The 55,769-nt window shown below is 43.8% G+C and overlaps 1 protein-coding gene across 1 annotated transcript; it reads right to left on the bottom strand.

Moving 5' to 3' along the window:
- Positions 1 to 19,914: 19,914 nt before the first annotated feature.
- Positions 19,915 to 47,827, bottom strand: LOC142579096 (cytochrome P450 3A14-like). The gene is made up of 14 exons (XM_075688964.1): positions 47,764 to 47,827; positions 44,972 to 45,068; positions 44,127 to 44,179; positions 43,899 to 43,995; positions 40,716 to 40,841; positions 37,664 to 37,901; positions 36,841 to 36,971; positions 32,248 to 32,335; positions 28,907 to 28,976; positions 28,447 to 28,555; positions 27,646 to 27,737; positions 26,156 to 26,296; positions 21,330 to 21,492; positions 19,915 to 20,149 (listed from the first exon to the last, which is right to left on the bottom strand). The coding sequence occupies exons 1-14, from the start codon at positions 47,820 to 47,822 to the stop codon at positions 20,060 to 20,062; spliced, it is 1,554 nt and encodes a 517-aa protein (XP_075545079.1). The 5' UTR covers positions 47,823 to 47,827; the 3' UTR covers positions 19,915 to 20,059.
- Between the last annotated feature and the right edge of the window lie 7,942 nt (positions 47,828 to 55,769).

Here is a 55,769-nt window from a genome sequence, read left to right as displayed (position 1 = left end):
ATACAACTTTCCAATACTTTGCGTTCAAAAGGCGGCAATGAGTGACGATTTTCACATCTCGAATTATACGATATACAATATATCTCGTCAAGGTGGTGTTAGCAGAATGTCCCTTTGCGTCAGAAAGGACTTACCATCTGATCAAATTCTGTCCAGGGATTCAGACTTTCCGGAAGTCATCACATCTAAAGTATCCTATGGTAAGCGCTGCATAACAGTGATTAATATATATCTGCAACCTTCGAACCGGATTTCTGTAGAAGCCCTAGTGGATATTTTCAAAATAGCTCATTCTAATGTATTTATGCTCGTGTGTGGAGACTTCAATGCACACAACATTATCTGGGGCAGTGATCATTGTAATGCACGGGGTAACGTTAATGAGGGCGCAATACATAAATGCAACTTGACTATTTTAAACGGTGGTTCGCCAACATTTCTTCGGGGATATAATTATTCAAGCTGCTTATATGTTACCCTGTGTTCGCATGATCTAGTAAATGGTGTGGGATGTAAAACCGATATGGAAACGCACGGAAGTGATCATTTTCCAATCCTTGTAGATAAACTCAGCATGCACTATGGTATCAGGGGTTGCAGCAGACTAACCAATAGGAAATCCTTTCGGTACCGCCTAACGGATCAAATTAAACAACATACAACGGTGGAAAGATTTACTGACTTTTTGCAGAATAATCTGAACATGCACACAGAATGTCTCAATTCCAACATATTATGCTGCAGTTGACAGAGAGTATGAACACCTAAGAGCCATCACACGTCGATACGAAAGAGCGTACCGACGGAACAGAAGTATAGAAGCATACGAGAACGCTCAGAAAATTCAATATGTAATGCGCAGACACATGGAAAATTTGGGCAAACGGCAATGGCGCGATTTCTGCGGCACGCTGTCTTCTCACACGTCTGTCCCGCGAATTTTTTTAGTAATGCGTTCTTTAAGCGGACCTGTAACACAGAGCTTCCCGTTTCGTGCTTTCGCTGTAGCTCGGGACACAAGTGAGATAACATTTGCTGGTGAATTTTGCGAGCTTATTTCCGGACCTGCTTTTTCATCACAATGTGCAGAATTTGAGAATCCATTAGTGTTTGCTAAGCAGAAAATTACTGCTTGCTATTGGGCAAAACAACCCCAATTAGATCATGCGTTCTCATTAAGCGAGCTTCAATGTGCAATTGCAACATGTCGCAAAAGTCTGCTGCTATGCCGCACGGCATTACGTACAATATGCTAAGAAACCTCGCGCCGACAAGTACAAATGCTCTCTAAGGCATCTATAATAATCTATGGACAGAAGAAACTGTACCCGACTCACGGTAAGCCGCTCGAAGCGCCCCAAATTTAATATCGGGTGAGACGCCCTTGTGCCTTGAATTCTTCCACCCAGTTAGTTTGACAAGTTGTTTATGCAAATTAATGGAGAAAATGATTGACGCGCGTCTTCACTGGTGGTGTAATGAAACGCATGTATTGTCCGACTACTTAGCAGGTTTTAGAAAACAGAGATGTGCAGTGGATGCAATATTGGATATAGTCCCCTGTGTGGAACTCGAGCGTGCACGTGGAAACATGATAGCAATATTTCTAGACATCAAGAAGGTATTTGAGAGGGTTAGTCACGTTCATGTACTTCTAACTATGTTGTAACTCAGACTGTCTGGCAGGTCCTTGCGATGGATTTCTGAATTTTTATCAGGTCGCAAAATATTTGTTCATACGGGTGAAGGGAAGAGTGCTTAACATGTTTTAAAACAGGGAGTACCACCGGGAAGCGTACACAGCCCCTTTCTTTTAAACTGCGCCATGGCTGATTTAACAAGAAGACTGTCATCACAGCTAAGATTTTCACTGTATGCAGATGATCTGTGCATTTAGACATCTGGGTCGAATGTTCAGTTACTTCTGCTGGCATTGCAAGACGATATAAATATCATTAACCAATTTTTATAGAGATAGTAGTGGTTCTATGACACGCAAAGAGAGGTGTATTTCCCTTCGCTCTGAGGCAGTTAAAAAATTTCACCCCTAATCTGGAAGGACACCGTCTAATGATTGTCACACAGCATTGATTTCTTGGCAGAATGCTTGATAGGCAGCTATCTTTGGCACCCCACACGAAAAACACTCGAAAACGAAGTCAATGCGATAGTGACTGCACTTCGCAGACTTGCAGGCACATCATGGGGCGGATCAGTATCGTTCATGCTTACTCTTTACAATGTATTAATACGACAGAAAATTACGTATTCCGCGCCCATCTTACAAGGCCTTTCTCACTCATCCGAAGAGACCCATCAAAGACTTTTAGCTAGAGGGCTACTCATATATCTGGGAGTTGCACGAGCGCCTTCTAGCTATCTTGTAATAGCCGAGGCTCGCGAATCACTGTTTCCATTTATGAGAACCAGAGAACATGCCGACACTATTTCCGTCTTCAAACACAGCATAAAACCAACCATTTGCTTTAGACATAATGAAACTAGATAGAAGTCATGTTGATAAAGAAATTCAAGATAATCTTCATATATAGCCAAGAAATGAATTTTGGAACGCAGACGTCGAATATCGTGCACAGCTGCTTACACTTCCAAAAAGGGAATTGTCATAGACGAGATATGCAGAAAAAAACATATTCATTCAATTTGCTAAACAACTAGCAATTTGCCAGAATATATACTGTATTCAGGATACAGACACGTCTATACAGATGGCTCCAGTACAGCAACCTCTTCAACTTCAGATTCATTATACCGCACCGGAACAAACAAGAATCATTTAAGTTACCTCGGTCGACTTCGTTCACAACGGCTGAACTGTTCACAATACTATGTGCCATAAAATTTATATTGTCAGTAAGAATGCGCAAAAATTGATAATTTTCAACAATTCACATGTGGCTGTAGCATCAATCTGCAGCACCAAAGGAAAAACAATTAATGATAGTATATTATGCGAAACACTTAAAGACTTCACAAAGGCAAGCCAAGCAATGTATGAAATAGCATTTCAGTTGGTACCAGGGCATTCTAACATTCCTGGCAACACAGCAGCCGATGAAGCAGCACGACAAGCACACCTCAAAAATGATGTGGTTCCACTCCTAATATCTAAGAACGGATTACGCTGCATTATAGGGAAACTTCTTTGAAAATGTGTTAAAATACGTTGTTTGACCAGAATTCTAAGAGCTCGGATTTGTATCATATTGATCCCTCTATTGAACTCAAATTTTCATTGTCATTACACAGAAATATTGAAACCCTTATTCATCGAACACCTTTCAGTTTAAAGAAACTTTTGGGTCCTTGGCCAACAATGGCTTTGCACAAGAGCACTTTAAAACCACTAAATAGTTTTTTTCAAGACAGCGGCAGTGTTCGCCGTGATTAACGTTTTCGCCTTTCCTTCCATTTCAATGTAGCTGTGTATAAGTGTGTGTTTGAAGATTATGTTGTCTTGACTTAACATCTTGAAAGGGCAGTGCAAGACGATGAAGTCAAAAGGCAGGAAACACACAGGACCGCACTGAATTCACATCTAACTTTATTAGATGGCACACAAACCTATGTACTACAACCCATATCCACGTGCTCTCCCATCAATGGCGTCATTATCAGTGCGCAGGCAAAAATGCAAAATCCTGTAATTTAATGCGACATTATGAGGTGGTATAAAAATTCAAATTCACTGTCATACAAATTTTAGATGGAATTCCCACAGAACGCGATCCTTTCTTTCCTGATATAGTAGGCCTCGATAATTTTCCTAGTAGACTGCTTGCTATGAGCGCAAAGTATTTGCTGTCCTCATAGATTGGAGTGCACCTACTCTCAGAGCAATGCCGTGTGACATGGGAGTCGGCATGACCCTTTAATAATAATAATAATAATACTTGGGGTTTTGCGTGCCAAAACCACTTTCTGATTATGAGGCACGCCGTAGTGGAGGATTCCGAAAATTTTGACCACCTGGGGTTCTTTAACGTGCACCTAAATCTAAGCACACGGGTGTTTTCGCATTTCGCCCCCATCGAAATGCGGCCGCCGTGGCCGGGATTCGATCCCACGACCTCGTGCTCAGCAGCCCAACACCATAGCCACTGAGCAACTACGGCGGGTCATTACCCTTTAGCGAGCGCCTATGCTCTGACAATTTAATGTTTAGGCATCGACCTATTTGGCGGATATAGACGTGACCGCAGTAAAAATGAAGCTCGTAAATAACTCCCTTTCTACAGCGGACATCTGAGGACGTGTGCTTAACAGTGCAGCCTTTCCTAGCATGAGTGGAGGCAGCCTGGGCCAATTTCGTATCAATCTTACGGCAAATTTTGATCATCTTCTTAGGGGCAGAAAGAAGAACATTACATCAAACCGGCCTGCTACATTTCTGAGCCTGTGTGATAGTTTGTGTGCATATGGAATTACAACGACATTTTTCTTTTACGCAGGCTCTGTATTATTATTTCTCGTGAGCGTTCCTAATTTTAACAAGCTTCTGTACGATCATGCGGATAGCATCCTCCCCAAAACCTGCCGCTCTCAAATGCTCCAGTTGTTTTAAGAAACTCTCGGAAATCTGGTGAAAACACGATTTCGAAAGTGTGGCAAATAGAACCGAAAAAGCAATGCCATTTTTTACCACAGCGAATATGCGGATTTAAAATTTAGGATTTGTTTTACTGACCTTGGGCAATACATCCATTACACATGCTTATCAGTTAGTTTAAGCCTCGTATGTAAAAATTGTAGCTTGTTCTTATCTGGCACTTCATGTGTGAAATGTAACCTTCAGCCGCATTTCTGGTATACTTGAAGTACATCATGAACCATTTGTTGAGAATTAGAATTCGTCACAAAGACCAGGAAATCATCAACATATCTTAGCACTCGGATTGTTTGGCCATATAGCTTACTTCTTATATTTCTATCAACCCTACCTAGGAAGATGTTCGTTAGTACCGGAGAAACATTGAAGCGAAGGCTAAAGCCAGATTTTGTCGGTAAATATTTCCTTTCCGAGTAACGAAAGTTCTAGCTCTGTGGCCCAGACAATTGCAGTCGTTGAGTGGCTAGCTACAACCATCGGTGGTCATACCAAAAGGATTTGCAAACTTCAGCGCGCAGAATGGATGAAGCAAGCCTGGCACCTCACAGATTGTCTGCGTACAGCCTGCTGGCAGGAAAAGAGACAAAGGCAAGAGCAGAAGGGATTTCGAGGAGTGGCGTAAGACGTCATATCATATAGCCGATCAGGTGTGCAACACCGCTTGGGGCCTACCATTCCAAAACCACAAAAGAAGAAGATGCCCGAAGCAAAAGTGTTGGTTCTTGGAGACGAGACTCTACCAGAAGATCGTAGAAGAACCCTTAGTGTTAGCCCAAAATTTGCCCACGAGCCAAGCCTCAGCCTGCCGGAGTAGGTGGCTATGGCTGGGTCAGTCACCCATCGGGCGGCCGAAAAAGAAAGACCACGTTTCATAGCTGAGTGTGGGGATATGCTGGGACGATCAAGAGGGATGCGCTCGAAAAATAAAACTGTAAGCGATTGTGTAGAATATGCCGTGAGTAGAAGCCTTGATATTTTGACCTCTGATAAGGAAGGTTTCTGTGTTGTGGTGCCAGAGAGTACCTTCTGTAGAAGAAGCGTTAGATGAAAAAGAAAAAATTTCAGAGCTTTAGATCTGAAGCGCGCTAAAGTTAAAGAGCGCGCACTGTCACTACTCTACAGCTACAAGCTTGAGCAGCTAGCGTAATCAGTAAAAAAGACAAAAATTCTTGATTTCGATATTTTCTTCGTATCAAATACCCACAATCCTGACTACCCTTTTCGAGCAATGGACACGGAAAAGGATAGGTGGCGGCTGCTTGTATCGGTTTACTTACAAACGCATTTGCAATTATTGATGATCAGAGATCTCTTGTGGTAAAAAACTCGGATGATCTCATCAGCTTCTTCGTTCAATCTAATCCTGGTGATTGTAATACCTTTAGCATCGATGTTCAAGAGCTGTGATATAAAACACTACATTATTGACGATATAATGATAAGTGTTAAACCATGTATCCCCGAGGAGAATGATGAGCTCAAATTTTCTAGCAACTTTGGAGTATCTGTTAGTACCTTTCTCGGTGATGTCTTGTTTACTTACCTTCAACTTTTGTTGAATGGAAAGGAAATTTATAGCGACAAAAATTTGGCATTTGCATTGGCTCCAATGTTGCTCCGGTACTAACATCTTCCTATGTAAGATTGATAGAAATATAGAAAGAAACCTAGATGACCATAGAATCAAAGTGCTACGATATGTTGATAATTTTCTGGTCTTTTAAAGAGTTCTAATTTCTAATGGTTGATGATGTATTACAAGTATTCCACAAATGTGGATCAAGGTTAGATTTCACACGTGAAGTGCCAGGTAAAAACGAGCTACAATTTTTAGATACGAGGCTTAAACCAACTGATAAGCATATGTGCTGGATGTATTGCCCAAGGTCAGAAAAACAAATCTTAAATTTAACTCCGCACGTTCGCAGGTGGTAAAAAGATGGCATTGCTTTTTCGGTTGTATTTTCCGCACTTTCGAAATCGTGTTTTCACCAGACCTCCGAGAGTTTTTAAAACAACTGGAGCGTTTGAGAGCGGCAAGTTTTCGGGAGGATGCTATCCGAACGACCGTACAGAAGCTTCTTAAACATGTAAAATTGGGAGCGCACGCAGAAATGAATAATCAGCAGCCTGCCGACAAGAAGAAAAAAGTAGCGGTAATTCAATATGTACACAAACTATCACACAGCCTCAGAAATGTAGCAGGCCGGTTTGATATAAAGGTTCATTTTACTACCCCTAACAAGATGATGAAAATTTGGGGTAAGATTGACAGGAAGTTGACCCAGGCTGCCTCTACTCATGCTAGGAAAGGCTGCACTGTTAAGCACACTTCCCGCATGTGCGCTGTAGAATGGCAGTTGTTTACGAGCTTCATTTTTACTGCGGTCACCTCTATATACGCCAAACAGGTCGATGCCTCAACATTAAATTGTCAGAACATAAGCGCTCGCTAACGGGCAATGCCTGCTCCCATGTCGCGCGGCATTGCTGTGGGCATAGGTGCACTGCAATCCATAAGGACACCACAATACTTTCCGCGCATAGCAAGCAGACTACGAGGGAAATTAGCGAGGCCTACTATGTCAGGAAAAAAAGGATCGCGTTCTGTAAGCATGCCATCATTAAATTTGGATGGCAGAGAATTGGAATTTTTAAACCGCCTCATGGTGTCGCATTAAATTACAGGATTTCGCATTTTTGCCTGCGCACTCATAATGAAGCCATCGATGGGAGAGCACGTGGGTATGGGTTGTAGTAGATTAGTTTGTGTGTGCCTTCTAACAATGTTAGGTGTGAGTTCAGTGCGGTCCTGTGTGTTTCCTGCCTTTTGTGTTCGTCCTCTTGCGCAGCCCCTTCAACATGTTCAGCCGGAACCAACTTGCCGAAATGCTGATTCTTCTATGTTGACTGTTCTGTTGTCACTATATGTGATAATGTATTTATACGATGTATGTACCACCCGCTGACTAGTGACTGTTGTTGGGAGACAGTATCGTTTGTATTTTTGAGCCGCGCCGTGCTTGCTCAGTGGCTATGGTGGTCTGTTGCTCAGTGGCTATGAACACGTGGTCGCGGGATCGAATCCTGGCCATGGCGGCCGCAATTCGATAGGTCGATATGCGAAAACACACGTGTACTCAGATTTAGGTGCACGTCAAAAAACCCCAGGTGGTCGAAATTTCCGGAGTCCTCCACTATACTCCATGGCTTATAATCAGAAAGTGGTTTTTGAACGTGAACCCCATTATTTAGGGAGAGAGAGAGAGAGAGAGAGAGAGAGAGAGAGAGAGAAACGTTTATTAAACGAAACAGTGTCCCAAGCGAGGCCGGGTATGACCCTAAGGTGGGAAGGCTCCTTAGTCCAGGAACCTTCTGGCTTTGACGGCCCTCTTGGCCCTGGCGACGAGTTGTCGTTGGTCTTCCATGTCCCCGAGGGTTAGCTTGGCCTCCCACGTTTCGAATAGGTCGTTTGCTTCTATTGCTCGTTTTGCGTGCGTTTCTGGTTGCATTTCCTGCCACGGGCATTCCAGGAGCAAGTGTGCCAGAGTGTCGGGTGCGTTGCAATGTGGGCAGAGGTAGCCGTGGAGCGTCGGGTAGAGGCGATGCATTATCGTTCCGTGCGTGTATGTATTACTTTGCATTATTTACTTTAATTTATTTTTGAGACTTTACTACAGAACTGTAGGGTCATTTAACTTGTATATTTACGTCCCATGTGTTTCTTAGGTCATAGTGTTACTGTGAAAACTCTGGCTGAAAAGTCCTGGTGCTTGTATGAAAACGTTTTTTTTATATGTAATCTCGTACCCTGTATATTGTAAGCTAGACCTATTCAAGAGCTAAGGAGCAGCCAGCGTCTTAAATTGTGTGTCGGCATCTCCTTATATAAAAAGATAAAATTAATTAGGGCACTCTAACCCGCGCCCTTTAGTGGAAGCCGGACCTGTCACCTTTGGTGTTCATTATGGCGATGTTATAGTTAATTAAGGCCCTCGAACACACGACGTTTGGTGGGAGAAAAGAAGGAATAGGAAGTAACAACGCATTAGAAAGAAAATGCCATGTAACGAATCTCTCGTGAGCGGGAAGGCTTTCGCCTTCATCAACGTTACCGTATGCTAAATTGACTGTCAATGTTTTAGGTATATGTAGCTATATGCCATGACGTGTGTATTACATGCGCTATAAGCGGGTTATATAAACTTACATCGCCACAGCACTCTATCACTAAAGTTGCTCCTACCAGTTTACGTCATTTTTATACTCCCCGTTGTGAACGCAGGTTTTCTTTCCCCTAACTCAGTCACAAACAGCTCTCCATCACATGGACAAGGGTTCAAAGCAATCAAATTTTTTTTATGCGTGAGCTCCCTTTCTTTGAAAGTCGACCTGCCTCCGAACTTAATACAGAGGCAGCGCCCTACGTGGAGGAATATGTGTTCGGGAAGTGGCACCTCCGTCTATATCTCGAGTTTCTTCTTTTGTTTATTCCGCACAAAAGTTGTCATTGTGCATCAGAAAATAATACTTCGGTCTTTGTTGTTGTTGTTGTTGTTGTTGTTGCACAATTATATTTAAGCGTACCAGTTGGTCTCTGAGAGTCGCAGAATGAGTGCTAAGACGAGGAAAACAGCAGCTTGCTCAAGGGAATCAGACGGAGAGATGCGATGCCGAAACGGGCAAGCGAAAAATAGACACATCATGGGGAAAATTTGGATGAAAACTGCTCGGCGGCATGGTTAACATCCTGCTTTAGAAAGGAAAGATAACACTAAAGAAACGATACGTTTAGTGTGCGTGTTTAGTGGTGTCTTATGTACACCACGTACACAGAACACACCGCAATACACCAAATACAAGCAAATTAAAGTATCTAGTTCAGACCAGAGTTTCTAAGAAAGGTAGGAAGCGCCTGCGTTGCGCGGGACAGAATAGAGGCAGCTGACATGGCAGTCGGGCTGATGTCAAGTGATGGGAAGAAATGCATCGCCTTGCAAATTGCCCTTTCCTGGCGGAACCTAAATGTTTGCCATGGGTCATTGCAGTTGCAGATGGCTCATACGGCATCGTAGGCTCGTTCACCATTGTTACCTCCTCCTTGAACGACCCGTTTTCCTGGCTAAATGGCCGTTCGCAACTGGAGCAATCGGAGATTGCAGGGAAAAGCATTCGTTCTGCCAGGGAACCTAAAGATTATTATTATTATTATTATTATTATTATTATTATTATTATTATTATTATTATTATTATTATTATTATTATTATTATTATTATTATTATTAATGAATCTTTCAAACTAAAGCTCACCGTTTCTGTATTGCCTTTTCGTCACATGAGAGGGAAGAATAGCAGGAACAAAGGAACTCAAATTTTAACAGTGCAGCTTTTTAAGCTTGAGTTCCAGCCGTGCCCAGTGACCTCTCAAATCTCGGCGCTGCTCTGCAAAGGGTAGTGGAGAGGAGGAAAGGCTAGGTGGATGCATAGAGTGGCAACTACTACTAGCGCGCGTCGCGGCGTAGGTGTTTGGGTAAGGAGGAGTGCAGTGGGGGATTGGCAGCGCCTTGCGATAAGCTATGCTCTGACGTGCACATGTACTCCTAGTGGAGACACGCGGCGAGCGCCTGCGGGAACGGTGTCCGATCCACCGATCCGAAGGCAGGCGTAAGAAGGTGTTCTCTCCCGAAGAAGAAGAAAAGCGACGGCGAAGGCGGAGGAGGAGGCGGGGGAGAGGTGGCAACCAATGAGAGGGGGCTCAGGGCCCGAGAAGGCAAGGCGATGGGCAGGTACTTCTGTGCGACGTGCTGTTTCGAAAGATGGAATCCGCTCGTCCCGAGCGTCAGCGGGAGCCTGCACGAGAATGCGGTCAAGGAATCGGCGGCGGCGCCGACGGCCGCCTCTGCCGCCGCCGCTGCTTACGCGACGTGGCGGCGGCTGCTGCTGCCTCGGCGACACAGCTGCTTGCAGACGTCGAAACCTACCGCTGCCACCACCTTAAACGTCGCCGCCCGTCTCCCTGTATGTCTTCCAAATGTAGGTCGCAGTATGTGCTCTTCCATTTGTCATCCCGGACTGGCTCACGACTGTCCGAGTAGCTGCGTACACCAACGCTCATTGGCTATTTCTATTGTTTTCTTGGCCGTCACTGCCAACTAGTGCACTAGTAGTGCACTACCGGGCCGTTCCTCGTAGGAGGTGCAGTTCGCCATTAAGGGGCCCACATACACAGCTTCGCTGGTCATCTTTCTTCACAGAGTGGAAGGGCACTGAATTTTTGGTGCGACCACGTGAACCAAACAGACGATGAAGCCAGAAAAAGCAAAGGAAATGAACTGGTTTTTATTATTTATATCAAGAAATCATAGGAAAAATGTTTATGAAGATCGGAAAAAAATACAACTTGGGGCACGTGGGGAGATGCGGGTTCCACTACATTTCAATTTCATATATTTCAATTAAAAAAAAGGCAGCTAGTGTTCTTTGTGCGTTTGATGTCTTCGTTGTCCGTTAATTCATACATTTCGGTGAATGAATTTCCAGCCCCAAAAGCAGGTTCTTCAAATCCATTTGTTTACTATTATCACACAAAAATTGACTTGACCAGTTCGCATATGCGTTCAAAAGAAATTGCTTGTTCTTTGAGCTATTTCTTTATTTTTTCAAAAGTTCGTCAACGATTTGCTCATTCGCATTTTTTTAATAGCTTATGAATTCATGTGCCCTATACCGTAAAATTATTGCAATATGTCTTATTCCAATCTCCGGACGTCAAATTTGCGTAACCGCCCGCGCGAGCGTCGGCCGGTCACCCGCAGAATTGTCTGAAGAGGCCAATCAAACTCTCTCCTCGTTCATGGGAGGTCACTATTGTTTGCTTGAAAAACGAATAACATTGCCTGCGCTGAGCGGCTTGTCTTATTTAATTGGTTGACAAGAGGCGAGGAGCCCGCTCAAGTGGATAGGGATTTGATGGGGACGAGCCACTGCAATAAATATTGATAACCGGATCAAGAGGGTGGTGCCAGCGTCTGCGATTGGTCCGCTTGCCATTACTTAGCTTGCAGTGGCTAGTCTAAAATCGTGGCAGCATGCAACGGAAGTTAAGGAATGACGTTTAAACGGGTCCTCAGCAAAGAAGAGTAGGCAGAATGAGGTCGTAAACGTGCAGAAAGTGATCTAAAACGTTACACGGCCACGCAGAAAGTTTCATTATACGCAAATAAACCCATGCTCTCCGGCAGGTGCGAGTAGCCAATGCCCAAGCGATCGGCGGCAGCCATCTTTTATTCCTTTCGGAACGGGCCAGCCTGCGGCTATTCAGAAGAAAATTCAGTTTTGTTCGGTATATTAATACATCTTTAACGCGTGCACGTCACTTTGACGCGGTGAGTTTTTGCGGTTTTGTGACGTCGCGTGACAGGCAGATGAGGTGGCTGCAGGCCAAAAACTTTTGACCTATATTCGACGGCTAATAGCGAAAAGGGGTCGAATCAGAAATTCATATTTTTCTTTTGTTCCGTCCAATCATGCATTGTCAGTGTGTACACGTCATATCAGATGGGGACCTATTACGGTTTTCGTGACGTCGCATGAGAAACAGGTCAATTGGGGGTGGTCCAAACACGTTTTTGACCAATCGCGGAGGGCTGATTGCAGAATTGGAATAGAAAAGTTTGGAACAGTTTTACGTTATAGCGCCCCATGACATACGCTTTTTTTCTCGAAAAATACCTATTGGAAACGTTTTCAGATGTCAATTCACTCTAAATTGACTTGACCTGACCACTATATTTAGCGCGAATGCTTTGATCAAAGATTTAGGCATTGTGGCCAATGTCAAGGTCCTCGAATCAGAGACCCATCCACGCACCCGCTGTCACAAACTGTGCATCGTACCTTTCGTACAGAAATGACACATTCTTGTAATCCAGTATGCTCTCCGATCGGGTGGCACGGAAAGCAATATTGAAGTATATTTTTTTTCAGTAGGGACTCTGTTGATGCAAATGAATGGGTTCGTCGAGATAATAACACTTGTCCTACCCTAAGACACATTTTTACAGTCTCATCTATTTATTTATTTGCTTATTTATTTATTTAGTTATTTATTTAGCAACTCCACAAAAAACATTTCTCATTAAATATATATAAACAGGGTTTGTGGCGCTTCTCACTAAAATGAATCTAAATTTTAAATACCTTTTTTTCACAGTGAAATGAATCTGGTTTCAGGTCTTGAAATATCATAAGTATTCTACGGTTGGAGCAGGACAGTGCTAATTGGAGATGGCAGGGGGAGGCTTTCGTCCCTGCAGTAGACATAAAATAGGCTGATGATCATGATGATGGTAAATGCAACTTGTGCATCTGCATTGCACCTGGAGCCCGGCACTGTTTCTTCCTTTCTTTGTAGATGAAAGTCATCGTGGTACTAAGAAAAATTACAACAGAACCCACCTTATGATGACTTTCGACGGTTATGAGGTTTGCAGTCAAGCAGTCTAGCGATGCACCGTATTCCTGAAGTCACGTTTATTTAAAATCAGCAGTGGTCATTCTTATCCACCCCTTCCTTCGGCTACATGCAACCTACACTGTCCCGCTTTTGCTATTGCGGTGGTGGTGATAAACTTTACTGAAAGGGGGTAGGCGGAAGGGAGGCGGTGGCTGAGGGATCGGGCTCAAGTAAGGCCCTGGGTCTACTTGGCCTTTTTCGCCCAGTCCACCAGTACAAGCTGTCGGTCGACGTCCCCGGACCTGATCCAGGTGGTCCAGTCAGTCTCTTTGCTGACCGGGGGATCGGAAAACGGGATCGAGGTGCATTCCCACATTGTGTATATGAGTGTCTCTGTTTGTGAACAGAGCCTACATAGGTAGCTTTCTTTGCCCCCTGTGGTTTGGTTAATGTTCTTTGGGTACGGGTATGCCTTTGTTTTGAGTCGCGTAAACGCGACCCCTTGCCTTTTGTAGAGTTGCTTGACCTGTGGTGGGAACGCATGATGCCTCAAGCCTCAAGCGATGTCTATGGGCTATTTTGTTACATGTCTCGCAGGGTTCCTCGTGTCTCTCCTCCTCGTTCACGCCGTCCGCATCCGCGGACGAGGTTCTCCGCTCTATATCTCAAGGCAAACTGTGAGCCGACGCATTGCCGGGCACAGTCGCCTGAGCGTGGGTCCACACGAGGGTTTTCCAGCCGCTTAGGCGGCGCCGCGTGAGGACACGTTACGCCTGTTGGGAAATTATACCGCGAATAAAATTGCCGACGGCCTGCTTACTATCGCTGATGACGTTAGACGCTTGAGCATGCATAAGCATGGCAATCGCGGTTTTCTCCGCTCCCACCACTCGGCCAGCCGTGATTGTTATGTCTCCTATCAATCTACCACCGCGCTCATGAGATCACCCCCAGGGTGTCTCGCCGCGACTGTGTAAACCGCTCCAGCTTGCGAGCCGTAACGTCGCCAAATGGCTTCGCTACGGGGCTGCCGGCTGCCCTGATGGAACCCAGAGTCCATTCTGCGGGGCAAAGGCGGAGCATAAATATGCCCCCTGACCTTTCCCGGAATGGTCAGTAACCTCGGGAATACCTTCTCCGAATCCGAATACCTTCTGATCAAGCCTGGCAGAAGTAGCTCTCCCGGGGGAATGCCACGGAGGAGGCGCTTCCTTAAACGCAGGGTCGGAAGACTTACCATCCCTGAGTGCCCCAGTATCAAGATACTGGGGCTAGAGTTTCAGAACGCGCTGCGCTACGGTCTCATTTTACAGAAACTCCAGAGGGCGACAAACTTTGCTATGGCACTCGCTTGCCAAGGTCGCTCATAAACATTACGGCATGACGACGACGCAGTGATGAAAATGGCATGACGAAGACTGAATCAAGTCGACAAAGGTGCTGGACGAGACAACATGACGACATTTGAGATGACGAGAGAGAGAGAGAGAAGTATTTATTGTGAGAGAAAAGCTAGAAGTCGGCCTGAATCAACTTTCTGCGCTGCTACTCGGCGTTAGGGGAAAGTGAAGGGGTGTATAAAAATAGAATAGAGAAAACGTTGATTATGGGAATGTAGACAGTGGTGAAAATATTGCACACTCCAAGACCCTTCAAAGTTTCTTGTCCAGTCCGCTCTCATGAAAATATTTTTTGAGAGCCGTCAAACTATCAGGTTGATGACGAGGATCAAGCGAAGCTCCCAATGGAACCTTTTCAGTTAATTGTGCAACGACAAAGTTTGACAAGATGTCTGTCAGCGACTTTCTATGTACATCAAATCATGGGCAGGCGCACAAGAGGTGTTCTGTCGTCTAAGGAATACCGCATTCCTCAATATTCAGACCCTCCGCCCGGTCGATGAGATGCAGGTAGCACAGGGTGAATGCCACATCTAATCGTAATTTATGCAGCAAGCTTGCATTTTACCTTTTTATTGTAGGTGGTGTCCGCATTTCCATCTCTGGGTCGAGTTCCTGATGGTGGCGATGACGATGACCTGGTGAGGCCCAGTATACTGCGGTATTATTGCGCAGAAGTCTGTTCGCTATGGCATTAGTGTCTGGTCGCGAAAATGGGATGGACACTGGTGTGGCATTCATGTGGGCCATCTTTGCCTCGGCGTTGGCGAGCTCATTTTTATGTAAGCCACAGTGTCCTGGAATGCACTGAAACCTTTTGCAGTGGCGAACTTTTGGGGCAGCATAGTGTAATTCGATCACCTCTTTAGCAAGGACATAGTGAAGTGAAGTGAAGTTTATTCTTGTTTTCAAGGAAAAGAAGGGACCGGGACAAAAGGCGGTAAGGCCTGACGAGGCCCCGGTACCATACAGTTGGCAGTAACAATATCAAGGCAAGAAAATGCACATAGAAGGCGCGACAAATATGTCAAAACAACGCTACAATGCGCACAGCGAAACTTAATTCGAGAAAAATACAAACATGTGCAAGGTAATCAGCAAGCACTTAAAGTTATACACGTACAAATACAATGCATACATGACTGGTGAATTCAGACACGAGAACATGCAACTAAAGCACTTGTCCGCAACAAAGATAGAGAGAAACATATATATAAACAAACGGTAGATACATTTTCTTACATTTGAATTTCGCCTTCAATCAAACGTCGTTTCATTTTTATCTTGAACAAATTTTTAGATAAAAAGAAATCATCTGTAAAGGGATATTTTGAGGGCGTTGGGTGCTTGAAAATTTAGATTTTGTTTACCATAATACGTGCGCGTTCGCGGTACGTGCAGTTTTACCTCACAAAGGTCGCAATTTATAGTACTGTCAGCAATAGAGTACAAACTGTTTCTATGAATGTATTGCAACAGCCGTAGATAATACACTTGTTCAGCTTGTAGTTTGCTATGTTCAACAAACACGGGTTGTGTACGTAATTTATGTGGTGCGCCGCAATAGCCCTCAATAGCACACAAGGCTCTTTTTTGTAGCAGTAGTAATTTATGGTAATTTGAAGACGTAGTAGTACCCCATACAAGTATAGTATAGTATATACAAGTATAGTAAGGTTCTCGTTTAAGTGCAGAATCGATCACTTGAAGTGCCGGATTGAAATAGCAAAATATAGTTCAAACATGATGTGGCTCCATCGTTATATGACAAATTGCGTCCCGAATTGGAACAATCTCAGCAGCCGTTGATGTGTAGTTTCGTGGTCGAGATGGAAGCGCTTAGTGATCTTCATATTCGATATTACGAATGCTGCTGCTGAAGTGGTTTTTGACACTATAACTTCAGTAAATCGATTTATTTTTTATTCATTGATACCTCATAGGTCCAAATAGGACATTACATGAGGGTTGGGCGCGTAAAAGGGGGGAATGATGATGACGAAATTAGAAAGATGAGTCAGAACACTCGATGGCAGATGTAAAGCGCGATGTATCGCAGATGAGTGCAGTTTGTCTGGGAAGGACATTCCAGTCTCGGGCAGTTCGGACGAAGAATGACTGTGGGAGCATAGTGGTGCGGGTTTGTGGCGAGATTACCGAGTTCGGATGGCCTGTTCGAGGAACACGATGAGCCAGCGAGACCAGCTGGCTGTCACGAGGTGTGGAATAAAAAAAAAACCTGTGATAGAAGCATAGGCGAGATGCGACTTTGAGATTTGGATTGGATTGGAGAAACTTTATTTATGCCTGCAGTTGGGCGCTCGCGCGCCCCGACGAGGGCCTACGTCATCCTCGAAGGTGCCGTTACTCGGCGCGGGTCTCCGCTCGCCGTTGCCGGCTCGCTGGGTCCGTGCCTTTCGAGCGCCTCGAGGACCTGCTGGACGGCCCAGAGCGACTTTGAGAGGCAAGAGGCGATAGGTCTAGCTTTGATTTTAGTGATGAAACGCTAGTGTGACATGAGTAATCTGAAAAATAAATAAATCTAGCAGCGTGGTTCTGAACAGATTCCAGGGCTTTAGTGAAATTAGTTTGGTACGGGTCAAAGACAGCACAGGCATATACAAGTTTTGGTCGCACGAGCGTTTTATAGGCAACTGATTTCACGGGTGTTTGTGCCATGAAGAACTTACGGCGCAGATAACCAAAAATTATGTTAGCTAAATTAATTATGTGGTTTAGATTATTTGTTCAAAATAAATCTTTGGAGAGGTGAATTCCTAAGAATTTGAAGGAGTCGGTTGTAGATATAGCACAGTTCTTAATCTTGCAAGTTGTGGGGATGTAGTTAGGTCTACGATGGGATGAAATGTCTACAGTCTTACTATATATCTATGGAAGCGGCACATTCTTCAGACATATGGGTTAAAGTAAGTTCTTTAAGTCCACACTAGGGTATGCTTTATTTTTTCCTCACTCCGGAAATGTATAGGTTCTCCACAGGTCTCGACAAAGTCTACGCTGGTACGGCCGCTGCTTTTGCGTAATAAAGCCTGCGGGTAGGATGCGCTCATGATACGAAAGGGATTCAGAGAAAGTGCTGCCTCGACGTAGAATGCGAATCGTCGACACAGGCTGACGTTCATGGCGGGTCAATAGTCCGAGATATACTCTGAAATGTTCGCGTGAAGGATAAGCGTCTATATGGAGTACACGTGCTTCCGCCATCGCGTCCTCTGTCGAAGGGCAGCGTGGCAGACTCACACATTTTCCCAGAGCATGAAGTTGTAAGATGTCCAGTGTACACACACTGTAAAAATTTTTACACCCTGAAGGGTGTTTTCTTGCCGCACTGGTGACACCCTTACTGTTAGGGCCTTACAAAATGTATTGAGGACGATAATGGAGGTCTAACTAGACGTGCGATGACAAAAGACGTAGTTGAAAACTATGTAATCACTCTGGCAGCCTTCGTCGCACAGTAATATGCGACAGAAGAGTTTTATACCTCTCCCTGTGAAATCCTCTCGTCAGATATTTCTGTGCGCCCAAAGCTTGAATGACGACAATACGACGACCACGACGGCATCTCGACCATCACATACCTAGTAACCAAAGCAATAAGGCAACTTGGGCCACTGGGTCGCCGTAGCAGGTGTGAAGATGGCGGCATGACGAGAGTCAGATTACGTAGCTGGAACGATGACAGTGAAACGACGACGATAGCATCATGACCCGAGCACTTAGCTAGTCGCCGAAGCTGGTGGTCAACTTGGACCGTTTTGTCGGCTAAAAGGATAGGTATTGCAACATGAGCGAAAGTTAGGCGAATTGGTAAAGTAGCAATTTTAGTGAAGCACGAAAGGACAAAGGCGTAGACAAGATACGCAGACAACATGTTCTATTGGTTTTAAATGCGTAAATGCGATTAGGGCGGTCCAACGCGATAACTCCTCCGTCCATTCGCCTGTCACGTTAGACGAATCACTATAAAGAAATCAACGTATAAAAAAAATCCGAAAGGAAACACGTTAGCCGTAGTGAGTTTCGAACTTAAGACCCTAGGCGCTCAGAAGCTAACTGTCTTACACAATGGGCTCAAGTCCCACGCTTGCAGAGGGTAAATTTATCTAACCCACATGAATTTGCTGTGCCAGGGTACAAATCAAATGTCAAAGGAGAAGATTTTTTATGAAGAGTTTGTTTAAAGATTTCGGGATGGTAGAATAAAAGCCATCTGTAGGACCACATGCAGAGCCGACTTAGAGCATTGTAGACATCCGAAAAATTCCCACTTTGCGAAAATTTAATGCCAAACACGCCACCTCCCCAATGCGTTGATGTGGTCGGGGGATCCACGTGCCGTAGGGGTGTTCCATTGGGGCATTCTACCACCGGTCGAAACGCCACTTATCTGTAACGTCTCAGAGATCAGATGAGGGCGCAACACACACTGCTAAGCAGTCAATCAGTTGATAAGGAGGATAGGGAGGAATTAGTTATATGGGCCTCAGCACGGTTGACAATGCTTCGACGCGGGTAGATAAGGTGCTAAACAGTCGTAAGGGCTTACAATGATCGGAGCAATTCTTATAAGGTCGATGAGGACCAGTAAGCGTTGATAAAGGCTGCATAGAGTCGATAGGGAAGATAACAAATGATAAAGATTGATAGGCATCAGCTCTATTCTGATCGGTTTGATGACGACCGATAAGAATTTGTATGGGCCAGATCTAGTTTGATAAGATTGATAATGACACCGGGCTGCATGGAGATGAGCAAGTAGCACAATTCAAGGGAAGCCAGAACGTCACAAACTCATTACCGCAAAACGACAAATTAAAGCATGCCCGCTGTCGAGTGAGTGGCTTCTTCGTATCGTTGAAGAGTTTGCAGCCATGTTTTCCAGCTAATCCCATGGAAACAGACCGTATCGACGACATTATGTCATTACACCACTGACACCGTTTACGGCTAGAGAAGAGGGTGAGGCATTTGCCTACAGGGACGGTGCAACCAAACGAGCCGTATGACATGATCGTTTCTACCAGCCCTTTCCGGTACTCCTTGGTCTATTCTCTGCCTGTGCCCCGATTCATCTCGATTATCCTTCCTCGCCTCCTAACTAGTTTCGATGATAACCATGAACGCTGAGCGCCCTTTTTTGGTCCATGTAATGTTATCATAATAAAAGTTCTGTACTATTTTCTTAAAACAATATGCTGTGGTTTGTCTGCATCTTTGAACTATCTTCAGCGCTCGGCCTTTCATGTGCATAAAAAAAACATGAAGGAGGAAATTTTGTCTTACTGCACATTTAGGTTGGCTGCAAGTGATTAGCGCGCACAACTTTAAAGCAACGCACAGCGCGAATATTTATTTATAACATGCCCTATGGCAACTCCTGCGGTGAATAAAGAATATAGAACAGACACTTAAGAATATTTATTAGAGAACTGATGTTTATGCACATGACCAAGCCACATACGCAGTGATGACAAGGGATAGAAATGAACAACTCCATACGTATGCCATGGGGAGGCCATTTAAAACGCCCCCTCAGAGAATGAATTGTCTCAATGTTCATTCGCCAAACTGTGTAGGACAATCCAGGGCCCTCTTGCTGGCGTTGATACCATCGCATATTGGCCCAGCTCCATGGTTCCCTACAAGGTTGTAGAATAGGCATCGGATACCATTTTATGGAAACAGCACAAACAAAACAAAAAACTCAGCTTGGGCTCCGAATTAATTCTAACAAGCTTGCGCTTTCGAACGTGCTCTTAAATCGTATGCGCTTGTTTTCGCACTCCGCCTCTAACGGAATGTGGTGGCCCGCCACGTTGAACCGAAAGACGTAACCTCATACTCAGCAGTAGCTTTCTTCACCAGTTCTTTAGCATATTTAGCAATGTGCAGCTCCTTACGGATACAATCTTCTTGAAGGTGAATGATAAGGAGCTGCAAGAACCCTACTTTGAGGGCTTCAGTGAATCAACATTGCTCAATAGGACTTGTCAGGCTGCCTTTGCCCTATACTAATCAAGAGGTTTCTGACTTTCTGAAGTTATTACAATTGTGAAAGCCGTAGAGATTTAACATTCATTCTAATGATTGTTAGTATTTTTTTTTTCATGCTATAAACGACGTTTCATTATGTGCGCGAGCAATGTACGTAGTAAAATTTATGAGATACTTTGATTCTTACCGAATATTTTTTATCTGTAACCTTGTCTTGTGCCCATGATTTCTACTCATGTTTGCGGTATGCACGTGTGAACCTGTCTTGCCCTCCTTACTCAATGCTCCTCATTAGTCCTGTAGGCTATGTTGAAAAATTTCAATAAATATATATATATATATATATATATATATATATATATATATATATATATATATATATATATATATATATATATGCCTGTGTGTGTGTGTGTGTGTATGTATGTATATACAAACAAATAAATAACGAGCGCATTCTGCCGTTTTTGTTTACCTGCTCTTTGCGAAGCGAAGGGGCAAATAGCACACGCATTAAACGCACTATAGATAAACAGCTCGAGCTGGCAAATTCCTAAGCTGAGCCATGTTTCTTTAGTGCATACCGTCACCCCATTGCACTGCCCGTCCTCAGTCCCGCGATGCAGTGCATACTCAGTGACTAGAATGTACAAGTATAGACGCTATGTATTGGTTTTCCGCTGAACATCGACTTTGTACTAGATAAGTCGATCGAAAACTACAAACGCAGAGCTCCGTATAAACCCTTGACAGAGATAATAAAAGTAAGCTGAAGCAGTGAGGTTTGCAGACTCCGTCTCGGTAGTGCAGTGAAATGATCCTCACCTTCTGAGAGGGGCCTAGTTCCATGCGGTACTTCTGCACCATCTTGGCCACAGTGTACTTCACCTTTAGCAATGCCAGCCTCATTGCGACGCAGTTGCGAGGCCCGACGCCAAAGGGCATGAATGCTGCTTTCGTAATCGAGGCCTCGTTTCCCGGGGAAAACCTGCGCGGCATGAAACGAAAATGTGCACGATGAAGCTGCAAAGTAACGTTTCCAAACGTTGGATATTTTTTAGCAACGTCCCTTTGTTTGTTTGTTTGTTTGTTTGTTTGTTTGTTTGTTTGTTTGTTTGTTTGTTTGTTTGTGTTCTGTTTACTTCGTTGAATATGTATAGGACACGTTGGCGTCATGAGTGGTGCCCGTACATAAAAACATAGGCCTGCTTCAAAAAGCTTGCCACAAAATAGAACGTAGAAGAAAGGTCGTGGAAGACGTACAGTAAGGTTATTTGAGCACTCCTGGATCTATCATAGTGGCTGTGTAGAATAAGACTTGCAGTTGTACAAGTTAGTTATATTCCACGTAAGGCATTTTAGCGTTTTCAAATGTTAACCACGGCTTCACAAGACTAATACCAGGCACAAGTGATGATACGTTGGGAGAGGAAATTTTGGAAGGTGATCACATTGTGAAAAAAAGGCACGGATTATATTAGTGACAAGCGTATCTCTTTGCTAGCGAATTCTAGTTTTCTGACATGACGTTGTGTTTATGACGTAAGCGCTGCACGCGTGCGCATTTGGATATCTTCCAGCATCGTTCTGTCTCTTAAGTAAATCAGCTGATGTAAGCACTCGACCATGTCCACTGTCTTTGTGTTATCCTCATTCTCACTCCTTTTGCTTCATTTCATTCTTGCGCTAACAATCCAAGTGCCGGCTGTGTATCAGGCGGATGTGGAACTTTCATTCTGGTGCAAGCAATCTGTGTACACCTAAATGTGGTACCTGACTGTAGAGTGAAAATACCAGCGAGGTAATATTTCTAGGACATTTCCTTCTTAGGTCAGTTTTATCAGGTCTTGTATCTGCAATTTCCTAAAGGTAGCTTGAACTTGTCCCATACGTTGGATTGCACTGGCGATATTAAGTTCGTAGCACAACAAACTAAAGCGCGCTTCTTAGTAGCGGTGCAAGAAGTTATAGTCTTAGCAAAATTTTCAGGTTGGCTTTTGTTTTTCTCATTAAGCCATCTCAATTTCCCCATTCTGCTATAATGCTATATTAAGAACCTAACAAAACAGCTACGCCTTTATCGTTTGTGAAAGGCGTGTTTGTGAAATCAATGCACTTGAAATCTGTATTCTTGCAGTCCCACTTTTAATAAGGCACAAAGCTGGGTGCTTCGGCTAACCTAACTTGTTGGAGTTATTCTACCAAGCGGGGACTGACTCAATTTATTCAGTCACATCCACGCACAATTCCAGTCATGGTTGCGCCATCGCTAACAACACATCACCGTTGTTCTCTCTCCATGGGCCCGTTTATGTCCTCTCTTAATCACTATCACTTCTGCGTTGGACGCATCTTAATCAGTCAAGAATTATGAAATATATAAACCTATAAACAATAACAATTGTTCTGAGGAAAACGTTTCGAGGCCATTTTAGGCTTAAAGTTACAAAAGCCAATAGACGTGTTCAGAAAGGCTTCATATGGCTGTAGATAACATCTGTGTGACACAGAAGGAACTCTTATTCTTCTTCATTTTAGAGTGTGCTCTAATTCTGACCAGCACTTGAGGTAGTCGAAGTTGACAGCTAAGAAAACAGCTTCAATTCCAAGTAATGGAATGCGTCTGGAAAACGGATGGCTGGATCGATGGATGGATGGATGGATGGATGGATGGAGGGATGGATGGATAGATGGATGGACGGACGGACGGACGGACGGACGGATAGATGGATGGCTTTATGTATGTATGTATGTATGTATGTATGTATGTATGTATGTATGTATGTATGTATGTATGTATGTATGTATGTGTGTATGTATGTGTGTATGTATGTATGTATGTATGTATGTATGTATGTATGTATGTATGTATGTATGTATGTATGTATGTATGTATGTATGTATGTATGTATGTATGTATGTATGTATGTATGTTATTGCGTCCCCTTTGGAAAGGGGCGATGGGTTGCGCCACCAATCTCTTGCTATTATACTGCCTAACGTCCTACCTAGGTTAAAGAAGAAAAACAAGAAAACGAAAGAAAACGACGCTGAATTCCCATAACCAAATTTTCTGACCCCTAATTGAGAACTTTGTTTTTCTAGGTCTCCGTTTCTTGTCGTTTCCCTGCTTTTCTTCCTCCTATCTTCCAATCACCTGTTACTAATATCTATTTCGTACATGTTTACTTTCCCCCTGCTCACGCTGAACCCAAGGGCTTCAAGGAGGCCAGTGGTGCCTAAATCTACAGCTGCGCAGATACCTACACATTGTAATAAAACATTCTCCATCGTTTCCTTAGCTTTACCGCAGCAAGCCCAAGCTTCTTTTTCCCTCTCATATCTCGTTTTATAGGTGCGTGTTTTAAGGCATCGTGATCTCGCAAACGTCTCTGCGACTATAGGCGCCACCTCGCGTTGACAAGTAAGACCTAAGAAATACATATATCATAGCTGTATTTAAAGGCTTTGCTTGTGCGAACCTTCGAAAAACAGAACGTACATTACAATAAGCGCAGTGGAAAGCGTGACTACGTTTTGTTGTGCACAGCCAGCCTTCCCGTCGAGTTTCCAAGCATTCTGCCAAGCTGCCATCTTGTTGGTGTTGTAGCCTATCACGTGTGGCTCCTACCCACGATGGGGGTTTGTTCGGACAACAAAGTAGCTCGCTTCGTTCTTTTCAAGCGAAAACAGGAAGTTGCTCGTTGCAACGCCTCAAAACGCGGTGTCTAGTCGAGTGGTACAAAAATTATCATCAGCAACAATGGCTCATACCCCCTTAAGGCAGAGACTACAAACACTCAGCTAGGTGAAGCAAAGAGAGCATACATTTATTGAACTCACCCATACACAACGCAGAGCAGCATAGGTTTCAATAAAGAACAGGCCCAAAACAAGCATCTGAACCATCAATAAAACATTGCATACCCCTCTCGGAAGTACCCTACGGCCTAGGATGCTCGCCAATCGAGAAACGAGCTGAGCAGTGCGTAGTGGCGGGAGCAAGGCGCTCGACCGCGAGTGCTGTTTCCCTTCTGAGACGACGCAACATAGAGTCGAAGAGAAACGTGCTTGGTACGAGTCTGACCCCGCTATACGAACGCGCGAAGCCGCAGCTAAAGGTCGAAAACGAGTCGAAGAAGCCGAACTGTGGAAGCAGCAACACGACGGTGAGAGATGGCATGTAGACAACAGGCCAAAGGTCGCAGACAACGACTTGTCGTACGTTTCCTTCACAGTGCCGTTCGTTATGTCTCACAACTAGTCTGAGCCCTTCGATCATATAACTTAATGCATTACCAAATCGGCAGCAGGCTGTCGTCTTCACGCGCTACAAGAGCGTAACATGCTGCCTAACTAGGGTACCATAGAATGTTCTTGTCCGCACACATAAACTATCATTATTAATTGCTCATACCTGCATATGGATAGGGTACCATAGAACTTTCGTATCCGCACACGAAGCTATCGTGAGTGATGGCTCATACCGGCATAAGCCGACGTACAATGGTTCACAGCCCTGTAAGGCAGACGCTACAAGAACTCAGCAAAGCGAAGCAAACAGTGCTTACATTCTTTGGAATCACGCCAACAGCATACAGAACAGCATGTCGAAAACTGCCATCGGCTGCCTCGGAGAAAACAATGCTTGTTCTCGTCTAAACTCTGCTGCGACTCTGTCAAGGACCTAGTTGGGCAGTGTTATGAGTTGCCATGGGGAGGCCATGCGTGTTTAGGGCTCCCGAAGAGCATCTCGCTTACGAAGCGCAACGACGCTTAGACGAGAGTACAATCGGCGGTGGTACTCGGCAAACACCACCGAAGATCGTGCCCGAGAGGGTGAACGTAAGCGCAGGCAAGACGGGACGACGTGTGTCGGGAATCGGAGAATGTGGCGAAGAGCTGCAAAAGTTGCTTCGATTTCGACATGCGGTGTCGAAAGGTCCATGGCTACTCACTTTGCGTGCATCGATTTGACATCATCAAAGAATGTGTCCACTGTTACGAGCATACCGATCAGTGCATATCATGCCGACCACAAAGCCATTGGGACCATCGTCACTAAGTGTGAATGAGTCATGCGATAAAGCATTTACCAAAACTTTTCTAACCACGATGTTTACAGCTCCGCTAGTCATCCACCGCCGAAGGGCTGAATGGCCTTGCATTTCTTCCTTTATTTTTATTTTTTTATCTCGACGCTCTATCCGTGAAGCTGTTTTTCTAGCCGACTTCGTCACAATTATAGCTTGAGTCAAGACGGTCGCTGTCCACTTAACCATTTATTGAGCCGTCTATAGGAAATAAGGATATTCGAACACAGCCTTACTCTGAGCCCCTCTGGCTCCGAACTGAGCAGCCAAAGGACAATTCGTAGTTTCATGTAAATACTATTATCTGAAATAAGCTTAAAACATGTCTCCTTCGAAAAAGCAAAATGTTTGAATTTCTCCCTAATGCTTTCGTTGCTTTCAAGTGGTAAAGTGTAGCATGCGCTTCTTTTTCAAACAAGCAATAAGGTCCCTTATTGTGTTTCACTTATTCTGAACTTTATTCCCTGAGTAGCGCACTTTCTTTGCCAATATATTGAATGCGGTCCACAAGCTTGCGTTAGAAGTAGTGTCAGTAGAGTAAGTAGTAAGTTCCCTCACCTGTCGGGTTTAAACTCCAGAGGGTTCGAAAAATATCGTGGGTCTCTATGTATCTGGTACAACGCTGCCATGACGTTTGTACCTGCCTTGTACTTGATGCCATTGTATTCGAAGTCTTCTTTTGCCTGTCGATTCACACCCCTGCAAACGAACATTTCATGGTATAACAGATGCAGTAGATCTGTATATCATGTATATTTCTGCAGACAAAACGAATCATGAATTTACCGCTAAGTCTTTAACTATATAAAGTAACTTCTTGGTGAATCATTTTCCAGCTCCGTTAGCAGCATAAACAACGCTTCAAAAAGGCTCTGACAGCTTGAACAACAATTAAAATTGTAAAAACGTACTTTATTTCGTAAGTCAGGAGACATGGGCTTTTACACCCGTTGTGAACTATTATTCATTCAATAGAAGGGAACCAGAGCGAGCTAGCAGTTTTGCCTCACTTAGCTTAGAAATAAATTTAGCATTCAAAACAAGATGTCGCTGAATAATTGCAGAAATGGTTCACCGAGGTGCTTATGTTTACGTACAGTAGGTGAGCTGTGGTTGCAACATTGGGGATCTAGGGAGTCTAAGGCATTGCTATCCAATACTACGATTATAAAACGCTCCGTCACTCGGTTAAAAAATTGCTGAACGTAATTCTTTGCAAATAATCATTATTATTTTACTTCTGAGCGATGCGCTGCTATAGTAAAAAGATCAGATCAATTTAATAGTCCTATTTGAGAAAACCGGTGCATCATAAACGTTTTTACGTCGAATTGGACCACCTGTTTTTATTGCCCTGTTGATCCTCAGTCAAGCTATTTATTTACATGTAAATATATTTTCATCTAATGTAAACGAAAATCTTTCCTATCAAGCAAATATTTTGACAGTAGCTTTTCAATACGGGGTCTGAATGAAATGCAGGAAAGTTGTTGGAGATTTGCTATTGTTCTGGGCGCAAGAAACATTTGTGTCAGCGGTTCAACACAAAGCAGTTGTGCAACGGTCAACGCCCACCATGGTAGCCGAGTGCCTATGGCGTTACGCTGCGCAGCTTGCGGGAGCGGGCTCAACACCGGCCACGGCCGCCGCATTGCGACGGGGTTTAATGCGAAAACGTCCCTGTACCGTGCATTGCGTGCGCGTTAATGAAACCCAGGCAACGAAAAATTATTATGGAGTCTTGCGCTACGGCGTGCATCTTCATAATACTTTGCTTTTGTTTTGCCACCTGAAACTGCAGAACTTCTCTTTTTTTCATGCAAGGGCCAACTGCATAACACAATTCCTCACCCTTTATAGAGAACGGACCGTTTTGTGAGTAGGTGTGCATTATTTTGCTTTTCCCACCAACTCTACAAGGTTACTATTGAGTCAACTAATCAAGCTGCTCAGCTGTCCTGCTCAGCAGATAATAAGCGCGCAATTTGATACCAAGCCTAGTTCGTCGGTATGAGTTGTTCGCAGTTTTTCACACCGAGTATACTCACGATACTGATGGAGGATAAAGTCGTAGTGTTTCATCCACTACGTATTCCAGGTATTTCAACTTCTTCATGATTGTTTCATAGTCCGGGGAGCCCTAAAAATGACAATATAAGTAATTTCGTACAGTATTCAAGGTTTCACAAGTATCACATAACTATATCATTGAAAACTTAATCTGAAACCGAAACTTCATTTCCTTTACCTTCACATAGAATAATGGGAGGCAGTCAGGAAGAGTTCTTAAGTTAGTTCGGGCTGAAAACCTCGTTTTCTGTGCTCAGCAAGGTGGATAGAAAAACTAAGTAGCTAAGCATCCTCGGTGTCCAAATTAAGCGCGAAACAGTGAGTGTCTGGGAGCAATCTCAAAGCATCCATTAGTGGTGCTACTTTAAGTACATTTTCGATACTTAACCTGACGAGGAGAAAGTAGTAAATCTTTGTCACCACTTCGCAAATAGCGCGGAATGAGAGACAAAGTGTGCACACGTCCCCACACGTATGCAGCATCGGCCTCACATTAACTTTCCTCACCGCCTATCAAGTTAACACAGCGATACTTGGTGATTGTTCGAAGAGGTGGACGGTTCTTTTTGCTTGGAATAGCCAGTCGAAATGTGACTTCATTTCGCGGGATCTCATCGCTTTGTAAACAACGAATTCTTGTTTCAAAATGAAGAGATCACCTTTTCTAACATAAAAAACGCACATACATTTCCGTGTCCGCAAGAAGTGTTTTATATCCTCAACTTTAAGAAGATCGAAGAGCCCGACCTCCATCTCATCATAAAACCAGCGTCACTTACGTCTGTACCGACGGCATCGACGACTTCGCGCCGAAGCTTCTCCTGGACATCCGGGTGTTTCGCGAGGCAGTAGGCTATGTAACTCAAGGCCGTTGCTGTAGTTTCAAACCTGCATTTATTCAAGCTGCGTTAGTTTCATCTAATGTATCATCATTCAACGCAGGCAATTTACATTCTGCAAAGAAACTACGCTGAATCACAATGTTGCTTGGCACTGTATCTATCATCAATGTGTTTGCGTTAGTCTATATCAGACGGTCGTTCTCTTTAAGGACTACGTTGCTTATTCTTTCTTGTGAACTAATCTAGGCATCACCGCATTTTTCAATTCAGGATTTGATTGTGTCTTGAGACCACATCTGTTAAAGTAAATTCTCACAATGGTGATTAGCATGAGAGGCAACCAGAATTCAATTACTCGTTCTTTACGCATAACGTCAGGTGTGCTTTTAATTCTTACCCGCCAATGAAAAGCACTGCAGCGCTCGTTATAATTTCTTCGGTGGTCAGAACCCTCTTTCTGGTACTTCCTGAAAGAGAGCACGGACAATTTATTTTAACTCGTTCGTCGTAACATTCCGAGAGAATTTATACTCTAACTTCTTTTAAAGTTCTGTGTTCAATATTGTATACTATTTATTGCAGTCATGTATGACGTCGCTTATTTCCCTTTTTATGCTCTATGTAATTTTGTTGTACTTCCCCTCTCATCAAGCAGTGCTCCGATTGTAATCGGTGATGTATATATAAGTAAACAAATAAATCTCAAATATGAAATGACCAGTCTCTGGAATTTCATAAATGTGTATGCACGGAAACTAAAGTAACACACGCAACAGTGGGTGCCACAGGACTGTTTAATGGCAGTTCGTTACAGAGAAGACTCGCAATAGAAGAGTACAAACCATGAAAATATTGATTCTGTTAGAAGTCACAAGCAACTCACGGTCACAATCGTAAGCCCTGACAATCGCGGGGACATCGTGATCCCTTTTATTTTCTTGCATTTTTAATAGCTAGATGGTTCTAGCAAAACGACTTGCGCTCGACATCTAGGCAAGCAGACAGTGGCACAATGTCCCAGCTAAGAATTCATAAATAGCATCAGCCCTCTCGACCTGGTTATAGACAACACATTTTCTGAAGGTAACAGGTCGATTGCTTGAAGTACAGCGAAGGCTGTAGGTGAATTTATTTATTTATTTATTTATTTATCATACCCTCAGGGCCATTACGGCATTATAGAGGGGAGTGGTTACAAGCAAAATGGGTAAATTCAACAAACAGGAGTTACTAGTGCAGAAAATTATGTATATAAATATGTATAAACAAGACCATTTAACAAATGGCATTTAGATATACAATGTTAGCTAAGGCGTTTGTGAGTACAGGTTGAACAATATGAAAAAAAGGTTCCTAGTTATACAGTGCTAGCTATGGCATTCTTGAATAATAGGGGATCTGCGATAGTGGCTATCGAGGCGGGGAGGTGATTCCACTCATTGGAAGTGCGTGGTACAAATGACTGCAAAAAAGCGTTGGATCTGCAAAATGAAATGCCGACCTTATGAATGTGGTCTAGTCTGGGCGATACATACGGAGGCGGAGAAATAAGTTTGTTGCGTAGCAGCGGGTGATGAAAAAACTTATGAAAAAGGCACAAACGGAACAATTTTCGACGTGATGACAAGGACGGTAGGTTAAGGCTAGATTTCATGGCACTGATACTCGCGGTTCTATTATAGTTAGAAAGAATGAAACGAGTTGAGTTATTCTGAGCCATTTCCAGTGAGTGCATTAGGTTTACTTGACCTGGATCCCAGATTGAAGCAGCATACTCAAGTTTAGGTCGTATTAGAGTTTTATAGAGGATTAATTTTAAGGAAGAAGGTGCCTTGGAAAAGTTGCGTCGTAAGTAACCTAGCATTCTGTTAGCGTTACTTATTATATGGGTGATGTGAGTAGTCCAAGTAAGATCAGAGGTGATGTGAAGGCCAAGGTACTTGTAAGTTGTTACCAATTCTAATGGAGCGTTATTAAGGGAATACACAGGTGGTTCACTGGTAGTTCGAGATACACGCATGAATTTACACTTGTTAACATTTAATTCCATTAACCATGAATTGCACCATGCAGAAACGGCGTTAAGGTCAGCTTGAAGCCTGGTAACATCCTCGTCGCGAGTTATTTCGGTGTAAATTACGCAGTCGTCAGCAAATAGGTGAATTTGAGATGAAACACAGGAAGGTAAGTCGTTAATATATATCAGAAATAGGAGGGGTCCAAGCACGGAGCCTTGTGGTACACCTGAATAAACAGGACTCAGATTAGATGTTACTTCGTTAGCTGAAACGAACTGTGAACGGTTAGTGAGGAAAACCTCAATCCAGTACAGAATTTTAGGGTCAAGGTTTAGTTGTTGCAGTTTGTAGATTAATAAGCCGTGGCACACTTTATGGAACGCTTTTGCGAAGTCCAAAAAAATTTGATCTGCAACTGAAGAGTGGTCAAGCAATAGGTTTAGTTTATGCGTGAATGATACTAGTTGGGTGTCACATGAATATGTTTTGCGGAAGCCGTGTTGAAACTCAGAAAAAAAGGAGTTTTCTTCTAAGAAGTCGGCAATATGAGAAGACAGAACATGCTCGATAATTTTGCATGGTATACTGGTTAAGGAAATAGGTCGATAGTTCAGTGGGGAATGTTTAGTACCTGTTTTGTAGAGTGGAATCACCTTCCCCACCTTCCAATCCTGCGCTCTGTGTATTCTTACAGTAAGAATAATTTTGCGAGTGTTTGGGGCGACAAGGGTCCTCAAGCATTAGGAAAAATTCGAATATAATGAATTACAGTATGCTGGTTAATACGCATTTGATGTAGTAATTTAAATTCTTTGTTTTCTACATATTTTTGATGACCTAATCGTATGACCGTGGTTTCTCTATTAGAAACCACGATAACCCTTCAGATCACTTGATCCCTAATGGAGTTAGGTACGGTGAAATTCGTCACTATCTGATAGCCGCTCCAATACCCCGCTTCGCTCCCCGAAATGTACTTAGCTATTTCTATACATTAGTTTGAGTTAAAGGTTATTTTCAGTTCCCGAAAAGTGCCGTTGCTACAAGAGGTTGCGTTGCTACAACAAATGCTTCGCGACTATCTGCCACTTAAGATACTGGTTTTGATATCACCTTAGCAGTCGTTTGCTTCTTGAGGCCAACCATTTTTTAAAGATTAACCTTACGTTTTGTGTTATGCACAACGCCTTTAAGTCTCTTTTGACGAACACTATTTAATTAAAGATTTGCGTTGGTATATCACGAAGTGTGTTTTCTCGTGCCCAGTCGTATTCTGTTACCTCTTCCATTATAGCTCTTCCAAAGATTACATAATTTATGCTAAATGTAGCTTGCTGAGCAGCTGAGGAAGTTAGTGTTTTGCACCATTTGTATTCAGAATGAGAGGATAAAGGAGCCCTACTTCAAGTAGTTCCTCCTCCCACCCTCTATTCCATTGCCCCCTTCCCTTTAAAGAGGGATAAATAAAGTTTTTCATCATCATCATCATCAGAATGCTGCATATTATGCGACAACACGCAAATGTCTTATATATATATATATATATATATATATATATATATATATATATATATATATATATATATATATATATATATATATATACGTCCTTTTTCTTTGAATGCTACCGTGATGACATCCTTAGTTATATTCCTCAATTTGAACAGTTACGCAGCATGACAGAAAAGGCTATCAAAGGGACACGAATTTACATAGTCACCATTTCCAACTTTGTTATCGCCACGTTCCTCTTCTGCTTCGATGTACTCCGCGTCGAGGAGATTTTGCAAGACGTCATGCTTTCGCAGCTGTCACGGGATTGAAAAAAAAATTGCATAACCTCGTTTCCCACAAGGCAACAGATCACGTTGAAAATTTTCGCTTGGCCCCAGTGATCTGGCTGCTTTCACTCAAGAAAGAATGTGAATACTGCTTTTTGTTGTATTACTGGGGCGTTCCTTGAATTCTCGATACACGCGGTGGACTAATTGCATCTAAGATCCATTAATTCAACAGATCGTAGGGTCACGAGTGGATTAAAGCACAGGCTTCTGGACGCCCGACAGCACATGGGCTTCTCAGTTAATAATTGGAGGAATTATTTCTTAATTTATTTATTTATTTACAAATACTGCAGGCCCTATTCGGGCCCAAGCAGAGTGGTTACATCGATGGTAATAAACAAGGCTAGAAATCGAAAAATAGAAAATTCAGGACAATAAACAATTTGAAATTATATACAGGGACATCACCCTTTGTAATTGAGATATGTCAACAATAAATATGAAATAGGAACAATAGTTGTAGTTCGCAACTCAACAACAAGGTAGTGATAAACCATGAACGCACAACAGATGACTCAATTCATCATTGTACCTGATTTTGGTACTACACACAGACGATAATTAATTATTTTCGTTCCCTGTGTGCAGGATGCTATTAATTAAAAGAAAACCCATTCACAAGATGAACGAACGATTGTGTTGTATTAGCGTTAACTACTTCTTGTAGTAATTTATTCCATAGTGAAATAGCAAGAGGAAACAGAGAATATGGATGCATGCTAAGGTGACCGAATGGTTTCGTGACTGTTTTGTTGTGTTGTGTACGGTTGTGTACGGTCAAAGCGCATTGCCGGCTTGGTTAGGGGACGTTCACGCGGTATTTGTAGGTGACCATGGTAAAGTTGATAGATTAAGTTTAATCTGGATACCATCCTGCGATGATCGAGTTTTTTTCATCTTTGCCTTATCACGAAGAACTGATACGCTCGGGAAATACGAATGGGTAGAATAGATACATCTCAAGGCTAAGTTCTGAACCCTCTTTATTTTTTTAATTAAATATTGTTGATACGGACTCCATATTAGGTCCGCATATTCTAATTTTGGCCTAATGAGAGCTTCTTATCTTATTTAACTTTACAGCAGGTGACACATGACGTAGTTTTCCTTTTAAAAATGCCAGCTTTTCAGTGCGTTACTACACATATTATGTAAATCACTTTCTCAACCTAAATTACTAGTCCGTGTAATGCTCGAATAATTCACCTGCGTAGTTTTTTTTTTCACTTCAGCATTTTCAATGGTGTAAGCAAATCCCAAAGGTTCGTTTTTGTTAGTAAATGGTATGCTTGTCGTTTTCGAAGTATTAAGCTTCAAGCCCCATTGATCACACTATGCACTGGTTGAATGCAATGCATCATTTAGTCTGACTTGATCAGCGTGTTCATTTATTCTGATATAAAGAACACAATCGTCCGCAAAAAGTAGGACCTTTACAGGTAGTTGCACTTATAAATAGATATCATTGATATAAACCAAAAACAGCAATGGACCGAGCACCGACCCTTGTGGTAATCCTGAGTGCATCTAGTGTATCAGAGACGCAGTCGTTAACAGCCACGTATTGTTTTCGTAAAGCTAAGTATCGTGCTATCCAGCAACCTAAGTAATTATTAAGACAGACTGACAAGGTCATTCTCAAGTGCAAGTATGAGCAAGCGCATCACAATCTATCGTTATTATCCGCTAATCTTACCATCATGCTCTCTATCATATATTAGCGTTGACGAAATTCAGCGCTAAAATATGGAAACAAAAAGGGAAGCGACATGCCTTGCCGCTATTACAACACCCTTGCGGAACGCTCCTATGGCTTCAATTTTTTCCTTCCACATTTTGCACTGGTTTGCTCATGTTGGTTTCACTATGAGCCCAGCAAGGAATTATACCAGTCGCAACAGTTCGTTTATCACCTGCGAATGGATGCAATATGAATATACGACGGCCATTTCACGTAGCTAGAACCGAGCTTTAAATATGTAGTAATATGCGTTTGACAAAAATGCCGACAGTATATTGTCTATAGTCATCTTCAGTTACTCAAACCATTTGGTGAAAGGCAATGAGTTATCTAATCAGTTACATCTATACATGCAAAATTTTACATGTGTGTTTTATAGCGCAGGTTGTATTTGAAATGTTGTAGAGCATACTCAGAAATACCTAATGAAGCTGTTGTTCCGGCTCTTACGCTATAATTTACGTCTTTTTTTTCGGTGAGTGCTGAATATGGCCCACGAAATATGAAAAATAAAGAAAGATGTCAAAACATTTCAGAGCGTGCTTGCGCATCTGTATTGCAGCGCTCTCAATAGTGTTTCGAAAGAACGAAGCGCGCTTGTCAATCGCAAAAGAAAAGTACTCGTCAGGTTATCCAGTGTACATCCCCACCATGGTTGTGAAGATCTAAATCCGCTACCGGCCTAATGATAAGGCAGCGCTGAACGCGGACGCAAACTATGAAGTTTCATGCAATTAACTATAGAGACAACTGTAGCGCTAGCACTTACTGGAGCTGCAAGTAGAGTGGTTCAGCCAGCATGGGAATAGTGGTTAGCACATGGATTCGCCTAAACTTGCTTTGCATATTGATTATTTTCAACAAAGTACTCCATTATACATATCTAATAAATTGCGACAGTACCCATCTCACGATGACTGTAGGTGGTAATGCGTTAGCATGGTTTCAATATAGCGATAGGGTGTACTGCCACCATCGAGACGAGTTATATATTAGGCGCATACTGAAGCGGGATCCTTATTTCACGCATCTCTAACAACATTCGGCGCCATGTAGCGCCGCCAGTGCAAAGCCTCCAGAGTGGCCCCCGAAATGCATGGCGCGCCGGTGCGTGCGAACGCAGAGAATCGTTCTCTCGCTTGCCGCACACACAGTGGCACATAGTGATCAAGTTGACGAGAGGTTCATTGAAGAGCCGCACATATATATTGAATTCATGGCACAGTTCGCTAAAGCATTTGCATCCAAGCCGTTCGTGGCAAAGCCCAACATACGAATTGCATTTGTGGCGCAGCCTGCTCATTTATCGGGTTGCTGTCCTTGAGCAACGCTTCTTACGTGGGCTCGTTTCCGCTAAGCATTGGAGAAATTTATACGATCTTTTCCGTCATTGTAGAGCAGCACATTCCCAGTGGCACATACACCTAGTTAGCCAACTTGGCGTTAAGAAGTTTTAATGAAGAACGGCACGCACCTCCTGGCAGATAACCAGTGACTCAGGTTGGCATCCAAGGAGTTTATGGGCGACTGGCACTGACCAATTGGTACATACCCAGTGCTTCAAGTAGGCGTCAAAGAGTTTTATTCGAACCGGAGCACCTACCCAGTCCCGCGTCTACAGTCACCTATGTCAGCGTGGGAAAGATGTTCGGCGAAGAGTGGCGCCTGTGTGCACAGTGCCACATACCCATGGACCCAAGTTCGTATGAAGGTTGTTTCACGAACCCTGATCGTAAGGTTGTTTTACGAACCCACACAGCAGCCTGATGATCTGCCCATTCGATAACTGAATACCCAGTGACTCAAGTAGATGAAAAAACGGTTAGATATGAACATAAAAACATAGATAAATAGCCATCGGAAAGAGCGTGAAAGATAAAAAGAATGCTAGCGCATTAATAAACATTATTGAAACTGTCCGACAGCAGCATTCGAAAACAAGACGTGTAGCACAATATACCGATGTATAAACCAATACGGAACGGACCCATACGCAAGCAGCACCACTGCAGTTAGCAGCGGTTATGCTTGCTCGCAGAGTCTTATTGCCTTCTGTATTTTAAGAAAAGCATAAATTGCCTTGAAGTTTAGGTCAATGAAGGTATATAAAGCGTAATAAACGAAGCGACACGAACTTCAGAAGTCCATGCGCGAACCACCATTCTCTTGGTGGCTTAACGATCACACCACCAGTGTTTCCCCTATTACTTGTTGCAGGCAACTCTTTGGTGCAAACACAATCGTAGGCTTTCGATAGACGTGCGGCCGTAGCTTCATTGAAACACGATAGAGAGCGCTGCTACCCAGATCCACAAGCGCTCAGTGAGGTTACTATTCTACATATCTCGGGGGCTTTTTTGGGAGCCCCGTAAAAAAAAAAAGAACCGCGTGAAAGGTAACGTCATAAAAGCCACTTTATTGAGTGTTTCTGAGCACGCTCTAGAACTTTTCAAATACGACTTCTGCCCAAAAAAGAATATTTAAAATTTTGCAGAGAGAAATGGGACTAATAAGTTAGGTGAAGGCACTTCAAAAATTATGTTGCGTAACTCAAGACAACTGCAAACAATATCATGCTAGAATCATTCGTCTAATCAGGTATATCACTTGAATTTTAAATTCTGGTTTTAGTTACACGATACACACGGTGCACACGAGTGGGCAACATTATTCCTTCCATCTACAGATGCAATTCCTGATTCACGAATGGCGCAAGCTTTGCACTCACCGAGGGATCGCCCTTTCTCAGCTGAATCACCTTGGCTGTCTGTTCATTCAGGTCTTCAAAGGAAAATTCTCCAAGGGCAAGTGAAACCCAGTAGAGAGGCTTCATGAGCGCCCCAAATGAGGTCGTGCTCTCTAAAGAGAAAACATTTATGAAAAGCTGCGTTCCAGTGAGTGTTCACAACGGTTCAGCTCCTTCAGAGGAATTTTTTAGTGAACATTTATTGGAGATCCTTGTTACACAATAGTTCATATATCAGCCTTCAGGGAAACTCAGTGTCTGCAGCATGATATTGCAGGGGCGGTGCCACAGATAGAGCAAGGCAAGTGAAAGGAGAGGAGTTTGAGCAGAGATTTTCTCCGGTTGGCTACCCTGTACGAGGGGATGGGAAAAGTGATGCGTCATACGAGAGACTGTTTTATTCAATGGATAGGGTGGGGGAGTTCACTGACCATGATTTTACAGGCCTCTAGTTACTGTCACTTTATAGCGTTAGGAGGGGATGATGGTGGGAGCTGGAGGAAATTTTGGGTGCCTTGCCCCTCGCGACCGTTTAGACACGCCTCTGCGATAGCGTCCTTTTCGTCGAAAGTCAAGCTAATGGCTTTCGATTTTGAGAACGTTCTACTGCAGACCGTTAATTGAACGATAAATATAGGTGATCCGGAATTCCTTCAGAAGTGTAGATGCGTAGGCCAGTTGGCGTACCATTGTCAAGGATAAAATAGTGCGAAAAACAGCACCAAGTGACACTACACAACACCTTGGTCATACATAATGAATTGAAGAAGGGTAAATATTTGTCTTGGGCAAAGTATGGACTCACGTGCGATCATATGAAAAGGTCCCTTCATAACACCCCTCAGGGTAGCCTTGGCGATGGCCATGAGTGGATGGTCAGGCTTCCCTTGAAAGCGTTCATCGATACCAAATGATCCTCGGGCTATGTAGTCCATGGAGAGTTCTTCAAACTTGCGAAGCATGTTCACCTCTTCTCCGGTGTCCGCGTACTGCTCAAGAGACTTGATGAAGATGCTTGCATCTTCTTCAATGTGTGGCATCATCTAGAGTTTAGAACGCTTGCACTGTATGGGGTGCATTCACTACTTATCTAGAATGGCGCACTTGTTTTGGCTTCGTAATCAAGATAAACGAACTTGAAGGAGACGCACCATAAGCCATTAAGACAAACGGCGTACCGTTCCAAGTCGTGCTAACTTACTCAGAATATTTCTTGCGGTGTGATTACTTAAATTGTTAGCTGAGTTTATTGGTGTAAAATTTTGAATATCTGCTTTAGGGCACGCGTTTGAATAGAAAAGCTTTAGCGCGTGCTCTGAAACGCACCATGAAGTTCTTTGCGTATGCCAGCTTTTGCGCTGGCTCTGAAGAAATTCCATGAAATAGCGGGCCTGAACGTCTACTTTGAAGCGTTCTCAATTGTGTTTCCAAAAAGATCAAAGTTCTAAGGCTGCGTCTCCACGGTAGAAAGAAGCGGTCGACCATGACCAGCCAGGATGAGTCAGTCCGTAGTTGTAAATATAGAAATCTGCCATGGTCCAAAATGACAAGCGATATTTATAGCTAAGGTTGAACAGAACGACTAAAACAAGGACACAAAGAAATAAATACCATACACAAGCGCTGTTGACACCGGGCTCAATACCGTTGCGCTGTTTCTCTTCTTTCTTTCATTAGAGATCGCAGCCTCCCACGTGAAACGTGCGAGGCTGTGATTTCCAAGCTGGACCTGGTCGACCAGCGCTAACTCGTCGCCCGGGCCCGGAGGGTGATCCAAGCCAGAGGGTTCCTGGAATAAGGGACCCTCCCACCTCGACTGACAAGTCACTGCTTCAAATAAAGGTTTCATTCATTCATTCAGTCTTTCTTTGTACGAGAATGTACCTATGTACATTCCTAACACGTATAGTCTAGCCGATCTTGTATTGATTGCATTTATGAAACTCAGACTATTTGTTTCTTCGTCTCCTTGTTTTATTCGCACTGTTCACACTCAGTTCTATATGTGAACCAACTAGCCCTCATCGCGATCGTACTAATGAAAAACGATAGGCCAGTGCTGATTGATTACGTTTCTCTTAATGCGGCCATGCGTACGTTGTTCTTTGGAAACGAGGTTGAAAGTACTGTAAACCGAATGCACAAATCTAAAGATACGTTGTTGTTTTTTTTTTTTTCATATTCCTCAGTTTTCTTAAGAGGCCGGTAAGGCGAACACGTAAAATATCCGTCATGGGAACAACTTCATTGTGAATTTATGATTCTCCTCCACAAATATTTATCCAAACTTTTAGTGTAAAACTGATTTTCAAAACCTTGCTTAATAAACTTTGTTAAGTATTATAGCACTCCAAAAAATCTGTGAGTGAATCACGACGACAAATGGCAATCCCTTAAAACGTACCATGTTTTAAATATTGATTCAACATATGTGAAACATCCGGTATTTCTATGCACGACATCCGACAAGGAATATCAAGGTTGCGGTTTTCTCTAGCTTCTGAGACGAAAATAGACTACGTGCAGCAGCCATCCTATAACTAAGGCCTCTATGCTAACTATACTAGTAGACGCTGTAATACCCTACATGCAACTCCGGTGCCCGTGGTTGAAGGGGCTCCAAGACTGTACGGCTGCACAGACACAGGGTAGGTTCCATACTTAAACACAGCTTCAATTAGTGGTATTTATGAAACTGCTATTTCACACGTCAGAGCCGCCGCGCAGCCCTGGAGCCCCATCGACCACGAACAAGGCTGTTGCAAGTCATATCGCACGCGACTCTATACATTCTCGTCAGTTCCAAGTTCATAGTTTTGTCATGTTTGCTTTAAAAATTTGCCCCGATTTTTATTTCGATTAGTTTAATCTACCACCCTGTATACATATTTCGCCCAGCACACACATTTAGCGCAGTGCTTTGGTGAAGCCCAGGCCAAAAGCATATCGTCAATGACTCAAAGCCATGTGCGTTGATAACAAAAGCAATGGTTACCATATATGGTTGCCATGAAGCATCAATGACACCTCGCATGATCCAGCATAGACCCTTTGTCCGCTTAGAAATACCTCCGGAGCACGTTAACTGTTTACTGAAATGGCTTCATCGTTCGTTCATCAAATTCGCCGTGAGTCGTAATTTGGGGAATTGAGTTGAGTCAACATTTGACAAATTGCCCCTTACTACCTTCCACTCATCTTGATGCTTCGCCAAATCCAAAAAGAGGTATCTATGAGCGGCACATGAATCGTACGTACGAGATGGCTACCAAGGACCCTTTCTGCAGGTAGATTAGATTCCCAATCGGCTTACAATATCTATGCTATCAACAACTAGCCTCGGTAGCTGAGTGCCTATGGCATCGCACTGCTGAGTTCGAAGTCGTAGTTTCGATTCCAATTGCAGCTTCAATCCCGGCTGTGGCGGCTGCATTCCGAACACTTGTCTCATAAAAAAATTAACTTTTCTAGGATTTTACGTGCCAAACTGTGGTATGATTATGAGGCATTCCATAGCGGAGGATTCCGGATTCTTTTTGGGACCGCCTGTGGCTCCTTACCCTGCATACAATGCACGGAACAAGAGTGTTTTTGCATCCTTCCTCCATCACAATGCACCTGCCGCTGCCGAGATGGCACCCGTGACCTCGCACTCAGCAGCGCAATGCAATAGCCACAGAGCTATCGAAGTTTCGTGAAATTCCAATGAAAATTTCACTGACAAGAGATAGCTCTTAAGTGTTGCTGTTTTAGATTGTTGTGACACTATAAATGAGGCACACAAGGTAACATGTCTGTCCGTCAAAACACATCTGCATACCTAGCGAAAATGTTTACTGAAAAACTTGACAGGGCACCTGTTTTAGCTTGCTGCTACTGAAGCCCTGCGCAACACATGACCGGATGCTTTTCCACGGGAGGCCGCCAGCGTGTAAGATGGAGTTCTTCAACACAGGGTGATTTTTGTCGGTCACCATTGTGTTCTGGAAAAACGAGAATATTCGTTACACCTCTGTAATTGTCGAACGAAACGTTTTATCTGAACGCATTACGCAACCAGGGCAGCATCTATGACTACAACTTGCTACTGCTGCATTATGACTGATTAGATATCTTCAGCTTGTTAAACAGCACCCACGAAGCACCCTAGTAAAGCCGGAAGTAGCCTTCCTAGTCATCTCCATCATCATCGTCGTCGTAGTCGACGTCATCGTAATCGTCCTCCTTATCAACTTACCTTTGTTCACTCCATGACAACACCCATGCAGCTATCTCGAATTACGCCTGTCTTGCGCCAGCTGACCCCCCCCCCCCTCATGCCAGCAAATCTGCTAATTTTGTCAGACTATCTATTCTCTCCCGTCCTCGACTGCGGTTTTCTCTCGGTACACGTTTCGCAACTTTTCCTAACTGTTCCTTCCTGTCTCTGTTACTGTAAAACATACACATACTGTTATGTCATAACATTTTCAAGGCAAGAGGTTATGTTAAAAAGTCAACACAATTAATAAGGAATATCTTGATGTCATAATGCTACAGGAGCCACACTGTAAGGCCAACTTATCCGGGTATAGATCATTCTGTAGTGCCGACGGCGAGACGAGAGCTGTCAGCACCTATTCAAACGTGCCTACACGGTTGTTCAGAATGATACAGGCATTGCGGATGTAGACGTTATATTAATCAAGTGAATACCTACCAGAAAAAACAATCAAAGTCTATTTCTCCTTAATGTCTATAGTAACCCAAGAAACAAACGTACCAATTTCCGATTGCTACTCCGCAAGACTCTCACAATCACAGAAGGCAGAGCCTTAGTGATGGGGGGTGGGGGGAGGGGGGATTTCAATGCTCAACATATGGCATGGGGATACAAATTTGAAAACCCCCAAGGTAGACATGGCGTCAAAGTAGATATGCCCAGACACGTCAAAGACATGATAACCATCCCTCTAATACCCAAGAATATGCATCCTACCCACCATCAGGGTATACGGGACAGCAGGGCACGCAATATACAGAAGAAATTTGGTAACAGCAAGGACACCACATTTGCAGACGCAGCTAGATTCATACACAAGTGCGCCTACACAGCAGCGGTGATAAATTACGAGGGAAAATGCACGACGAGCGCTGCAGTCAACACGCTACACGCAGAAACCGCAGAGGAAATAGCTGTTGCGCTAGCCATAGCACAAACACAAGCGAGCATAATCATCAGCGATTCCCAGACGGCCATACGAAACTTCGCCAACGATCGAATCTCCCCCGAGGCACTACGACTCCTAAAATTAGCTGATAACCGCGGCGACAAAAGTGTCGATCTCATCTGGACAACCGCTCACACACTACCAGACGGTAGCAATGAGGCGGCGCACCGCATGGCTCGAGAGCTTAAGGACCGAGCCTCGGTTAGCCCCGCCTCACCCACTACCGATGATTGGGAGTGGGAAGATGGAATAACCAGGTTTCACGAAATTAAACAACACCATAGATTGCAGAGACGTACATTCCCGCCGCCGCACTCAAAATTAAGCAAAAACCAGTCTGTCGAATAGCGGCAGTAACAGACCAGATCCTATCCGAGGCCAGCTATTATGCACCTAATACACCAAGATTTGTACACGACGGACAAGTACAGACATTGCGACTCTAGGGCCACCCTGGAGCATATCCTATGGGAATGTCCGTCTGTAATAGAGGATAAAGCTGATAAAGCCTCAAACAGTGACTGCCTCCGTGCTCGATGGGAGTCTGCGTTGCTCAGCTTGGACCTGCAGCACCAACTCTGGGCCGTCCACCGAGCCGACGAAGCCACTAAAGGCCAACAACACTTGGCAGAAACCTAGGCGGGGTGCAGGCCGACCCCACCAAATCGCAGGGCACTGAATAAGGTTATTTGAATGAATGAATGAATGAATGAATGAATGTCGGTTCATGACCGCTCCGGAACCAGACGTTAACAGTGACTGCGGCAGTTGTTGCAGCTTTTTATCGTTCAAATGGAGTCCCCTCACTCGAAATTTAAGTTGTTATGCCACTCGTCCATGTCGAGGACATTGTTTATGGGAGGGGCACGTTTTCAGTTCTCTTTCAATCAGCTGCACTGAAGGTGAACAGCATGCTTCCAAATGTTTACCTTGAAGCAACGCCAGTTCGTCCTTCCCACATAATATAAATACTTTAAAAATATGCCACATCAATGGAATAATTTTACACACGTGCAATGCCATCAATAAATCAAGGGAAAACAAGAGAGGAAGGGCAGAGAAATTAACGACACGCTAGTCTTCGGTTCCAATATCAGTCGATCCAAGGTAACCTACTGCAGACAACATGAGTCCTCGTAGACTTTATGCGGCATAAACCCAACGCTGCCAGTCGTGCTATATTAGCTGCAACACAGCACGCGAGATTGAACTCACCCCAGGACTACACGGAGGCGCTCACATACAAAAACAAATTATTTCACAAATAGCAGTAGTCAGAATGGGGCTCAGATCTCCAATGTTTTGTATGTTGGCGCTTGCGAGCAGTCTTGTGGCTCGTGATAACACAGTGTAACACAACTGGACGAGAACAGAACAATTTGGCATTCAGACAGTACGGTGTATGTGTGTGTCAAATTCTTCTCTGTTCACGTCCAGTGAAGCTGCACTGTGTTACTATGAATTTCAATGAATAAGGCCACCAACGTGCTCTGGTCTTGGGGCCCCTTCACTCACGAGCACCGCGTCGCAATTGATATTAAACGCGACTATACAACGTAAAACAGAAATAAGCAATTTGGTACACGAAGAAAAGCAAGCTGACACAGAAACAAAAAAAGTAACAATAACGAATGGGGTAATATTGTATGTCTAGATTGTGCTTTACTGTGAATGAGATATAGTTTTCAAAATACTTCGGCACCATTCAATTTCGTGCCACTTTAATCACATTAAACTGCAAAATGAAATATCATCGAATCCACCGACATGGCACCTCGGCAATAGCGCAGCAGCCAGACATTAGGAAAAGCGTCATTACAGAATACTTACGCCCCGATCAACGAAGTTCTGAAAGTTCCGAACAAAGACGTGCTCTACGAAGTTTATGTCGCTGGTCACAACAATAGGAACGTCGCCGTTGTAGAACCTGCGTCGTGAAATTGCATATGTACCAAGCCGCCTGGAAGTGCTACGCCATTAGCGCAAGCCTACGAAAGCTGTCTCGAGTGCAGTGGGAAAGCGGTTAGTTGGTCGAGAATATCTTCTACAAAAACTTACCCATATATTTCGCCGTATTTGTCAAGCCATTTTCCCATCACCTTGTAAATCTCCTGTCGGAATATAAGTCCAATAAAGCATGAGACAGCTGCTGAAGAAACAACACATATACACTCTAAAAAAATATTTGGGCTGGCAACTAGTTTATGTTCGTACCAATGTCGACATCTTTTGCTTCTGGCGAAAAAAATTCGCTTTTACGGCCATCGCAATCTACTCGTAGTTGCCTTCGGTTAGCGTTTACTCTATCTGTGGCGAACCGGCGAAAATATTATTAGCGAAGGCATCAGGTCAATGAATAAGAGTTCTATCACATATATTTTAAAACTTGGTCTCACTTGTAGCATCAGCTTCAGCTTTCCCCTGGTATATATTTCTTATTCTAGTACAATTTCTTGACATGATTTCTTGATGGATTCGTGATCAGCGCTGCTAAAAAGTATCATTCCATGCTAAATAAACAGGTTTTTACTCTTCAATAGAATACAACAAAGCTGCGATTGTTCTCGCTTTTTCTTCATGCTATTGGTCAAGCATCGGTCATTGTTTGATTGCTCTGCTAATTCAGTCCTATGAAACCATGTCCCATGTACAGCGTGGTGCGCTAGTTACTTATATTTAAAAAAAGAGGGGGGGGGGGACGAGCCCCTGCGACGTCCCTCTAACGCTCTTGTTCATTTTCTTGCTGCATCTTTTAAATACTGTTGAACCTCGATGATAAGCCTCTTCGACACCGTTTGGAGGTGATAAAAACTTGAATCGCAATTCTCAGAAATCGTAGCAGCAACGACTTAAATGTGGCCCTAAAGAGAATCATTGAATGAACACCGTCTAGTAAATCTTACCATTGAGTGGTACTCCCGGATATTCCCCCAGATTAGGCTAGGTTTCGGTCCTGGGATGCCAATTCTCTCGAAGTAGGAGAAATGCCGCCGGCGCCATCTAGAAATAGAAAGAAAAACAACTTAAGTACCGATCCTTTTCTTGAAGTCATAGATAATTACACGAAGATCACCGGTCAAAAACGACAGTGAACTTATCTTGGATTGGCTAGAGGGCTTTGAAAAAAATACTGCAAGTAATCGGAGAATCAGCATCTGACAGCAGAGGGCCGCTATTCTTGAAAAACTCCACACAGAGACCAAACCAAATCTATTATCCCAGTCTGCTTCTTCAGACAAAAAGAAACATAATAGTAATAAGCAGTACTTCATACTCAATTCTCAATGTGCTCAATACCACCACAGCACACCAAATAAAATAATGTCACACATTAGCCATACCTATTGACGGTATTATATTGAATACAATGAAGGGCCTAGTGTTGAAAATAAAGCTACGAGTTTTTTGGGCTTCAAAGAGAGAGAGAGAGAGGAAAGGGGAAAGGCAGGGAGGTTAACCAGAGAAAAAGATCCGGTTGGCTACCCTACACTGTTCCAAAATTATTATTAAAGAAATTTTATTTTAAGGGTACGTTGATTTCTGCTTAATTTTGCTAATGTGTTTCATACATGTGCATATAATTTTTTTTTGTCTCAATGATCGTTACTGAAATACTGCTCCTATGTTTTGCATATACCTTACTTGAAACTTCTTTTTAAGTACTAATATAAATGCTTCTTTTTCTCAGTGGTCGCGGCAATGCCCTATTTTGTTTTGGGAGCGTGCTTACTTTTCTATCATTCACATAATATTTTAATAACAAGGTAAAGTGGATTGGATATAAAATAAGTTGAAGTAGAACTAAATTTTATATTGTTGTTTCTGCATGTGAATGTTGCGCATACAGGGATTGCTTTCGCCTGCGTACCAAAATATTCCTTTCGGAGCAAACGCTTCCTTCATTAACAGCTCAGCTTTGTGCTTCAATTTCGCATACCTGGCGTATAATAAAGAATAAACAGGGAGAGAGAGAGAGAGAGGCAGCGCCACGTAACACTTACTTTCAACTAAACGTTTATTGACGTCAGGTTGTTTCTTATATACATATTCTGCCATACATGCGCCAGGCATTAACCTTTCATTTTCTCCAAAAGCTTTCTCTCTAAAGTCATTTTTCTCTTAGCGCGATACCTTTGATATCAGTTCTCTCTCCGATTAGCTGGTTACAATTCTTCCCGACAATTTAAGTTATCAAAAACAAAAGCGACGAATGTTCGGCAGTCATAAATATTGCAGTAAAGGCGAAGAAAGCCTCCATTCTCCTTGTCGACGTTGTTTCTATGTTCCCTAAGTATTTCGCTTTAGAATCTATCTGTGTGCACCTTTAATCCGAATTTATTGTGCGTACGTACGTGCAAAAAAAAAGAAAGAAAGAAAGACGGAAAACTACGACGATGATAGTGACCTCGAAGCGCTGGCGCTGCTATCAGACCCTACTTGTTGGCCGGCCTTGACTTCCTTTTAGCTAGCGGGCTCTCATATCACCCTCGTTCGCGTCTCCGCATACGCTTGTCAAACCAATATATTGTTGCGCTCTCTTTATCTGGACCCAGGGAACGACAGTGTTTCTTGCCCTTTCCATTACACTTTGATAAATAAATTTGTGGAGAGGTTATTGTCAAGGTTAATACCTGAGACATGTTCGAGGTCACAAGAACGTACGTAAAAGGCTCGCCCGGCGCGTAGACAAGCAGAGAGTATTTGCGCTTGTCCAGGTGGGTACTGCCTGTCTTGTAGTAGCAAGTGTAGATACACGTGTAATGTATTCATGAGCATGCGACAGCGCACAGGCGTATGTGCTTGTCTCGATTAATTGATAGACAATCTCTTACTTCGCCAAGCCACACAGGGCGTATTAGGCTTCCTTAACAGCACCCTAAACTAACCTTAACGCCGACAAAATTGTAGGCGCAAACCAGATACCCCGTCCAACTTAGAGCATAACTCATAAAATATGGTGCATGGCGTTCATTCCTTCTTTTTTCGGGGCTATGAAGTTAGAAAATTGCATCCTTAAAGCCTTATTAACATGGCGAGTCATTCTTTTTTTTCATCAGAGCATTAATACCCACGTCTTCTGCTGCGGCGAAAGCTGATGGTATACATCTTCTAAAACACCTAGGTTGAATGTAAATTGGAGTCGCGCAATGGGACTGGGACAAGAAATACAAGAAAACAAACAAAACAGGGCTAACATCATCATCAGCAGCCTACTTTATGTCGACTTCAGGAAGTAGTCCTCTCCCTGCGATCTCCAATTAACCTTGTCCTGCGCCAACCGATTCCTGCTAGCCCTTACACCCAATAGAACTTTATTTGAAGAAGCACCAGCCAATTATAACCTGTCGAAAAACAAGAACAAGGACCACCTGCCATGACAGGCATATGCAAAAGGCCCGCTGCTTCAGCTTAGATTCAAGATGAACCAACTCGCGAAAATCATGTTTTGCTCAAGCTGTTCTCACTTTTGTGCTATAACGCTTCTCTAATGCCGCAGTGCCGTCTCGGGGCTCTTCGCGCCGCAAGATGCGCTGTTGCACTCGTACACAGAGCGCGATAGTACTGCATACTTACATGCACTGTTTTGCTTGTCAATAATAAACCCTGATTACGGCACCTAAATTCAGTTCTTGCCAGCGCGGCATCCAACCGTTCCTACTACTTACGCACACCCGCCCGCCCTCCCTCAACTCACATGAGAAGCGCTGCCAGTAGCCCAGCCGAGAGAAACAGCAGTGCGCCCGTGACGAACATATTCAAGCACGTCAGCGATAAACCCGAGCTCCGCGGTCAGCGCCTTTCTATTAGCGGCGAGAATTAGGAGTGGCGCCCTCTCGCGAGTGACGTCACGGACAGGGCGCCACTCGCTCCGGCTCGCCCGGCTGGCGCGCGCGCTCGTTCCTTTCGTGTATGCTTGGGTGTATGCTCGGCTCGAGCCGTACGTATTGAAGGATACGTCGGCTTCTTTCAGCTGCCATGCCTTAACCACAGTTTCTTCTTCAATAGCGCGTGAGTCGAGAAACTTTGCGGCTTGGATATCGCAAGCTATGCAGTGTTAAGCGGGTCTAATGGTTTTGCAATGCACATATGCGCAGTGTCTATCCGTGAATTTAGCGTAAAAAGAATGGCTGCAAATTCAACACGCGAAGTTGTGTATGATGCCTCGCTAAGCATTTAACATTCCCTTAGTATTTAGCTATGAGAGACATTGCATTTTACATGGAAGAAAAATCTTGGTAACTGGCGTCAGCATGTTATCTGATGTTAGAAAGACACTGCCCTGCGAAGCTGTCATAATGATTCTTATTATTTTGGTGTGTTGTTCTATTCAAATATGGCCATTCATTAATGAGTAAAAAAATAGGCGCGCATTTCTTATGAAAAAGTTTGCTGCTACTTTCATCCTCCTCTGAAACAGGCCTCCAAAAAACGAATTGTACATGGCTGCTAACACGACGGCGCGTCATGTAGAGTATTTACATAGTTAATTCACAAACACCATAGTAGCAATCAGCCGAGAGAAAAGTTTCGTTGTTAAGATCGAGAGCGAATCAATTGAAAATGATAAAATGTTTCATAGTGGCCCTCAGTAGCCTTTATCGACAATATGGCACACCCTTGATCACGTAACGGTAGCAATCGACTGTCGGTATGGCGAGGCACGCTATGTTCGCGAAACCCATCAGTTCACTACAACTTCGTATTGAAACCATAAAGAATTTTTTACAGCGCCAACTGGAATGGCTAAAGTATTCTCGAGCTACTACAGCGCAGCTTGGATTGCCTAGAAAGGGAACATTCAAGCACCTTCTGTCTCACCATGTCTCCATCCAGCGTTCTTTAATTATACAAACGGATAACTATTCGCTTCGTCGGTACATAACAAAGAACCTTGCCCAACTGCAGGGTAAATAAAGTTTGCTCCAATCAAATCGCAAACATTCATAAAGAAAGCACCACAAGCCTTGCATATACTTTCACTTGATTTCTGACCCTCCACCGGGGGGGGGGGGGGGGGATTTCGATGGCTTCAATATGTCCCATACTACTAATGATTGACGCTTAGACTTCTTTCTGGCGGCAGCCATGCAGTCCAACAGGCATACTTCACTAAAAAAATTGGGCCGAGCTGCCTGTGTCAGTTCGCCAAACAGATTCGTCATGTATATTTCTCAAGCAACAAGCACCAGTAAATTTCTCAAGTGTGTTGAACGTGTATCACGGAAAAGGAAATATATATTGGTACATTCCTATTTGTATTCTGTAAATAGCTGTAAGCCTTCATTAACTTTACTTCAAATTTCCGCCGCTTAAGATAAACACGGGAAGAACCGCCTAATGTTGACAAGCAGTTAAAGAAGCAAGTAGTGCTTGTAGAATCTAAACTCCAGTATTATTTAAGTCCCCGTGTTACTGCCGAGCGTTTCTGTAAGGAAATGCAAAAATTCGATATTATACCATGAACTACTCGTGGTGAGCAAACCTGTTTTAGGGGATTAAAATCAACGTAACTGTTGTAGAAGTCATATACAGCAGCGTTTGTGACATACTTGTTGCACCGCGGCAGGTTTGGTATCATAACTGGATTCTTGTATGCTATGTTTTTGCGATTGTCCATCCCCGCATGAACAATCCGCAATGGGCTCTTTTGCGCTTCTTCGGCTGTCACTGTAGCGTTGACTTTGACAGCTGCATTGTTGTCTAAGAAATTAGCTCTTTGAATAAATGTTCGCAAAGGAAGACGTCGTAAAAATATATTTGAGACGACCACCATAAGTATACAAGCTGAGAGAACGAGGGCGAACAAACGAAAACACCGCAGAAAGCGCCCGGACAACGCCCGAACTGTAGCAGACGACAGGCGCGAGTCCTTGCCCTGACGTCATGCGAGCGGCGCTCGCAGCGCCCCTGTAGTTCGTTCTCGGGTCTATAGACCGCTTCATCGGGCGAGGAGGATAGGGCGCGCGGAGCGCCTTTCCTCCTCTCTGGCTTGGGCTATCCGGCGCGGCGCTGCTTGAAAGTATTGCTGTCGTGTGCTGCGGAACGATTTCGAGATGTTTTAGATGGTACTTTGTGAAATTTACGCCGTGTCCGTTCATATAAGGTCGTCAGGGAAGCCTTTCGGTGCATCGGTAACTTCAGTAGGCGGAAATATCTTTTAGGGGCGCAAAAATGTGACGCGTTTTATCAGCCGCGGTGTACGTACATTATCAGTCGCGGTGTGTGTATGTGTTGTGAACCATTTTGCTTATATCGGTTTTAATTCAACAAAGAAAAGCGGTGTGTCTGTATTAGCAGCATGAAATGGTAAATCTGCTCAATATCTGATCGCTTGGCGTAGGGAGTAAAACATAAAGCATAAGAGCGCATGCTCGTGCACGGCCAACCTAAGGCAACCACGAAGCATCTAAGCGGCAGGCGCAATCAAATATTTGTGATACACCGGCATCGTTCTCGCGCATTTCAAGTTTAGTAGGCTTCAAATTACCATATGTCTACGCTAGCCTTCCTGCATCAGGCCGATGGCGCTGCTCAACAAAGCGATCACTGCGGTTGGTGAACCAGCACGGTGCATATGTAAGCTGTGCGCTTCGGCATTGCCTTTTTGGCCTGCATACAGCCATAATATATGAGGGATCGCATAAAAAGGATGCGATGCCTATTTTTGAGGACAAAATTTCCGTAATACGTGTGAGTGCGTCGTAGAGAATGGAACGAACACAACCGAAAAAGAAATTCGGTTATCATCCTCTTTCTCGAAAAAGCAAGAGAAAACGGGCTAACGCCGCAATAGGGCCTCGCATAGTCACGCCGCACAACGTTTATAAATATGTAACCGCTGATGCGGTATGCTTAGACTATGCGGTATATAGAACAAAGATATATGTAATCCAGCACCTACCACTGCTTAGGACGCTCGCGCAGTTCGTAAACAGTCCCTTTGCTGGACAAGCGTAATTCAGACTGTAAGGTATGCTGCTATCACTTGCCAAAACTATTTTATTCAGGGGCGGAAACCTCATCCATCGAACCAAGTAGTCACGCAATGTAACCTGCAGCGAACAGTTTGAACGCTTGTCAAAGTATGACATCACAGCTCCTATTGTGGTAGAACGGTACCCACGCTCACGCTGTTACGATCGTCGCGTATGTTTCACGGCTCTTAAACCGCAGCTTAGAAATAGAGGATAATACTGCAATAAGGTCACATTAGTGATTGGAACATTCAGAAATACACAATTCATCTCCGAGGCTGATTGTAGACTCGAATATGCGCGCACACATGGGGCTGCGTATTCCGTCCACCTCAACGCCAGCAGAAATTCCGGCCATGACTCCTCAAACCACTTCAGCATGTCTCACAGAACCGTTTACCACGTAGAAGACGCACGTCATACTAAGCAGACCGCACGACCGCGAAAACAAACGCCAGAACCTGCCGCCGAGCGTATACCTGCCATGCAAAAGACCGCTTTCACCCAAGCCAGTATGGCGCTGCTCATAGGCGGCGCCATACAAGTACGTGCATTGCATTTATTTACATCTCGCATTTAAAACAGAGGTTGAACGCTCACTGTAAAGCAATACTAGAATGAGTTTCGAACCCAGCTGACAACTAATCCTTTTTTGCCGCGGTTTCGCTTACACTAACATTTTTTTTTCTAAGAGAGTTCACGCATATGGTGTACTCCAAAGGTTTAGAGGTTCTCCTTGAAAAAGGCGGCCGCAGCTTTTTCCCTTAATGTTTTAGCTACGCCATGCTGTGAATTTTCCACAGTTGTTGAAACATCGCCTGTAGCAAATAGCGGGATTCTAGTAATTGAGATGGATTACTCAGATAGACGGACATTACTTGCTCGAGAAATCAAAACACAAATTCAAATAATTAAAACGGGACTAATTAAATTCCTAATTACTTCAAAGGCACGCAAAGGCTTAGAGGAATTTTAGCTGGTAAGTTTGAAAGGCGTTATCTTTAAAAATTCCGGAAAACTTAGAATTGGTCACCCCGAATAACTGTCACTTGAGCCAAACCAGCGGAAGACAATCCGAAAATCGAAATGTAGTTCAAGGCAGCTCGCCAACACGTTCAGACTGCCTGAAGCCACAGAATGCCATGCACACAAAGGCGAGGGCGTTGACAAAGCCAGGCTGAAGTTTATACGCTTATAGTAAACATCAAAACAGGTCAGCTCAAATTTACACAGGCGGTCGTTTTACTTCCATATTCCATCTCCCGCGTGACGTCTCTCTGGTGCGATCAGTGCAACTGTAAATCCTGAGCCGCAACACGAACTCCCCGAGAACATTTTCGTAACATTTGTATGCTCAGTGCGTTGGGATTGTTAGGAATCAGATACTGAAATTTAGCAGTCTGCTCATCACCTTGTTAAATTTAGACAGGAAACGCGTAGTTCACCAGAAAATATTTTGGAGGCCATCTCACAAGAACACACACATCTAAACATCATGGCTTAGATGGACAAAGTTCATGTAGACTTTGTTGCTGCGCTCTTGGCCGCGTAGAAACATGACATGGGTGTCACTTTTCAGTAGAGTTGGTGCACAAAGGTGCGCAGCAAACGGGCATGGCGGAGTATCTTTATCGATAAAACCGTCAAGCACCTCTCATCTCCCGTCGCGAGCCCGACAATTCTAGTTAGTTGAAATTCAGCGTTGTTGAAATAACAAACACCACGCAAACACGACAGCGCCACACTAACTAATACACGCACATGTACGGCCGCTTTAACAGCTGCGACAAAATATGGCGGATTTGCGGCGCGGGCCTTGTCAAAGGACTTCACCACGCTGAACGGCGAGAGGCGGCGCTGTTATCGAAGCGCCATGGCTGGCACTGCATAGTATGGAAGCATGCGATATGTACTGCAGCTGGCCGTAAAAGTTTACCGCCCCACGCAGGCACGCGCGGGAATGGACGTAGTTCTTGCGGACGTGATCCACGCTAGAGTACATGCGTGTTGTCTCTCGAGTCGACACACGCACAGACACACACTCACACGCACCCATACAAACGTCCAAAAGAGCGCCGGCTACTAAACCCATCGAGCAAGAGTCGTAGTCCACTTTGTCGTGCCATTATAAGCCCATCACTGAGCGCCAATTTATCGGTTAGCGTTCAAACACTTGTGACGATCGCCTACTTGCACTAATGTGGTGTAGAGTTATGCAGTCTTTGTGCATACCGGTGCCCGAAAAGCTGCCACCACGACAAAGAACAACTTGGAGAGAGGGAGCGACATTTATTAAAGATAAGTAAATAAAGGTTACCCCTGCAGCGCTTGCTGTCAGGTGCCTACACTAAATTTATTGTTCCGCTTTACAACAGGTATAGCCGCAAGGTGTCGCATGGCATTCCAATGGACATGAGAACCTCTTAGAAATATCCAGTCGTTTTAACGTAATAATTGAGATGCTGCAGCACTAATTTGTCACTAAATTTCGCCTTTGGTAACGTCATAGCTTGGGCTATTTGGTTCTGCAATATCTGAAGTTTATTCGCACGATTTCTCGACAAGGAGGAAATTCAAGAACAAACAAAGACAGGCGCGGTTCTCGTCTCTTCTTCAGTTTGGTCTCCGTCATGAAATTGCGCTGTTGTACTTTAAGTTCTGATGAGCAGAAAATGAGGACCTTATTACAGATCTGGAGAAAAAAAGCGCCCACGCCTTCCATGGAAGAAATGAGCCAAGTTATGCTGTAGCTCAGCCCGTTAAGTTCAACAATACCTCGGTACGCATGCAACCAAGGTGTCAGCTGTTTCTTTGTCTCAACCTAAATAACAACACAAGACTTGTCTGCTTAGAGTGACGAGGCAAAGTTCTCATAGTCGATCGTGTAAGTCCGTTGACAACAGGATCTCGAGCGGTGTAAATATTGCATTAAGCGGCGAGTTTCTTACCGAACATTGACCTAGAACATTTTGTTCTTACAGGGCAAGATCACCCAACCAATCCGGACTAGAGCGTGCACAGTATCTGATGGTCTCGGCATGTGTATGTGTGGCATATGTGGCATGTGATGGTCTGGCATGTGATGGTCTCGGCATGTGCATGTGTGGCATATCAGGTGGGGCTGTCAGTCATCTCATTGCGGATGACACGAGACTTGGTGAACGAAACGCAAGGCCACTAATGTTATAACATGGTATGTTTCGGCGATGGTAAAACAGCAGTAAACGATTGTAAGTCAGAGGACAACGAAAGCAGACGAGGTACCATCAGAGTGTTCGAGTATGAGGGGTGTTTTCTCGTATAGGAGGAGGACAAAGAGAGGAAAAGTGTGAGGGTGAACCAGAAATTCTTTGCCCCTATTTTTTTTTTTTGGTTAGCCAAATTACGGCCGTAAATGGGAACTCAACACATCTATTCCCAGAAGTGGACCTTTCTTGGACCAGCCCGGCCTTATCTGCCGTTAGCTCCGCGGCACGGCGCTGCTGTTAGCTGTTGAAAGTGGCGGTTGTGCTTCACAATAATGCGAGGCCACATGTGGCAATCAAAGCGGCCGATAAGCTCCGCTCATTTCACTGGGAGTGTCTGGACCACCCACGATGCAGCCCGGACCTCGTCCCTAGTGATTACCACGTTTTCTGTCCGGTGAAGAGGTTCCTGGCAGGACAGCGATTCACGAGCAACGATGAAAACAAGACAGTAGCCCGATTGCGGTTCTACCACAGGGGCATCTCAAATTTAGCGCTGCGATGGGACAAATGTCACAACCGCTGCGGAGACTATGTGGGAAAATAGTGTAAGGTACGTAGAATAGTACGTATATTTGTTGTTACTTGTATATGTACCTTATTTTAGCTAATAAACTGTAGCTAATGTCCTAATTGTAGCTAATAAACAATAGGGGAAACATCTTTCTGAATCGCCCTTGTATAAAACTGACCAACTACATCGTAGGTTAGTAAGGGATATCTGAGAATAAAGATAGAAAAAAATGGAAGACAGAGAAAAAAAATGGAAAATTGTCTACACAACGCGACACAGCACGCGAACACTCGACGTATGTCACAAGGTACGTAGATACTCAAGAAGCGAAGACGTACGCCTAAGTCCTTCGGTGCTAATGGCCATCTAGACCAGTGTCTCAGTGATGTCTCTTCAGTTAATCAGCCATCGTCAAGTCTATCTAGCGTAGTGGAGATTAGTTTACTTTCTGCACTATAGTGAAAGTAGTCGTTTTCTCACTAGTTCAGTTAAAAGTGCGGTTGTTATTCGGGCGAAAGCGTTAGGTGGCTCAAGGGACGAGAAATCCGATGTCCGGCGTTACGCTATCCGGCGTTATGGCACCAAACTTCAAGGGAGTCGAACCCTGGTCCTTTGGTGTGAGTCGAACGCACTGCTTGTGGTGTTAATTCAGGCGAAATTGATTAAGCCCCACGTCCTTTGGTGGGAGTCGACACCTCGACCTTTGGTGTCGGTTAGGGCAAAGTAGGCTATCAATTTCTTTATAAGAAAGCGTCAAGCCGAGGGGAAGAAGCGTAAGCCTGACCTGTGGTGTTAATTAAAGGATTGTTATTTAAGGCCACTCCAACCCACGACCTTTTCGAGAGTCGAACCCACTTAAACATATAGGCGAACCAGCCATACCTTCAAGTTGAATTCCAATTTCCATCGCGAACGTCGAGAGTCGAATCCACGACCTCAGATGGGAGTCGAACAAACGGCATTTAGT

The sequence above is a fragment of the Dermacentor variabilis genome, chromosome 4 (assembly GCF_050947875.1).
Source record: "Dermacentor variabilis isolate Ectoservices chromosome 4, ASM5094787v1, whole genome shotgun sequence".
Classification (NCBI taxonomy): domain Eukaryota; kingdom Metazoa; phylum Arthropoda; class Arachnida; order Ixodida; family Ixodidae; genus Dermacentor; species Dermacentor variabilis.
Note: the sequence above shows the minus strand (reverse complement) of the source record. Positions and strands in the feature narration are given on the sequence as shown.

Excerpts from the sequence above, each read along its gene's own strand:
- LOC142579096 (XM_075688964.1), bottom strand. The coding sequence starts at position 47,822 with ATGTTCGTCACGGGCGCACTGCTGTTTCTCTCGGCTGGGCTACTGGCA. Across the intron at positions 44,180-44,971 it reads TCCGGGAGTACCACTCAATG|GAGATTTACAAGGTGATGGG; the intron begins GTAAGATTTACT and ends ATATTCCGACAG. Across the intron at positions 28,556-28,906 it reads GCAGTGCTTTTCATTGGCGG|GTTTGAAACTACAGCAACGG; the intron begins GTAAGAATTAAA and ends GAATAAATGCAG.